The sequence below is a fragment of the Rutidosis leptorrhynchoides genome, chromosome 8, assembly GCF_046630445.1.
Source record: "Rutidosis leptorrhynchoides isolate AG116_Rl617_1_P2 chromosome 8, CSIRO_AGI_Rlap_v1, whole genome shotgun sequence".
Taxonomy (NCBI): domain Eukaryota; kingdom Viridiplantae; phylum Streptophyta; class Magnoliopsida; order Asterales; family Asteraceae; genus Rutidosis; species Rutidosis leptorrhynchoides.
In genome coordinates this window covers 342,508,650-342,580,738 of record NC_092340.1, presented here as the reverse complement: position 1 = coordinate 342,580,738, position 72,089 = coordinate 342,508,650, and the positions used below count along the sequence as shown (strand labels likewise).

The 72,089-nt window shown below is 34.7% G+C and overlaps 5 protein-coding genes across 6 annotated transcripts; 2 read left to right on the top strand and 3 right to left on the bottom strand.

Moving 5' to 3' along the window:
* The first annotated feature begins 10,094 nt into the window (after window positions 1-10,094).
* LOC139861599 (protein STRICTOSIDINE SYNTHASE-LIKE 3-like) lies at window positions 10,095-12,850 on the top strand. Its single transcript, XM_071850037.1, has 4 exons — window positions 10,095-10,541; window positions 10,910-11,185; window positions 11,360-11,527; window positions 12,232-12,850. The coding sequence occupies exons 1-4, from the start codon at window positions 10,213-10,215 to the stop codon at window positions 12,632-12,634; spliced, it is 1,176 nt and encodes a 391-aa protein (XP_071706138.1). The 5' UTR covers window positions 10,095-10,212; the 3' UTR covers window positions 12,635-12,850.
* Window positions 12,851-37,096: 24,246 nt separating this feature from the next.
* LOC139861448 (ubiquitin carboxyl-terminal hydrolase 8) lies at window positions 37,097-44,329 on the bottom strand. The gene is given in 14 exon segments (XM_071849838.1): window positions 37,097-37,588; window positions 37,782-38,055; window positions 38,877-39,394; window positions 39,549-39,698; window positions 39,790-40,047; window positions 40,417-40,587; window positions 40,706-40,846; window positions 41,322-41,612; window positions 42,127-42,236; window positions 42,368-42,428; window positions 43,105-43,216; window positions 43,511-43,849; window positions 43,910-43,951; window positions 44,059-44,329. Coding segments are annotated over 14 exon segments (2,724 nt in total). The 5' UTR covers window positions 44,199-44,329; the 3' UTR covers window positions 37,097-37,471.
* Window positions 44,330-47,689: 3,360 nt separating this feature from the next.
* Window positions 47,690-49,363, bottom strand: LOC139861093 (uncharacterized). 2 transcript variants are annotated; one of them, XM_071849393.1, is made up of 2 exons: window positions 49,303-49,363; window positions 47,690-48,044 (listed from the first exon to the last, which is right to left on the bottom strand). In XM_071849393.1, the coding sequence occupies exon 2, from the start codon at window positions 48,020-48,022 to the stop codon at window positions 47,792-47,794; it is 231 nt and encodes a 76-aa protein (XP_071705494.1). In that variant the 5' UTR covers window positions 48,023-48,044; window positions 49,303-49,363; the 3' UTR covers window positions 47,690-47,791. The 2 variants fall into 2 exon arrangements, with proteins under 2 accessions (XP_071705494.1, XP_071705495.1); XM_071849394.1 differs by lacking the exon at window positions 49,303-49,363 and adding an exon at window positions 49,159-49,268.
* Window positions 49,364-50,312: 949 nt separating this feature from the next.
* On the bottom strand, window positions 50,313-52,979 carry LOC139864812 (uncharacterized). The gene is made up of 3 exons (XM_071853382.1): window positions 52,742-52,979; window positions 51,723-51,973; window positions 50,313-50,794 (listed from the first exon to the last, which is right to left on the bottom strand). Exons 1-3 carry the CDS (start codon window positions 52,974-52,976, stop codon window positions 50,450-50,452), a joined length of 831 nt encoding a protein of 276 aa, XP_071709483.1. The 5' UTR covers window positions 52,977-52,979; the 3' UTR covers window positions 50,313-50,449.
* A 914-nt stretch (window positions 52,980-53,893) lies between these two features.
* Window positions 53,894-61,911, top strand: LOC139864571 (plasmodesmata-located protein 5-like). The gene is made up of 6 exons (XM_071853154.1): window positions 53,894-54,599; window positions 55,584-55,793; window positions 56,122-56,222; window positions 60,987-61,077; window positions 61,172-61,179; window positions 61,747-61,911. Exons 1-6 carry the CDS (start codon window positions 53,894-53,896, stop codon window positions 61,909-61,911), a joined length of 1,281 nt encoding a protein of 426 aa, XP_071709255.1.
* Window positions 61,912-72,089: the final 10,178 nt, after the last annotated feature.

The following is a 72,089-nucleotide window of genomic DNA, read 5'->3' as shown; positions in this document are numbered from 1 at the left end:
TGTAATTTTTAGTAAGTCCGGTTCGTCCACAGGGAACGCTTAAACAAGCTTAACGCTATATTAGTTTTAAATTTATAAAAATACAAATATATATAAGTGATATTATTATTATAAAAAGGGGGTTTTTACCGTTTAATGACCGGTTTGTCGATTTTAAAACTTTAGTCGCAGATAAAACCTAATGTAAAATATTAAAAATAAATATAACTTAATTTAAAGCATAAAGTAAATAACGATAATGAAATTGCGATAAATAAAAGTGCGATAAAATAAAATTGCGATAATTAAAGAGTACGATAATTAAAAGTGCAATTAAATACAATAACAATAAATAAAAGTGCGATAATTAAAAGTTCAATTAAATATGAAATAAAGGAAATTAAATATGAAATAAAGGAATTATGCTTATTTAAACTTCTGTAATCATGATGTTTGACGTGTTGATTTTTAGTTTATTCCCATGGGTTAATTGTTCTTTGTCCTGGATTATTCAATATGTCCATATGGATTTGTCCATAATAGTCCATCATTCATAATCATAAAATGCGGAAGTCTTCGTCAAATTATTCTTATTCCTGAAGTCAAATATTCCAACTAATTGGGGATTCGAATTGTAACAAGGTTTTAATACTTTGTTTAATGAATACACCAGGTTATCGACTGCGTGTAAAACAAGGTTTTACTACTTTGTTAACAATTACACCAATTACCCTTGAATGTAATCCACCCCTGTTTCAACAAGTCTATTAACTATTAATCCAGTTTCGTGTCCGGTAAAATGAACAATTATTGGTATTTATAGATATCCCGCCCACCGTGCCCAGTCAAGCGTATGTGGTTATATATAAATACGTCAAATTATAAGTCTATATATTAATTTAAAGAGGACATTAACCATAACTTACAGTGATTAAAAATAGCTTAGCGTTACACGGACAGAATTTCGACTTACACCCTTACAACATTTGCTAACATACCCTTATTATTAGAATTTAAAATTAAAATTAAAATTAAAATATATATATATATATATATATATATATATATATATATATATATATATATATATATATATATATATATATATATATATATATATATATATATATCTTACGTATGAGAGAAAGAAGAAAAAGATGTAAAATTTCGTCCAAAACTCGCGAACTTTATAGGACCAGGCCTGGATTTCAGGGCCATGCGATCGCATGGCTTTTGTGCCTCCAGGCCATGCGATCGCATGGCCAGCTGGGAGAGCTCAAAAGTCTTTAAAAACGTGGGCTGCTTATTTATTTATTATATAATATAATATATATAATTAAATATAATTATATATATATATTATATTATATTCTTGTACTCCGTTGACTTGTAATTTTAGCTCCGTTGGGTCGCGCGTTGAGAGTTGACTTTGGTCCCGGTTCCGGATTTTCGAACGTCCTTGCGTATAATTTAATATCTTGTACTTTGCGTTTTGTGTCTTGTACTCTTGTAATTTTGAGACGTTTCTTACCAATAATTGAAACCACTTTGATTGTATTTTGTACTTTTGAGCTTTTTGGTCGTTTGCGTCTTCAATTTGTCGAATCTGTCTTTTGTCTTCACCTTTTATTATTTAAACGAATATCACTTGTAAATAGAACAATTGCAACTAAAAGCTTGTCTTTCTTGAGGGATAATGCTATGAAATATATGTTCATTTTTAGCATTATCAGTACTTGTATCCATTGCGTTTAAAATAAAGTGCATGTATTCTCAGCCCAAAAATATAGATTGCAAAAGCAATTAAAAAGGGATCTATAAAACTCACCTTAGCAGCACACAAATTCATTCACCGAAATATGACCGAAACTCGAAATGCAAAATAATCGTAGATCTCAACCTAGAGGACATATGTTGGTCAATACATGTCTAATAAGATAGGTCGGGTCATAGTGTATCACAATCCTAATGCTCGAGACCGACATGCAAAAGTTAACAAAAGTCATCTCAAAAGTCAACCTGACCCAATATGATCTTTAAATCTATACATGTTTATTATCATAGTATAAGTCTTGATAATTGAACGAATTTATAGTTTATCAAACTTAAAATATTATTTATTTCAGGAACTATATTATATTTGAATTATCATGGCAATCGAAAATATTTTATTATTTCACGTAGCTTTCCAATACTTGTAAAATCAGATTATAGTGTTTATAAAACTTTAAAACATGATAAGACAGTCAATTTGACAATTGTTCAACAAAACGAGACGTGCTTTATATAGAAATTCATTTACTCGATTAGTAATATTTGAAAATCCAAATTATCAATCTCATAGACAAGTTGTTTAAATATTAATTTACAGTTTCAAACACAATTTCAATTAACGTCAAACATAATTCAGTTGACCATATCTTTTAATCCGTTCATCGAAATCACGCGATTTCTAAATGAAAAGTTAATAATTTTTTGCCAGCTTTCCAAAAACATACATATCATACACTTTATATCAGTAGCATATGTATCAAATTCGTGATTTATCATAAACTATCTAATGATAATATTAATTATACAAGCATGCATAATCATATATACTCGAGCACTAGTCAGGGATACACGATTAATATATAAAAGATAAGATATGAATGCTCACGTATCAATATTGAGATTCAATATTGCAGGAAGGTATGTAGACGCGATGAAAATGATAAACACTAGATTGACCTCACGAGCATACCCCCGAATAATACCCATAACCTCCATAGCTATAACCCATAATTTCCTTAGCTCTATCCCGCTCGAAAAACCCGTTTTGAAAAATAATGCGCTCATGACCTCGTCGTAGTATTTTATGTATAATACTATTAATAACACAACTAAATAATACTAGTACTATTATTAATAATATAAATCTTAATAATAATAATAATAATATTAATAATATTATGGAGTAAGAATGAGTGAAATAAGTGAATGAATCACAGAACCTGAACTCGTGCGTTTTATAGGATGTTACCACCACCTACCCCTCATGCGATCGCATGAGATTGTGTGGAGAGACTCATGCGATCGCATGAATCTTGTTTACATGTCACAAATTGAACAAAAGTTCCTGCCGACACATTTTATAAATATTATTTAATATATAATATATTTAATCTTTAGAATTAATTAAATATTATATTATATTCTCGTGCATAGTTGATTTGTAATTTTTACACCGATGTGTAGTACATTGACCCTCGACTCAAGTACCGGTTCCGATTTTTCGAACGCATTTTCGTACGCTTAGAAAACTTGTACTTTACGTTTCGCGACGTGTACCTTTATCAATAATTAGACTTATTTCACCAATGAGTATGCTAATTAAAATATAACTTATACTTTTGAGTGTTATGGTCATTTGCTTCCTAAAATCATCGTCCTAATATATATATAATAATATTATTTTAAATTTAAACGTTTTATGACTAAGTTATTATTATATTTTTATCACATTATAAAAAAATATATATATATATATATATATATATATATATATATATATATATATATATATATATATATATATATATATTTATTCATGTCTAGTTACAAATATTTGTTCGTGAATCGTCGGTCAAAATCATATAAATTTTAAATTTAAATTTGGTCAAAAATTTTTGGGTCGTCACAAGAAGTAAACAGATTTTTCTGGTGGAAGATTGAAAAGAAGGATGACAGAAATGATAATTAGGAAAATATCAAGGATTAGAACTGGATTAAGAATTTTCACAATCTTTTGGATGTATGAACTAAGAAGGAAAGTATAGGAATGGTGATAATAATGAAACGAAAAAGTTTAATTGATAATGGAAATATCAGACGTAACAATCGAGGCAGATCACCGTATTTAATTATAGAGATCTTAATTTCCTTATTCGTCGAAGAATCAAATTTTTTAGATTTCGAAGATTTTCTTTAAATCCCTTGAACTCCGAAATTCAACCAAGACAGTGTCAAAAGTTAAGACGCACCTTATTTTCTAAATTCAACCCTGACTACGTCAACAGTTAAGACTAAACTTTATTTATTCGTTTCACTCTTTTGTGATAGCTTCATTCGTGCTCTTCGAATAATCGAATTGTTTTATCCATATTACTCAATACGATAAAACTCTATTTATCAACTCATAATCTTCATGAAAACATTTTTATTGTTAGCCATGACGACCTCACTCAAATTTCGGGATGAAATTTCTTTAACGGGTAGGTACTGTGACGACCCGGGAATTTCCGACTAAATTTAAACTTAATTTTTATATGATTTCAATATGATAAGCAAAGTATGTAATGTTGAGTCTAGAAAATTTTGAAACGATGTTCATATATTTAATTGACCTTCGACTGCTCTCGACGATTCACGAACAATTAATTGTAAATAGATAAGTGAATATGTATATATATATATAATAATTCGAATTATAATTTGAAGTATTATATGTTGTTGTTATTAAAAATTAGTAAAATAAAAATAGGATATTATAATAATTATTGTTTAAAATATATCTCTATATATAAATAAAGTATATTAAAATAAATATTAAATGATTGTAATACTCGTTTGATGTTTCGATTGATATTAAGCAAGTTAAATTCAAACTTATATAATTTTAAAATAAACGGTGATCCGAAAATGAGTTCTATAAATTTTAGGCTTACTAAAAATGTATTTAGGATCTAGTTATTTAATTTTAACACTTTTTATATTTCGCCCATAAATGAGAGGGACAGTTGATGTAATTTTTATTTATTAAATTAATAATTGAATTTTATACCATAATGATCAAAATAAATAAATACGTTTAATCTAAAAATATGGGATTTTTAGGAACACTTTTATACGTTAGCTGTTTAGCAATGGACACGATATAACCAATCGGAATAAACTGTCGATAGAATTATTTAAAAGTTAAGTCTGCTACAATGAATAATAACTCTGCGCATGATTCAATGAATTGAGATTCATTATTTTAATATTTATTATTATTAATTATTATTAATTGGATGATAGATATATGTATTATATATCCTGGATACCTACTACAACAACTATCATCTATTTGATTTTCTGTTTCATCATTCGATGGCCAAGGCAACCATGACCACTTTCTTTCTTCTTACTGTTTCGAAGGAGGTCACCAAAACACCTTCATATTCGACACCCATATTCAACTCAAGAACACTTATATCACTACTCGTCTATCGTTGTAACTCGAACACCAACATAAAAAATCTTAATCCATTTATTTATGTTTCGTTTACCTCTTATAACCGAGACCCATTCAATAACACACACCCTTGTGTCGATCACCCAACATCATCACACCCATATCTTGTTACTAGCACTGTCGTCAACCGGTTCTTGTTTTCATGAAGATCAAACCATAACAAACAACCACCACCTCGCCCCCGTCACCATCTTTCTGTTTTGGCTGAGAACACCCAAAACAAACCTCCATCACTACTCGACAACCATCGCAAACCCATTTAGTCTTACTGTTTTACTTCATGTTCACTGCTACTATTTTGGATAACTAACACTTATCTATAAACACAATTAACTGCTACGGTTATTCGAAGAAGAAGAGATAGACGACGAAATAGTGTAAATATGGAGGTAATTACGATGAACGATAACAATGATGATGATCTTGTTGTTGTTATTAATGCTACTGCATATATTTTTTTTATCGATTATAATTCGGAAACCACCCTCGATATCTCAATCAAACCACCACCACCTTCAATATCTAGACAACCATTCATCACCACCATAAATGTTTTCTATCTCTATCCTCTTCCTTGTTTCTCCTTCGTGAACCCAAACCAAATCACAATATCATAACCATTGTTTGCTGCTACGCTTCTGTTTTTCTTTTCTTTTTCTTTACTTCCTGTTCGGTTCCATTTGAACTACTACTGTCCATGGATATTGATAATGATGCTCTAATGATGATGATGAGGAGTTGGTAATACAATGATATATAATATATGATAAAGAAGAATGGAAAAGGGGTCATGATAGAGACGTATCTTTTCTTGGATCCCAAAAATCCCACTTGCAAATAAACCAATTCTTTTATTATATGCTAAAGACGTCGACTATTCTTTGTAACGGGCCATTTATGTTTAAACGAAATAAAAATATGGATTATATAGTGTTGGGCTGCTATAAATTTCATGGGCCGAAAATTTGATTCCGTTGGACTGCTGCTATGTCGCTGTCTGTTGATGTTCGAAATCCCAAAAACCGTCACTTTGTGTATCTCATTTTTTTGTTGCCGTTTCTGTTTGCAATCCCTCGTGAAGCAACTTGAACAATAATCTGCAACATCGAAATTACGAAGAGGTAACACATGATGGTGATAAATAGATAATAATGAGTACGGATTAAGATAATGATGTTGATCAATAGAAAAATGATGATCATACTTTGATAATAATGAAATCGATAATGATGGTGATTATGATGATAACTACGATGATTAAGAAGATGATTGGTCGAGGAAGTATAAGCAGCGCAGTTGGTTAGGTGATTGGTCGAGGAACGAGAGGTCGCGGGTTCGAGTCCCGGCTCGGGCAGTTTATTTTCTTTTTAGCATTTTAAGGTAGTTTTTGTTAAAATTATTATTATTATTATTATTATTATTATTATTATTATTATTATTATTATTATTATTATTATTATTATTATTATTATTACTATCATTAAATATCATTTATATTATTATCAATATTATTATTACTATTATTAGTATGACTAAAAGTATCAATACTGTTAAATTTATCATTTTTATTAGAATGAGTATTATTATTGAAATTAACATTTTTTTTATATTAAAATTATCATTTTTGTTATTAAAATTATCATTAGTATTATCATTAGAATTAATATAAAAGTATCATTTTAATATTATCATTATTATTATTATTAATTGTATCATTATTAATATTATTATCATTATCATTATTATTATTATTACTATTATTATTATTAATTTCAAATCTAATTATTATTATTATTATTATTATTATTATTATCACTATTTTATTATTATTATAATTATTAATTTTACAAACAAAAGAAATCTATGTAAAAATATATATTTATTACATATATCATAAGTATACTAATATTAGATTTTTTTACTATATTAACTAATATAATAGTATTTATATTAATATAACATCTAATAAAGTGCATATCGTATAAGTATTACAACAAATTATAAGGATTAATATAATTATATATAAGGATATGCATCAATATATACTATGAAATATATATGAACATAGTTGAGTAATATCACAATGTGTTAATATATATACTTGATATAGGTTCGTGAATCCGAGGCCAACCCTGCACTTATCCAGTGTTGTCATGTGTATTTTTACTACAAAATACAGTATCGTGAGTTTCATTCTCTCTCTTTTTAAATGCTTTTGCAATATATATTTTTGGAACTGAGAATACTTGCGCTTTTATAAATGTTTTACGAAATAGACACAGGTAATCGAAACTACATTATATGGTTGAATGATCGAAGCTGATTATGCCCCTTTTTGCTTGGTAGCCTAAGAATTAGTAAACCGATCTACTAATTGACGCGAATCCTAAAGATAGATCTATTGGGCCTAACAAACCCCATCCATGGTTGCGGATGCTTTAGTACTTCGATGTTGTTTTATCATGTCCGATGGATGTCCCGGAATGATAGGGGATATTCTTATATGCATCTTGTTAATGTAGGTTACCAGGTGTTCAATCCATATGAATGATTATTTTTGTCTCTATGCATGGGACGTATTTTTATGAGAAATGGAAATGAAAATCTTGTGGTCTATTAAAATGATGAAAATGATCGATTATGATAAACTAATGAACTCACCAACCTTTTGGTTGACACTTTAAAGCATGTTTATTCTCAGGTGTTAAAGAAATCTTCCGCTGTGCATTTGCTCATATTAGATATATTACTTGGAGTCATTCATGACATATTTCAAAAGACGTTACATTCGAGTCGTCGAGTTCATCAAGATTATTACTAAGTCAATTATAGTTGGATATATTATGAAATGGTATGCATACCGTCAACTTTCGATATAATGAAAGTATGTTTTTTTTAAAAACGAATGCAATGTTTGTAAAATGTATCATATAGAGGTCAAGTACCTCACGATGTAATCAACTATTGTGAATCGTTTATAATGTATATGAACGGGTCCTTTCACTCCGGCTGTAAATTCGGCAAAACTACCGGACTTTCTTGTATGACTACCACTTTTTCTTTGGCTTTTCTTAATTCCTCCACCGCCGAAATGGTGCACTGAAGAACATCATTATATTCGTCTATAATATCATCGGAAACAGTTTCCTTATCGTCTTCAAAATAAACTTCTTCAACCCATAATTTACACTTTGTTTGATTTGAAAGTTTAGCCAAAACATATTGTTTGATAGGTTTTGGGTCATCGACTTCTACTGTAGCAAACAAAGTATCAGCTTGCTTTAATCGATGGGTATTACGTTCAACATGAAGGACTCTCCCAAATTCGTTTGCAGCTTCAATGGTGCATTCCGGTGAGCAACATTCAAACGGAATACCTTTGATAGCCAATCGCGTGATTCTAGAGTACTTGCCCCGCTTTTGAACCATCGGTATTACTTCCAAAAATTCCATTTCATTCATAGAAGGTCCCATGGTCATCCTCTTGAAGCTTTCAGCATCTTTACATTGGACCACATAACCAAACAAACCCCAAACAGAGATTGCTTTTATGGCTATACTCCTACTTTTTAACCACTTGAACAACTTGAGGGCTTTGATTGGCTCTTTATCAATTATACAAGCAGTAAAATTCAATTTATCATTGATTTCTTGATTAACCGAGAGATACACTTTGCACTCTTCGTGTGAGTCTTCTTTTATCCTTTTTATAACCATATTGTTCTTTGCAAAGCCTACAATGATCTTTCTTCCGTTGATTGTTTTGCCATTCGTTTTTTCAATAGCCTTGAGAGCTTGATTAACGTTTTCAAATTTCACGAAAGCAAAGTTCCTGTTTTGCTTCCATGAAATACCCTGAATTTTGCTAAACGATTGTAAATTAAACTTGATAATGGCTGGGTTTGAGAACCGTGAAAGACCGCCTAAGAATATGGTTGCTATTTTTGGGTAACTAGAGTTGTTGGGACTGCTGGAATGGGTTTTTTTTCTATTGATAGGGTTGATTATTTTGTTGCAGGTTAATGGGAATGGAATTTGGGAAAGTGGGTTTGAATTTTTGAGAGAGAATGCATGTTTTTTATTAGGTTGAATTAATGAGTAATGAATATTATTACTATATTAATGAAAATTTAATTAGATTTTTTTAAAAAAAGTGAAATGACAAAAATACCCTTAGTTATTATTCACCATTTTTGTCTATTAGATATTACTATATTATATAATAGACAAAAATGGTGAATAATAACTAAGAGTATTTTCGTCATTACACTTTTTTTTTTAAAATTCTAATTAAATTTTCACTACATCAACAAAGACCCCCACACTTTTTCAAATATTCAAATCGACCCCCCAAACAGAGGGGTAAAGTGTCAAATAATCATTTTTATAAAAAAAAATTTAAATAAACTCCACCCAAATATTCAACGGGTCATATCTTCTCGCTCGCAACGAGTTAAATTTTTCCAACACCATCGTTAAACTCGAAATAATTTTAGGAACACAATGTCACTAACTATACGCAAAACGGACGTTTTTAAAAAACGCTAAATATTTGGGGTATTTTTCAATTTTGCGTTAAATTTTTAAAAGTCGATAATTACATAGCTAAACGCGGAGATGGACATATATTGTTAATTTAAAATAACATTTAAATCTTTCACGGATTATACCTTTTAGTTCGACTCGAGTTGCGCTTCAACGACATAATTCTTTAGCAATGAAATAATTTTTCAACGACATCAGCGCGAAGCGGGGTTAAACAACTAGTTATTATTACGCAAGTCATAAGTTATCGATAGTATCTAGAGAGTCAAATAGTGACCATCTCTATATATGAATAAATTTAATATATAGATATAGAGAGTACAGATGAATAGATAGATATATCTAATATTGATGATTATATATAGATAAAGATATACTAAAAACAGAGTATTATCTTCTGTATCATTTCAAAAATGAACGTCACCGGAATTCTCGCCGGAATATTTCTGGTGGTGGCGGTTTACTGTGGACTAGACCCGTTCGGGCACAGTGCAACAGCTGATTTTCCAGACTTTGAGTCAGTTATAGTTAAAATGCCTGAGTGGTCCGAGTTACCAAAAGATAGAGACACCGAGAATTTATTACAGAACTCGGAAATTAAATTTATGAATGAAATACAAGGACCGGAGAGTGTGGCGTTTGATCCGTTAGGGCGTGGTCCGTACACCGGTGTTGCTGATGGAAGAATTATGTTTTGGAATGGAATTAATTGGACCTATTTTGCTCATACTTCTTCTAATCGGTAATTATTATTCGTGTTTTATAAGATTTGAATTTTAATTTTTAGTAGTGTTGTCGTTTATGATTAAATTTGTTTTTGTTGTGAATCTGATTACACCTAATCTGTACTGTACATAAGCGTTTGTGCTTCTGTTTTAACATTTTGCAAATTGAAAATCTGGTTTTCATAAGAGATTAGTACTCTTTTGATGCTACCTATGCTTAGTTTAATGCACACACACATATATAAATAATTGAATATTATGCGTCACTTGGTATTACTCAATTCTGGTGTTTGGTTGTTGTTGGATTTTGATATGTTTCAGTAAGAATTTGGTTCATTATATAAGTGAGTTTATTGATATTGATGATGTGAGGTATATGTTTCAGGTCAGAGATATGTGACCCAAAACCAACAATTTTTGGCTACTTAAAGGCGGAGCATATATGTGGGAGACCGTTGGGGTTGCGGTTTGATAAGAGAACAGGTGATTTGTATATTGCAGATGCGTATTTTGGGCTGTTAAAAGTTGGACCAGAGGGTGGGTTAGCCACGCCTATAGCAACCGAAGCTGAAGGTGTTCCGTTGAGGTTCACAAATGATTTGGACATTGATGATGATGGAACAATTTACTTTACAGATAGCAGCACAAAGTATCAAAGAAGGTATGTTGTTGAATAACTTTTTTCTCTTGAATCAATTATTTTTTATTTTCAAAATTATTCATCTTGCTGTTGTATTAATGAATTCAACTACCAAGTAATTGGACCCTTTGTGGTTTTAAGTAAAATTTCTGTACTTTAGAATATGACATTTTCGTTTATTTGTAATATTTTCAGGAACTTTTTGCAGTTAATCTTCTTTGGAGAAGACAGTGGTAGAGTTCTGAAATATGATCCTATCACAAAAAAAATAACTGTTCTTGTTCGCAACCTCCAGTTCCCTAATGGTGTCTCCCTGAGCAAGGATAAATCCTTCTTCGTATATGCTGAGGGGTGCAGAGGGAGGTGCGTAAACACCTTATATTAATACTCCCTTCATGCTACCTAGGATGTCTTACACAATTATGTGTGTGTGTGTGTGTGTGTGTGTGTGAGAGAGATGGCAAAGTTCAAGGCTATATGAACTATTTATAATTATCATTGAAAGTATCAGATGTGTAGGTATTAATGCAGAAATTTCTTTTAGCTGATGTACCAACATTGGTATTGGAGGTGGTAATATGGAGAGGGGATATGGGTAGGCCAGACTGGTTAGGTATTGGGTTAACATGGGTAGGGTAACATAACAAAATAGCCTAGTGGTTGGGGCCTGAGTTCCTTTCAAGAGATCTCACGTTCGAATCCTGTCTAGGACGAATATTTAGTAGTGGCCAAGGATGGGTTGGAAACAGCCACGGAGTAATCCCGCCGAGCTGCGTACATTAGAGTATGGGATCGGATTACTCGCCCTCCCAGGTAGCCCGAACAGGGAAAAACCGTCTAACTTTTACCCTTTACCTTTTTATGGGTAGGGTGACATCCTACCCTGATCCATAACACTTTTTTAAATTTAATTTGATTTGACAGGTCTCATGCATTCAAAGTAAACTTTGGGTGACGTTTGACCTGTTCTTCAAAACATAACCTTAGTGGACCCGTTCATACATAAATGGGTGGAAAGTGGTACCTTTTTTTCTGAACTAAGCTACACTTATATTATGTTGGTATAGGTTAATCAAGTATTGGTTGAAGGGTGATAAAGCAGGGACAACCGAAGTGATGGCCATTCTACCCGGTTTCCCGGATAATGTGAGAACAAACGAAAATGGTGAATTTTGGGTGGCGATTCATACTCGCTGGTCCATGTATACTTACTTGTGCAATTTAAACATAAAAGTTAGAACATTTTTGTTGAAACTTCCAATTCCTATAAAGTATCATTACCTGATAAATATCGGTGGCCGACTTCATGCTCTAATCATCAAATACAGCGCGGATGGTAAGATACTAAAAGTATTAGAAGATGCACAAGGTAAAGTTGTAAGAGCCGTGAGTGAAGTTGAGGAAAAAGACGGAAAGCTGTGGATGGGAAGTGTCTTGATGTCGTTTATTGCAGTGTACCATTTGGATTGAAGGTATAGCCCATAAAGTTCATTTTTTGTGACACTCGGTATGTGCGTGTGTTGTATGTGTTACGAACATTTTATTTCGCTTATAAAACCATTGATAGTGTATCATAATGATTACTTCCCATGTAAGTTATATTTGATACAACTATATAGTCATTCACTCATTTGTGTTTCAATGAACCAGACCAAACCTAAATTGCTGTTTGTTATGAGGTATTACTCTGAGTTATGTATATGTTTCTTTGTTTTATGTGCTTAGAAGTTCCTTTTCCATTGTTCATCTATTTGGTGCTGTTTGAGTTTTGTCCCGACTCTTTACAATTTATAAATGATGATGAACACATGTACAACTTTAATAATAATATATAACTTTTTTTTTTTGGGTAAGCGACTAAACCCTCGAACGAGCACATTGGCTCTCCACAAAAGGTAAAACCTCGTGTAATCAACCCCCCGAACAATATACTCCGTATAATTTTGATGATTAAAAAAAAAGGAAAAAAAAAACTAGTTTGAGACAACTCTTCAGGTGCACAGTGCACTATGCCAACAGAAAGTTAGTAGTAGGTGATAGATGTAAACAAAGAACATCTGGTATGAATTTTCAACTTCTGGACAAGTTTAGATGCATAGTGTACAACGATTTTATTAGATTAGAGAAATAGAATAGAATGTTTGAGTATGTATTAAAATGTTGCAAGTTTTGAGAAAGAAATATGAAAGTGCACCTAAACTATAATGATATTCACAAATTCATAATTATTGTTAATGATACCGCAGCCCGCAGGCGCAATAAGTTGGTATGCGGGCACTTGATAGCATGCGTACGCGTCAACTTGTATGCGCTATGCGGTATGCGGATTCGTATCTGATGCCTTTGTTCTCGGTACAGCGATTACTTGGCTAACAAGTAAATATCTTTTCCATAATTACATCCGTGATTCGGGGGAGTTTGTTATGGAAAGGATTGCCAATATCTCGGATGGTTCTAGAATTAGGGTTTGCCTATATATACAAACCCTAACTATCATTCTAGGGATCATCACATTACGTAACTACCATCTGTCACACGTCTTACGTAATTAAGCATCATTCTCCGTCTCTTCAAGGTTAACATGTTAGTTCTTCATTAAGCTAGCACCTACAACCTTATTTGGGGCCTTCTGATCAGCGACCGCTATCGAAGGTGGACTTAATCACTTGGCCACCCCGCCGACATCATCATGTCGGCCAGGGTTATTCACGGTAGCCGGACCGGAGAGCCTTGTTCTAAGATCCTTAAACCCACTAACGCATTGAGCATGCATGTTAAACCCAATGGTAAAAATATGCTTGATCAAGTGGTGCTTTCATTGAGAGTCGAATTAGTTCAAGACCGTTTAATTGCTTTTTCTTTTAAAAGGTTTTGAATTATAAGGCTTATTATTCACGAAATTTATTTTTGAATTTTTTCTTTTAACAGTATCATGACTTCCGGGGACTCGTCGGAACGTACTCAAACGGATAATCAAAACACACCATCTGGCAGTCAGCATACGCAGGCTATGACTACAGGGGCGGGATATGCGCCTTATCTTCCACCTGTATCCGGCGAGCCCTTTCAGAGGTATAAGCCGATATATCCAGATGGGATTACACCGCCAATGGCAAACTCGCCAGTTACCACCACGCGGTTGGATTTTTCCGCAGTGGATCCAAGGGTCATCTTGGTAGGCACTAGCGGTGAAACAGTAGGCCCGCACGTAGTATGCTGCGGCCAGGTACCTATTTATAGTACCACGGTTTCAATCCCTCTGCAGACACAGAGTGTGCAGCAAAATTCATCGTTTACACAGCTGCAACCTTGGCAACCACCGCGTCCAATTTCACAGTTTTTGACTCCTGCGGATGCGCAGGCATTACTTAATAGTTGGGGGTTCGGTGTCATTCCGGATGCCAATTCTCATTGGACGCCGATAACCGCAGAACAGCAAAGCACTGCGCATACGGTTGGGCTTATAGCGGCATATCCTCAGGTCTCGCAGGCATCTGCGCCACTGGTTTCGGCACCTTTTCAGATACCCGTATACTCTGCGTCGGCAAGCCTGCCTTCTTTTCCAAATCAGCCTTGGCTGTATCCGCAGACGCCAGGGCAGCCATGGCAAAATATTCAGGGGCAGGCGAATCTCGCAGGCCAATTTATGCAGGCGGCACCTCCCGACATGGTTCACCTGTTTTCACAACCTGATTTTGTTCAGGATATGATGAGGCGTTTCTTCGCAGGGCTCAAAGGTGACACTGTTAAACCACCTTTTGAGCTACCAACAACTTTTGATAAGTTTCCTCCGTATATAGCTACATATCCGTTTCCATCTGCGCCAAAGATACCTCATACGTTAGGTACTTACAATGGCTTAACTGATCCGGATGACTTCTTACAGCGTTTTAAAGGCGCAATGCGCACTCAAGGTTGGGTGGATCCGGTTGTATGTCAGATATTTCCAATGACACTGCAGGGTATTGCTCGTGATTGGTTTAATAAACTGCCAGCGGGTAGTATAGCCGGGTTTATGGATCTGCGGACGAAGTTCTTGCTGCAATATCAGAATCAGAGGCCACGCAAACGCACTCATATTGAATGTCATGATATTGTGCAGAAATCCAAGGAATCTTTGGGTGAATTTCTCACAAGATATACTAATGAGTGTCTGCGCATACCAGATCTCAAGCCAGAGCAACAGATTTTCGGACTCATACAAGGTATAAACTCAGAACGTCATCCAACGCTGGTAAGGCGTCTGCGCCATACGGTCCCAACAACTTATGCTGAAGCGCTTAATGAATGCCACGACTATATGCGGAGTGGCGAAGATAATGACATCCCAACAGCTAGCTCACGCAACGAGAGGAAGGACGACGATGATCGTTCGCGCGATCAAAATCGTGGTAACAACTTGTAGTGACCCGAACTTTTCCATGTTTATATATATTAATTGAGATTGATATTTACATGATTAAATGTTTCCAACATGTTAATCAATCAAACTTGTTAAGACTTGATTAATTGAAATAGGTTTCATATAGACAATTGACCACCCAAGTTGACCGGTGATTCACGAACGTTAAAACTTGTAAAAACTATATGATGACATATATATGGTTATATATATAGTTAACATGATATTATGATAAGTAAACATATCATTAAGTATATTAACAATGAGCTACATATGTAAAAACAAGACTACTAACTTAATGATTTTGAAACGAGACATATATGTAACGATTATCGTTGTAACGACATTTAATGTATATATATCATATTAAGAGATATTCGTACATCATAATATCATGATAATATAATAATTTAAAATCTCTTTTGATATTATAAACATTGGGTTAATAACATTTAACAAGATCGTTAACCTAAAGGTTTCAAAACAACATTTACATGTAACGACTAACGATGACTTAACGACTCAGTTAAAATGTATATACATGTAGTGTTTTAATATGTATTCATACACTTTTGAAAGACTTCAAGACACTTATCAAAATACTTCTACTTAACAAAAATGCTTACAATTACATCCTCGTTCAGTTTCATCAACAATTCTACTCGTATGCACCCGTATTCGTACTCGTACAATACACAGCTTTTAGATGTATGTACTATTGGTATATACACTCCAATGATCAGCTCTTAGCAGCCCATGTGAGTCACCTAACACATGTGGGAACCATCATTTGGCAACTAGCATGAAATATCTCATAAAATTACAAAAATATGAGTAATCATTCATGACTTATTTACATGAAAACAAAATTACATATCCTTTATATCTAATCCATACACCAACGACCAAAAACACCTACAAACACTTTCATTCTTCAATTTTCTTCATCTAATTGATCTCTCTCAAGTTCTATCTTCAAGTTCTAAGTGTTCTTCATAAATTCCAAAAGTTCTAGTTTCATAAAATCAAGAATACTTTCAAGTTTGCTAGCTCACTTCCAATCTTGTAAGGTGATCATCCAACCTCAAGAAATCTTTGTTTCTTACAGTAGGTTATCATTCTAATACAAGGTAATAATCATATTCAAACTTTGGTTCAATTTCTATAACTATAACAATCTTATTTCAAGTGATGATCTTACTTGAACTTGTTTTCGTGTCATGATTCTGCTTCAAGAATTTCGAGCCATCCAAGGATCCGTTGAAGCTAGATCCATTTTTATCTTTTCCAGTAGGTTTATCCAAGGAACTTAAGGTAGTAATGATGTTCATAACATCATTCGATTCATATATATAAAACTATCTTATTCGAAGGTTTAAACTCGTAATCACTAGAACATAGTTTAGTTAATTCTAAACTTGTTCGCAAACAAAAGTTAATCCTTCTAACTTGACTTTTAAAATCAACTATACACATGTTCTATATCTATATGATATGCTAACTTAATGATTTAAAACCTGGAAACACGAAAAACACCGTAAAACCGGATTTACGCCGTCGTAGTAACACCGCGGGCTGTTTTGGGTTAGTTAATTAAAAACTATGATAAACTTTGATTTAAAAGTTGTTATTCTGAGAAAATGATTTTTATTATGAACATGAAACTATATCCAAAAATTATGGTTAAACTCAAAGTGGAAGTATGTTTTCTAAAATGGTCATCTAGACGTTGTTCTTTCGACTGAAATGACTACCTTTACAAAAACGACTTGTAACTTATTTTTCCGACTATAAACCTATACTTTTTCTGTTTAGATTCATAAAATAGAGTTCAATATGAAACCATAGGAATTTGATTCACTCAAAACGGATTTAAAATGAAGAAGTTATGGGTAAAACAAGATTGGATAATTTTTCTCATTTTAGCTACGTGAAAATTGGTAACAAATCTATTCCAACCATAACTTAATCAACTTGTATTGTATATTATGTAATCTTGAGATACCATAGACAAGTATACAATGTTTCGACCTATCATGTCGACACATCTATATATATTTCGGAACAACCATAGACACTCTATATGTGAATGTTGGAGTTAGCTATACAGGGTTGAGGTTGATTCCAAAATATATATGGTTTGAGTTGTGATCAATACTGAGATACGTATACACTGGGTCGTGGATTGATTCAAGATAATATTTATCGATTTATTTCTGTACATCTAACTGTGGACAACTAGTTGTAGGTTACTAACGAGGACAGCTGACTTAATAAACTTAAAACATCAAAATATATTAAAAGTGTTGTAAATATATTTTGAACATACTTTGATATATATGTATATATTGTTATAGGTTCGTGAATCACCAGTGGCCAAGTCTTACTTCCCGACGAAGTAAAAATCTGTGAAAGTGAGTTATAGTCCCACTTTTAAAATCTAATATTTTTGGGATGAGAATACATGCAGGTTTTATAAATGATTTACAAAATAGACACAAGTACGTGAAACTACATTCTATGGTTGAATTATCGAAATCGAATATGCCCCTTTTTATTAAGTCTGGTAATCTAAGAATTAGGGAACAGACACCCTAATTGACGCGAATCCTAAAGATAGATCTATCGGGCCCAACAAGCCCCATCCAAAGTACCGGATGCTTTAGTACTTCGAAATTTATATCATATCCGAAGGGTGTCCCGGAATGATGGGGATATTCTTATATATGCATCTTGTTAATGTCGGTTACCAGGTGTTCACCATATGAATGATTTTTATCTCTATGTATGGGATGTGTATTGAAATATGAAATCTTGTGGTCTATTATTATGATTTGATATATATAGGTTAAACCTATAACTCACCAACATTTTTTGTTGACGTTTTAAGCATGTTTATTCTCAGGTGATTATTAAGAGCTTCCGCTGTCGCATACTTAAATAAGGACAATATTTGGAGTCCATGCTTGTATGATATTGTGTAAAAACTGCATTCAAGAAACTTATTTTGTTGTAACATATTTGTATTGTAAACCATTATGTAATGGTCGTGTGTAAACAGGATATTTTAGATTATCATTATTTGATAATCTACGTAAAGCTTTTTAAACCTTTATTGATGAAATAAAGGTTATGCTTTGTTTTAAAATGAATGCAGTCTTTGAAAAACGTCTCATATAGAGGTCAAAACCTCGCAACGAAATCAATTAATATGGAACGTTTTTAATCAATAAGAACGGGACATTTCAGTTGGTATCCGAGCGTTGGTCTTAGAGAACCAGAATTTTGCATTAGTGTGTCTTATCTAGTTTGTTAGGATGCATTAGTGAGTCTGGACTTCGACCGTGTTTACTTGAAAAATGATTGCTTAACAAATTTTGTTAGAAACTATATATTTTTAACATGTGAATATTATGTGTTATATTAATCTCTTAACGCGTTTGATATTATGTGATAGATGTCTACCTCTAGAACAAGTCCCATTGACTCACCTAATAATAATGAAGAGTCAAGTGTAAATTGGAATGATTCGTGGACTGATTCACAAGTTCCCGAAGAGGAACCGGAAGAAGAGTCGGAACCGGAAGAAGAATCGGAACCGGAAGAAGAATCGGAACCGGATGAAGAAATAGAACCGGTGGGGGAAATAATAAAACGGTTAAGTAAAAGAAAATCCTCAACTAACCGACCAAGGTTAATTATGGTCAATGGTGTTTCCGCCAAGGAAGCAAAATATTGGGAGGATTACCAATTCTCCGATGAATCAGATTCCGACGAGAATTCCGATGATGTTATAGAAATTACCCCAACTGAATTTAAAAAAGCAAAAGAAAATAATAAGGGAAAGGGCATAAAAATAGAGAAATCTAATTCCAACCCCGATGAACTGTATATGTATCGTCAACCCCCGAAGTCCTTAAGTTGTAACAATGACCCGGGAACCTCTAAACCACCAGGTTTTTCTAAACCAATGTGGATAACGACGGCTCGTATTAGGGGAACATCATATATCCCTAGAAACTTGGCAAAACGAACCAAAACCGAAGAAGAAGAAGAAACAAGCGAGTCGGAATAAGATAGTTGTATTCGTGTGGTGTAATATAAGTAATATAGTGTGCTTATGCTTTATGATATATGTAAAAATTGCTTGTATTAATAAGTATTTTTTTTATGAATCTAACTCTTGTCTATTTTACAGTACAAAAACACAAAATGGATAGACAACCCAATATTTTAAGAGACCTACCCGGAGACATGATTGATGAAATCTTGTCTAGAGTCGGTCAGAATTCTTCGGCACAACTATTTAAGGCGAGATCAGTTTGTAAGACATTCGAAGAACGTTCCAAGGATGCCTTGATTTATAAAAGGCTTTCGTTCGAAAGATGGGGGATATCACATTGGGAAATCCATAAGTTACGATGTGTTTACTTTGACGCATATATTGCGGGGAACCCAAATGCTATTTTACGCAATGGGTTAAGAAATTATTTTGACTCAATATATCCGAATATTGGACTTCGTGATTTAGAAAAAGCGGCTAACATGCAACATAAAGAAGCATGTTATGCTTACGGATTAGTAATGTTCGCTTCTCACCAAAGTGAGAACAAGAACATCGGGCTACAACTATTAAACAAAACGTTCCCACAAGTGACGGAGTCGGTAATTGGGGTAAGAAATGAGGTTTTTAGATTGTTACGGGACTGTTGGACATTACGTAACCCTCGTCCCTTTGACGACGTTACAACACGTTGTCTTATCAACGGCCATAACGGTTATGTTCCACAAGACCAAGGATGGGAAGTAATCCTAGTAAAACCAGAATGCATGACTTGTTTCTGGACGTATGAATTACGTGTCTTTATTGCCTTTGCTGAACGACTTGTGTACTAGCTAGAATTATCTTCACAACCATCTTGTATCAAATTTATTGTGTGCTATATTTCATGCTATATGTAAAATAAGCGGTATTGTAAGTTTGTAAAATATTGTGTAAAAGTTTGAACGCGAAATATTATTATAATCAGTTTTTCATATAGAATTGTAGTAGTTGAATTGTATATTAGCTACTAAGTATGAACTTAACGGGTAGGTACTACCCGAATTTAAACTTATAAAACGCTAATATGAAGAAAAAGCTTTTATAAATGAGTTCATATTATGCTACGAAATACTATTAACTACTCTTAATATTCTGTATGATTAACTTGTTCCATTTGACTATTTTGAAGGAAATGGCACCGACTACTCGACACACCGTGAATATGAATGAAGAGGAATTCCGTACTTTTCTAGCTTCAAACATAGCCGCAGTACAGGCTGCGCTACATACCAACAATAACCTTGGATCTAACAGTGTAGGAAATCGTGTAGGATGCACCTACAAAGAATTCACTGCCTGCAAACCTTTAGAATTTGATGGAACTGAAGGACCGATCGGATTGAAACGGTGGACCGAGAAGGTCGAATCGGTGTTTGCCATAAGTAAGTGTACTGAAGAGGACAAAGTGAAGTACGCTACGCATACCTTCACAGGTTCTGCGTTAACATGGTGGAATACCTATCTAGAGCAAGTGGGACAAGACGATGCGTACGCACTACCGTGGTCAGCATTCAAGCACTTGATGAACGAGAAGTACCGTCCCAGAACCGAGGTCAATAAGCTCAAGACAGAACTTAGAGGGTTACGAACCCAAGGATTTGATATTACCACGTACGAAAGACGATTCACAGAATTGTGCCTATTGTGTCCGGGAGCATTCAAAGATGAGGAAGAGAAGATCGACGCGTTTGTGAAAGGATTACCGGAAAGAATCCAAGAAGATATAAGTTCACACGAGCCCGCCTCCATACAACAGGCATGTAGAATGGCTCACAAACTAGTGAACCAGATTGAAGAAAGAATTAAAGAACAGACTGCTGAAGAGGCCAATGTGAAGCAAGTCAAAAGAAAGTGGGAGGAAAATGGTGATAAGAATCACCAATACAACAACAACAGCAATCGCAACAATTATCCCAACAATCGCAACATCAATCGCAACTACAACAAACGGCCCAACAACAACAACAACAACAACAACAACAACAACAGCAGCAACTACAACAATCATCCCAACAACAATAATAACCGCAACAACAACAACAATCAGAAACAGCTATGCCAAAGGTGTGAAAAGTATCACTCGGGGTTCTGCACCAAATTTTGCAACAAGTGTAAAAGAAATGGTCATAGCGCGGCGAAGTGTGAGGTCTACGGACCAGGGGTTAATAGAACGAAAGGAACAAATGGTGTCGGAAAGAGTAATGGCGGAGCAAGTAGTGTCGGAGCAAGCTATGCCAATGTAGTTTGTTATAAATGTGGAAAACCGGGCCACATTATTAGAAATTGCCCGAACCAGGAGAACACGAATGGACAAGGCCGCGGAAGAGTTTTCAATATTAATGCGGCAGAGGCACAGGAAGACCCGGAGCTTGTTACGGGTACGTTTCTTATTGACAATAAATCTGCTTACGTTTTATTTGATTCGGGTGCGGATAGAAGCTATATGAGTAGAGATTTTTGAGCTAAATTAAGTTGCCCATTGACGCCTTTGGATAGTAAATTTTTACTCGAATTAGCAAATGGTAAATTAATTTCAGCAGATAATATATGTCGGAATCGAGAAATTAAACTGGTTAGCGAAACATTTAAGATTGATTTGATACCAGTAGAGTTAGGGAGTTTTGATGTGATAATCGGTATGGACTGGTTGAAAGAAGTGAAAGCAGAGATCGTTTGTTATAAAAATGCAATTCGCATTATACGAGAAAAAGGAAAACCCTTAATGGTGTACGGAGAAAAGGGCAACACGAAGCTACATCTTATTAGTAATTTTAAGGCACAAAAACTAATAAGAAAAGGTTGCTATGCTATTCTAGCACACGTCGAGAAAGTACAAACTGAAGAAAAGAGCATCAATGATGTTCCCGTCGCAAAAGAATTTCCCGATGTATTTCCGAAAGAATTACCGGGACTACCTCCACATCGATCTGTTGAATTTCAAATAGATCTTGTACCAGGAGCTGCACCAATAGCTCGTGCTCCTTATAGACTCGCACCCAGCGAGATGAAAGAACTGCAAAGCCAACTGCAAGAACTATTAGAACGTGGTTTCATTCGACCAAGCACATCACCGTGGGGAGCTCCTGTTTTGTTTGTCAAGAAGAAAGATGGTACATTCAGGTTGTGTATCGACTACCGAGAGTTGAACAAACTTACCATCAAGAACCGCTACCCACTACCGAGAATCGACGACTTATTTGATCAACTACAAGGCTCGTCTGTTTATTCAAAGATTGACTTACGTTCCGGGTATCATCAAATGCGGGTGAAAGAAGATGATATTCCAAAGACTGCTTTCAGAACACGTTACGGTCATTACGAGTTTATGGTCATGCCGTTTGGTTTAACTAATGCACCAGCTGTGTTCATGGACCTTATGAACCGAGTGTGTGGGCCATATCTTGACAAGTTTGTCATTGTTTTCATCGATGACATACTTATTTACTCAAAGAATGATCAAGAGCACGAAGAACATTTGAGAAAAGTGCTAGAAGTATTGAGGAAAGAAAAACTGTACGCTAAGTTTTCAAAGTGTGCATTTTGGTTGGAAGTAGTTCAATTCCTCGGTCACATAGTGAACAAAGAAGGTATTAAGGTGGATCCGGCAAAGATAGAAACTGTTGAAAAGTGGGAAACCCCGAAAACTCCGAAACACATACGCCAGTTTTTAGGATTAGCTGGTTACTACAGAAGGTTCATCCAAGACTTTTCCAGAATAGCAAAACCCTTGACTGCATTAACGCATAAAGGGAAGAAATTTGAATGGAAGGATGAACAAGAGAAAGCGTTTCAGTTATTGAAGAAAAAGCTAACTACGGCACCTATATTGTCATTGCCTGAAGGGAATGATGATTTTGTGATTTATTGTGACGCATCAAAGCAAGGTCTCGGTTGTGTATTAATGCAACGAACGAAGGTGATTGCTTATGCGTCTAGACAATTGAAGATTCACGAGCAAAATTATACGACGCATGATTTGGAATTAGGCGCGGTTGTTTTTGCATTAAAGACTTGGAGGCACTACTTATATGGGGTCAAAAGTATTATATATACCGACCACAAAAGTCTTCAACACATATTTAATCAGAAACAACTGAATATGAGGCAGCGTAGGTGGATTGAATTGTTGAATGAGTACGACTTTGAGATTCGTTACCACCCGGGGAAGGCAAATGTGGTAGCCGATGCCTTGAGCAGGAAGGACAGAGAACCCATTCGAGTAAAATCTATGAATATAATGATTCATAATAACCTTACTACTCAAATAAAGGAGGCGCAACAAGGAGTTTTAAAAGAAGGAAATTTAAAGGATGAAATACCCAAAGGATCGGAGCAGCATCTTAATATTCGGGAAGACGGAACCCGGTATAGGGCTGAAAGGATTTGGGTACCAAAATTTGGAGATATGAGAGAAATGGTACTTAGAGAAGCTCATAAAGCCAGATACTCAATACATCCTGGAACGGGGAAGATGTACAAGGATCTCAAGAAACATTTTTGGTGGCCGGGTATGAAAGCCGATGTTGCTAAATACGTAGGAGAATGTTTGACGTGTTCTAAGGTCAAAGCAGAGCATCAGAAACCATCAGGTCTACTTCAACAACCCGAAATCCCGGAATGGAAATGGGAAAACATTACCATGGATATCATCACTAAATTGCCAAGGACTGCAAGTGGTTTTGATACTATTTGGGTAATAGTTGATCGTCTCACCAAATCAGCACACTTCCTGCCAATAAGAGAAGATGACAAGATGGAGAAGTTAGCACGACTGTATTTGAAGGAAGTCGTCTCCAGACATGGAATACCAATCTCTATTATCTCTGATAGGGATGGCAGATTTATTTCAAGATTCTGGCAGACATTACAGCAAGCATTAGGAACTCGTCTAGACATGAGTACTGCCTATCATCCACAAACTGATGGGCAGAGCGAAAGGACGATACAAATGCTTGAAGACATGCTACGAGCATGTGTTATTGATTTCGGAAATAGTTGGGATCGACATCTACCGTTAGCAGAATTTTACTACAACAACAGCTACCATTCAAGCATTGAGATGGCGCCGTTTGAAGCACTTTATGGTAGAAAGTGCAGGTCTCCGATTTGTTGGAGTGAAGTGGGGGATAGACAGATTACGGGTCCGGAGATTATACAAGAAACTACCGAGAAGATCATCCAAATTCAACAACGGTTGAAAACCGCCCAAAGTCGACAAAAGAGCTACGCTGACATTAAAAGAAAAGATATAGAATTTGAAATTGGAGAGATGGTCATGCTTAAAGTTGCACCTTGGAAAGGCGTTGTTCGATTTGGTAAACGAGGGAAATTAAATCCAAGGTATATTGGACCATTCAAGATTATTGATCGTGTCGGACCAGTAGCTTACCGACTTGAGTTACCTCAACAACTCGCGGCTGTACATAACACTTTCCACGTCTCGAATTTGAAGAAATGTTTTGCTAAAGAAGATCTCACTATTCCGTTAGATGAAATCCAAATCAACGAAAAACTTCAATTCATCGAAAAACCCGTTGAAATAATGGATCGTGAGGTTAAAAGACTTAAGCAAAACAAGATACCAATTATTAAGGTTCGATGGAATGCTCGTAGAGGACCCGAGTTCACCTGGGAGCGTGAAGATCAGATGAAGAAGAAATACCCGCATCTATTTGCAGAAGATTCGTCAACACCTTCAACAGCTTAAAATTTCGGGACGAAATTTATTTAACGGGTAGGTACTGTAGTGACCCGAACTTTTCCATGTTTATATATATTAATTGAGATTGATATTTACATGATTAAATGTTTCCAACATGTTAATCAATCAAACTTGTTAAGACTTGATTAATTGAAATAGGTTTCATATAGACAATTGACCACCCAAGTTGACCGGTGATTCACGAACGTTAAAACTTGTAAAAACTATATGATGACATATATATGGTTATATATATAGTTAACATGATATTATGATAAGTAAACATATCATTAAGTATATTAACAATGAGCTACATATGTAAAAACAAGACTACTAACTTAATGATTTTGAAACGAGACATATATGTAACGATTATCGTTGTAACGACATTTAATGTATATATATCATATTAAGAGATATTCGTACATCATAATATCATGATAATATAATAATTTAAAATCTCTTTTGATATTATAAACATTGGGTTAACAACATTTAACAAGATCGTTAACCTAAAGGTTTCAAAACAACATTTACATGTAACGACTAACGATGACTTAACGACTCAGTTAAAATGTATATACATGTAGTGTTTTAATATGTATTCATACACTTTTGAAAGACTTCAAGACACTTATCAAAATACTTCTACTTAACAAAAATGCTTACAATTACATCCTCGTTCAGTTTCATCAACAATTCTACTCGTATGCACCCGTATTCGTACTCGTACAATACACAGCTTTTAGATGTATGTACTATTGGTATATACACTCCAATGATCAGCTCTTAGCAGCCCATGTGAGTCACCTAACACATGTGGGAACCATCATTTGGCAACTAGCATGAAATATCTCATAAAATTACAAAAATATGAGTAATCATTCATGACTTATTTACATGAAAACAAAATTACATATCCTTTATATCTAATCCATACACCAACGACCAAAAACACCTACAAACACTTTCATTCTTCAATTTTCTTCATCTAATTGATCTCTCTCAAGTTCTATCTTCAAGTTCTAAGTGTTCTTCATAAATTCCAAAAGTTCTAGTTTCATAAAATCAAGAATACTTTCAAGTTTGCTAGCTCACTTCCAATCTTGTAAGGTGATCATCCAACCTCAAGAAATCTTTGTTTCTTACAGTAGGTTATCATTCTAATACAAGGTAATAATCATATTCAAACTTTGGTTCAATTTCTATAACTATAACAATCTTATTTCAAGTGATGATCTTACTTGAACTTGTTTTCGTGTCATGATTCTGCTTCAAGAATTTCGAGCCATCCAAGGATCCGTTGAAGCTAGATCCATTTTTATCTTTTCCAGTAGGTTTATCCAAGGAACTTAAGGTAGTAATGATGTTCATAACATCATTCGATTCATATATATAAAACTATCTTATTCGAAGGTTTAAACTCGTAATCACTAGAACATAGTTTAGTTAATTCTAAACTTGTTCGCAAATAAAAGTTAATCCTTATAACTTGACTTTTAAAATCAACTATACACATGTTCTATATCTATATGATATGCTAACTTAATGATTTAAAACCTGGAAACACGAAAAACACCGTAAAACCGGATTTACGCCGTCGTAGTAACACCGCGGGCTGTTTTGGGTTAGTTAATTAAAAACTATGATAAACTTTGATTTAAAAGTTGTTATTCTGAGAAAATGATTTTTATTATGAACATGAAACTATATCCAAAAATTATGGTTAAACTCAAAGTGGAAGTATGTTTTCTAAAATGGTCATCTAGACGTTGTTCTTTCGACTGAAATGACTACCTTTACAAAAACGACTTGTAACTTATTTTTCCGACTATAAACCTATACATTTTCTGTTTAGATTCATAAAATAGAGTTCAATATGAAACCTTAGGAATTTGATTCACTCAAAACGGATTTAAAATGAAGAAGTTATGGGTAAAACAAGATTGGATAATTTTTCTCATTTTAGCTACGTGAAAATTGGTAACAAATCTATTCCAACCATAACTTAATCAACTTGTATTGTATATTATGTAATCTTGAGATACCATAGACACGTATACAATGTTTCGACCTATCATGTCGACACATCTATATATATTTCGGAACAACCATAGACACTCTATATGTGAATGTTGGAGTTAGCTATACAGGGTTGAGGTTGATTCCAAAATATATATGGTTTGAGTTGTGATCAATACTGAGATACGTATACACTGGGTCGTGGATTGATTCAAGATAATATTTATCGATTTATTTATGTACATCTAACTGTGGACAACTAGTTGTAGGTTACTAACGAGGACATCTGACTTAATAAACTTAAAACATCAAAATATATTAAAAGTGTTGTAAATATATTTTGAACATACTTTGATATATATGTATATATTGTTATAGGTTCGTGAATCACCAGTGGCCAAGTCTTACTTCCCGACGAAGTAAAAATCTGTGAAAGTGAGTTATAGTCCCACTTTTAAAATCTAATATTTTTGGGATGAGAATACATGCAGGTTTTATAAATGATTTACAAAATAGACACAAGTACGTGAAACTACATTCTATGGTTGAATTATCGAAATCGAATATGCCCCTTTTTATTAAGTCTGGTAATCTAAGAATTAGGGAACAGACACCCTAATTGACGCGAATCCTAAAGATAGATCTATCGGGCCCAACAAGCCCCATCCAAAGTACCGGATGCTTTAGTACTTCGAAATTTATATCATATCCGAAGGGTGTCCCGGAATGATGGGGATATTCTTATATATGCATCTTGTTAATGTCGGTTACCAGGTGTTCACCATATGAATGATTTTTATCTCTATGTATGGGATGTGTATTGAAATATGAAATCTTGTGGTCTATTATTATGATTTGATATATATAGGTTAAACCTATAACTCACCAACATTTTTTGTTGACGTTTTAAGCATGTTTATTCTCAGGTGATTATTAAGAGCTTCCGCTGTCGCATACTTAAATAAGGACAAGATTTGGAGTCCATGCTTGTATGATATTGTGTAAAAACTGCATTCAAGAAACTTATTTTGTTGTAACATATTTGTATTGTAAACCATTATGTAATGGTCGTGTGTAAACAGGATATTTTAGATTATCATTATTTGATAATCTACGTAAAGCTTTTTAAACCTTTATTGATGAAATAAAGGTTATGGTTTGTTTTAAAATGAATGCAGTCTTTGAAAAACGTCTCATATAGAGGTCAAAACCTCGCAACGAAATCAATTAATATGGAACGTTTTTAATCAATAAGAACGGGACATTTCACAACTCTCGCGGAAGGTATCCTAGCGGTGGTCCTATCAGGAATGATAAAGGGAAATCAAGTGGCAATTATCGAAACAATAATCAGCGCGGCATCAATAATCAGAACTATGCGCTGCTTAAAAGTTTGTCTAAAATGCCAAAAGAAATTTTGGCAACCGAACCGGTATGCGCAACCTTTGCGGTTCCAACTCCGCTTACAGAATTTGGTAAGCGGGATAAAACAAAGTATTGCGAATTCCATGACGATTACGGGCATGACACTAATCGATGCAAAAACTTGATGGAACGAGTGCTCGAGGCACTACGCGCAGGTAAATTGGATCACTTAAAACCACCTAAGAAGGACAAGGGAAAATCCGCAGAGGAAGGTTCGAAGGCTAAAACTTTTGCATGGCAAAAAGTTGATAAAACAAAAAACGCTGACTTAACCATCAATATGGTTGACGCAGAGAAAGTTTGCCAGCGGAGAAAGTACAATGATCATCATGACTGGGAACTTCTCCCAATCACGTTTCCTCCTGTAATGTCAATCGACACAGTTAACGAGCCCATTATCATCAAGTGTCGTATCCCTACTTGCGGAGTACAAATTAAACGCATGCATGTTGACACCGGGAGTGGCGTTGACATTATGTACGAACATTGCTATCGTTTCCTTCCTGCAGAAGTTAGGAGGCAGCTACGCCAGTCTGATGTTACGTTAGCTGGGTTCTCCGGAGAAAGCTCATGGCCGATAGGGCGGATAGAGCTGATGGTAGAGCTTGCGGATGACAGGAATCCACAGATGGTCAGACATGAGGTGGTTGATTTTTATGTGGTCCGATCGACTTCGCGGTATAACGCGCTGTTAGGAAGAAACTTCATACGGCGTTTTAACATTATACCATCAGTGGTGCATGGCTTGATTAAGTTTGCTACAGTGGGAGGCGTTGCCACGATTGTGTCACATCAAACAACTGAGTTGTGTGGCTCAGTTGTGCCTATAAGCACTCCCAGCGTGGGGGAACAACTCGCAAACTGTGCGGTCATAGCGAATCGTTTACATCCGGATAAGCGAATTAAAATCGGCGCAGGTTTGTCAGCTGAAACCAAGGCTAAGCTACATGGAATATTATCCGCAAACGCAGATGTTTTCGCATGGCGTGAATCAGACATGAATGGGGTTCCGCGAGATATTACGGAACATAAATTGAATGTTAATCCATCACTCACGCCAGTTAGGCAAAAGAAGCGGCATATGGCTCTTGAACGCAGTGATTGGTTGTGCGCAGAAGTAGATAACCTAGTCAAAGCAAACATTCTGCGGGAAGTGCGCTATCAGACATGGGTTGCTAATCCTGTGTTGGTGAAAAAGGCTGACGGTAACTGGCAGATGTGTGTTGATTTTAAGGATATTAATAAAGCATGTCCCAAGGACAACTATCCTCTCCCGGAGATAGATTGGAAGGTGGAATCACTGTCAGGTTTCCGGTACAAGTGTTTTCTAGATGCATACAAGGGTTATCACCAAATCTTAATGGTTGCGGAAGATGAGGACAAAACTGCTTTTCATACGCCGCAAGGTATCTACTGTTATAAGAAGATGCCCTTCGGATTAAAAAACGCAGGCGCAACCTATCAGCGCGTAATTGATGCGGCATTCAAACACCAAATTGGCAGGAATCTTGAAGCGTACGTTGACGACTTGGTAATTAAGAGCAACACTGAAGAAGAAATGCTCGCGGACATCCTAGAAACGTTTGCGTCTCTACGCAGAATAAACATGAAGCTCAACCTGCTCAAGTGTAGTTTTGGGGAAGAGGAAGGCAAGTTTCTAGGTCATGTGGTGACAGCGCGGGGAATCAAAGCAAATCCCAAAAAGATTGAAGCCATTGATAGTTTGCTATCTCCGAAAACAAAGAAAGACGTGCAGAGTCTAACCGGGAAGCTTGCGGCGATCACGCGGTTTTTGTCAAAGGCCGCAGAGCGACAATTGCCATTCTTCAATACTTTGAAGAATTGCTTAAAGAAAAAAGACTTTGTATGGACGCAGGAGGCGGAATCAGCCTTTCAGGAGATGAAGAAGGTGCTCGCTGAATTACCAACACTCACCGCGCCAGTAACAGGAGAAACGCTTACGCTGTACCTTGCGACATCAAAAGAAGCAATCGGCTCGGTTCTTATCGCAGATCGCGAAAAGGTAATCCATTCCCTTTTACTAGTGAATTATTTTTTCGTATACAATTAATGCTGAGGTTTTCTCAGACGCAAATGCCGGTCTACTTTGTAAGCAAGACGCTGACAGCAAGCGAAGTAAACTATGCACCAATAGAAAAGCTAGTGTATGCACTAGTCCACACGGCGCGGCGTTTGCGCCGATATTTTCAAGCACATCCAATTGTGGTTCTAACTGATCAACCAATCAAACAGGTTGGTACATGCCTAATTTGCGGCAATGTCCGGGGTTACCGCATTGATTAACGCAATCATTTTTCTTTCAGGTGTTGTACAAGCCTGAGATTTCTGGCCGAATGGCTAAATGGGCAGTCGAGTTAGGAGAGCATGAAATAAATTTTTCTTCGCGAAGCTCGGTTAAGGGTCAAATACTTGCGGATTACCTTGCAGAGTTACCTGTGGATGTCGAGGCATCAGCAGAACATCAAGGTACGCCTGCACCAACTTTGTCACCATGGGAGTTATATACCGATGGTGCTTGCAGCGCAGCTGGCGCGGGTGCGGGTGTAATTTTAACTGGTCCAGACGGTGAAGAGCATACATATGCACTACGGTTTAATTTTGCTGTTACGAACAACGAAGCAGAATATGAGGCTCTGTTAGCAGGTATGCGCATTGCGCATAAATTGAATGTTAAAATTCTGCACGCTTATGTGGATTCAAAGCTGGTGTGTAGCCAAGTCAGCGGGGACTTTGAAGCGCACGACATTGCCATGCAACAATATTTATCGCTTGTTCATAACCTCGCTGACCAGTTTGAAGCTTTTCAAATCTCCCACGTAATGCGGGGGCAAAATAAGAAAGCGGATGCGCTTAGCAAATTGGCTGCTTTGGCCTTTGATCATCTGGGGAAGAAAGTTCTTATAGAAGAACTGCATGTGAAATCCATTGTTATGATGCCTTTGGTAGCACCTGTTGAGGAATCCAGCTCAACATGGATGACACCTATTATTGCTTTTCTGCGGGACGGCACATCGCTTGCGGATTCCGTTGATGCGAAGAAGGTCCGCATCAAGGCACCACTGTATGCTCTTGAGGGTGATATCCTATATCGAAAAAATTATTTAGGGCCGCACTTAAGATGTATTGGTCCGAAAGAGGCAGAGGAGGTTATACGCGAGGTGCATGAGGGTGCATGTGCTCTTCATTCGGGGCACAGGTCTATTGTGTCAAAAATTATGCGGCTAGGTTATTATTGGCCCACAATGTACGCAGATACTGCGCGAATAGTTAAGCAATGCGAATCCTGCCAAATACATGCACCTATCAGCAGGGCACCTGCGCATCCAATGATACCAGTCTCCTCACCATGGCCATTCTGCAAATGGGCAACTGACATAGTCGGACCATTTCCAAAAGGCCGAGGTAATATTATCATTTATTTTATACCATATGCTATTTACGTCAGTATCTTACGCATACTATGCACACGCAGGAAACATCAAATTCTTGATTGTTGCGATCGATTATTTCACGAAGTGGGTTGAAGCGAGACCGCTGGCAACAATTTCGGGAAAAAGGGTGCGAAACTTTGTATGGGAAGACATTGTTTGTCGATTCGGCATACCAAACGAAATCGTTAGTGATAACGGTACACAGTTTGCGGGGATCCTTTTCGTAGTTGGTGCGCAGAGCTTAATATTAAGCAGACTTTTACTTCCGTTGCGCATCCGCAGGCGAATGGCCAGTGCGAAGTCACCAACCGGGATATAGTGGCCGGAATCAAAGCTAGATTGGGCCATGGCAGAGTTGGTTGGGTGGATGAACTACCAAAAGTTTTGTGGGCACATAGAACAACGCCGAAAGCAAGCACTGGCGAAACTCCGTTCAGTTTGGTTTACGGGTCAGAAGTTGTTGTGCCCGCAGAGATTGGGGTACCAACGTTCCGCATACAGAATTTTGACGAATAAAATAACTCAGAAGCTTTGCGGGAAAATCATAATCTGCTTGAAGAACGCAGACTCTCTGAGGCAGTAAACGAAACCAATAACAAGCAGAAAATTGCAAAGTACTACAATCAGCGTGTGCGTTCGCGCTCTTATAAGTGCGGGGACTTAGTTTGGCGTCAGAATGACGCAAGTCATGCGGAGGATACTGGGAAATTGGGCCCCCGCTGGGAAGGTCCGTATAGGGTAGCAAAAGCAAGCAACACCGGGGCATACCATCTCGAGACATTAGATGGAAAACCTGTGAAACACACTTGGCACGCGACATTGTTGAAAAAATGTTATATGTAGCTGGATGGACCTGATCACTCTAATTTATTTTAGCACATTATTTTTTCTATGTATTTTCCGTCCGTTTGGATGTGTCGCGGTTGTAATCATTATTAATGCCAATTGAATATTTACTCGCGCATACTTTTATTGTTTATTTCTTTTTGTATGCGGTTCCTGCCTACTTAAGGGGTGTCCTCTAGCCCCCGTGCGGCAGAAGCCTGTTTGGTTACAAGGCTAGACATTAACGGCAGGCGAAGGGAATTGGTTTTCCCCTAGCTAAGCGCCACGCAGACTAGATGGCTGCCAAGTCGACTTAAAAATACAAGCATTGGTTTGCTTGTGCGTAATTACTCTCGCATTGGTTTGCGTGAGGAACTCTTAAGTATAAAAACATTGGTTTGTTTTTAGTTGCGTTGCTTACCATACAGCTAAAGTGCACCTCTAGCACATGACAAAGCAATAACGCAGTAGCTTTTGAGTCTAAAATGTTAAAGGTAAAATTGCTAAAGTATTGGTTTATTTTACGCAGTACCTGCGCATACGTTTTGGTTAACTATGCGCGTGGGCATGCGGTTAGTTGTTTGTTTTGATTCGCGATATATAAACAATTAATACACACCGCATGCACAAAATAATATCATATATACAAAATTAAGATATTACATATCTGTTTCATATTGCCTGCCTGAACATAGGACTTACGGCGCAAACATTTACAAGCTATCACTAATAATCCTCCTTGAGGAACCCGTCAACCGACATATTCAGGTCTGCGGCAAAAGCATTGATCAGGGGGATTGGGATGGCTGTGATGGCTTCTTCCGCCTCCATTACCACCGCGGCCGTACCCTCCTTTAGCTTCTTTTGTACGGTGTCAGGGTACGGCGGTGTCAGACCGCAAGCTTGAATCACCTCCAGCACTGCCTTGTTGATTTTGTGGTCCTTCACCGCATCAACGTAGGCGTTAAACTTGTCGGATACTGGCCCAGAATCCATCACCTTCTGCGCAATGGTCGGAAGGGCGGTGCGTAGCTTTAACAAGTCCGCTTCGGCTAGTTCGCGACCTGTAACCGCGTCATCCTTTTCCCTCGTCACCCTTTCTAGCTCCATCCGCAGACGCTCAGTCTCCCCTTTAGCTTGGTTGACCGCACCAACCAATTCGCGGTTTTTCTTTCTTTCCTCAATCAACGCAGTTTTAGTTTCCGCCGCAGTCAACTCTACAGCTTTGCGCGCCTCTACCGCGGCATCCCTGTCTTTCTTCACCTGCTCAACACCCGCCTGCAGCAGCCCCAACTCTGTTTCTTTCCGTACGGCCACTTGATACAAACTTGTGGATCGGCGAGCCTGATCCGCAAACATGCCAAAGAAGACAAGGCCGTTTTGGATAAAGGCATTGTGCGCTTGGTTGAAGGGTAGTGCGGATAGCTGGTCGCGGAACTCTGCAGGAAATATTTGTTGCAGGAAGGCAGATTGCTCTGCGGCGTTCTCGGCGGAGGACTGGGTGAGTTGGCTCAAGTTGGCCAGGCGGAAGCTGCCGCGAGGCGGAGTCGGTGCAGAATCGGAATCAAGATGAATCGCCTTGTCTTTTGATGTGGCGGTGGCTTCAAGCTCCGGATTGCCTTGCGGTGGAGTGTGGTGCGTCTCCTCAACATGCTCTGCGCAGGGGTAATACGTTAGCGCTTAAAAATTAAGTGCGGTATTTATACAAACGAGGTGACGCTTACCAGTACTGGGGGAGGTAGGTCTGCGGATGTTGGATCAACGGGAACAAAGTTGTCGTTCCGCATGTCCTCTACTTGTTTGGGGGTAAGTTTCTTCTTTTTCTGCTTGGCTTGGGTGGTGTCGGCAGCCTTGCGTTTGTTGCCAGAGGTGGCAGGTGCTGGCCCCTCATTCTCGCCAGTTTTTTCCTGCTCAAGCGGCTCATTGACATTTTGTTTGCGGAAAGAAATGGCCGCGATGTCCTCCGCAGTGAGCACCTTCTTCATCTTCATCTCTGCAAACATATACGCAATATCAGAACCTGTACGAATGCTCTAGTGGTTTTATATATTTATATGCATGTGCTAATCCTACCCTTGCCATTCGGTGCGACTATGGCCGGACGCAGATTCTCCCAAGGCCAGTGCGCGGATATGTTTCCTAACCGCAACATCACATTCCCATATGAGCGGTGCACGAGTTGTGCGTTAGCACACTCCGCTAGCAGCTTCGTTTCATCATCGTCAAGAGCGGGGGTTTTGTTCACATCCTTGGCCACGCTTTCGCACCAGATAAGTGTTTGCGGAAAGTTGGCCCCAACTACAGTTTGGTCGATGAAAAAGAAAGTTTCTTTCCATTGGCCCGAGTTTGATTTGGGGGTTTTGGTGAAGTTTTGGCGAGCGAAGAAAGTGAACCAAGACTTGTGATGATTCGCTAAGCGGTATAGGTGACAGAACACCTTCACTAAGGGAACCTTCTTGAGTGCAGCGCACCACATCTCAAACAGCACAATTTTTCCTATCGCGTAAGGGTGTAATTGCCCTAATCCTACGCCGAAGTGATCTAGGATGCCTAAAAAGAAGTCGGAAGGGGGCACCCTAAAATTACCATGCTTAAACGCATGCTCGTATATGGCTACCTTCTTCTCCGGCGGTTTGTGGGCACACTGAGTAGACAAGGGTGGCACCGGATTGTACTGTGCTAGGGGTGGGTACTGTTTAACTAAGGAATCGATATGCTTCTGCTCTATAACAGACACTACGCTATCTACGTAAGTCTCGTTAGCTTTAGTCATTTTCTGTAGAGTGGATGAAGAATAACTAACCTTTCGAAGTTGGCCGGAATATTCGGGATTTGATCGGAAATGAAATCGGCAGCGTATTGAAGAAGCAAATGGTAGAAAAGTAGAAATGAGGGTGAGTGCCGTCTATTTATAGTGAAGATTTGGGGTGAAACGGTCTCATCCTGGCTGTACACGTGTAACGCAATCAACGGATAGCATTTTCTTTACGCGCGTGGATGACAGTATGGTATGATTAACTATTGGCGCGTGGTCTTACGCGCGACTGTCAACTGCCACTTTCTGTCTTGTCAGCAGAATGGGTTTCTGCGACAGTGACAGGCATTTAATGACATCGAGGCGCACGCGGAAAATTCAATGCTAGACGTTTTCTTGTCTTTTCCTTTTTCGCTTAATAGTTTGATATCATATGTCTTGCGTCATATAACATCAAACTGGGGGGACATAATGATACCGCAGCCCGCAGGCGCAATAAGTTGGTATGCGGGCACTTGATAGCATGCGTACGCGTCAACTTGTATGCGCTATGCGGTATGCGGATTCGTATCTGATGCCTTTGTTCTCGGTACAGCGATTACTTGGCTAACAAGTAAATATCTTTTCCATAATTACATCCGTGATTCGGGGGAGTTTGTTATGGAAAGGATTGCCAATATCTAGGATGGTTCTAGAATTAGGGTTTGCCTATATATACAAACCCTAACTATCATTCTAGGGATCATCACATTACGTAACTACCATCTGTCACACGTCTTACGTAATTAAGCATCATTCTCCGTCTCTTCAAGGTTAACATGTTAGTTCTTCATTAAGCTAGCACCTACAACCTTATTTGGGGCCTTCTGATTAGCGACCGCTATCGAAGGTGGACTTAATCACTTGGCCACCCCGCCGACATCATCATGTCGGCCAGGATTTCACGGTAGCCGGACCGGAGAGCCTTGTTCTAAGATCCTTAAACCCCACTAACGCATTGAGCTTGCATGTTAAACCCAATGGTAAAAATATGCTTGATCAATTGTTGTGTATGCATGTATTCAGATTCATAAATACTAATGATTTGTTATACACCTATGGTACTTATTATTAATGCACTATTACCATTTACCATTTTATCATTTACAGTATCATTTAACATTACAATTAACATTATAGGTAATGTTGTCTAATAAACTTTTCCTACAGCTACAACATCAGACCAGTAAAAAATTGAGGAATAATACTATCAAACTTCCTGAATATATAAATGTCAAAACTTAACATGGAACATCCAAAATTGATAAATGTTTTAATTTGTATTTAATTTACAGAAGGTTACAATCATGTAGCCTACAATATATAATATATAAAATAATAATAAAACTTCCAAAAAATAACCTTCCTTTACCTATTCAACAATCAAGCTAAACTGAATGTGCTATATTGGTTGGGTTGTTAGAACTCAGACCAAACTGTTCTCACTTGTAGGCTTCCTCTGTATGTTAACTAACAACAACTTGTGAAATTTTAATGATCCCATTTAAGGATAAAAACTACCTTTAGTGGATGAATTTTAACCAAGCTTCACGTTAACGGGTCATTCTTCAAAAAATATTGTTACACGTCTTCTAATCTTCTGTAGAAGAGTACATAAGCAGCAGCGGTCTTGATTCGACCCTCATCGATAGGAGAAACATAGTGATCATCAAAGTTGTACCATCTATCACCATCATGCTGCATACGATCAATCATAAACAAATATTAAAATTTTGACCCATTTACTTTAAAATGGGTCGAATGATGTTCCAACTGAAGCTAATCAAATGGTCAAATCAAAAAAATTATAATGACCAGTTTACATTTAAGAAAGAACTTTACATATGTTAATTAAATACTCGTATAATAGAGAAAATAGAATGATGCTTACTCGGATGAAGGCAGTATAATGGCCACCTCCCATGCTTCCATAATGATTACTAATTGCATAAAGCATATAACGGTGACTCGATCGCCCGTTACTGAATTCAACAAATGTTGACAAATCAAGATCGTGAATTGGAAAGTCAACATACGTTTCCAATTTATTCTTTAAGAATCTGCTGTACGAGAATCTCTTTAAATGAATTACTAAAATTTCGGGCAATCTCCATAGGTCTAGCTTCTTACTCGCCTGCCTATGCTTTTTGCACCCCGGACAGTACCTATATTATGTCCATCAGAACAAATATTAAATTTAAATATCTTTTATTGGTCATTTCATTTACAAATTTGTTAAATCAAAAGATACAATACTTGAAAACTTCAAACAGCAAAAACACAATGGAAGAGTTTCTATATAGAAAGAGTAAATTATACAAATAGTCCTTGTGATATACATGAAATTACACCCACTATCCTTACCTTTCAAAAATTAAAGTGATCGTCCCTATGGTTTTCTTGAAATTACACAAATCGCCCTTGTCTTTCAAAGATTATACCGATCGTCCCTGACGTTGATGGTCCATGACTTATTCAAAATGTACATTAATAGGAAGGACCATCAATGTACACTTTTAGGTATGTCAGGGAAGATCAGTGTAATTTTTAAAAGATAAGGACAATTGGTGTACGTCATGAAAACCAGAGGGACTATCACTGCAATTTTAAAAAGATAAGGACGGTTGGTGTAATTTCATGTAAACCACAAGGACTATTCAAAAATTATAGTGATTGTCCTTATGGTTTTCATTATACCAATCGTTCTTATCTTTCAATAATTACACCGATCGTCCTGACTCATATAAAAGCGTACGTTGATGGTCTATGACTTATTCAAAATGTACATTAATAGTAGGGACCATCAATGTACACTTTTAGGTAAGTCATGGACGATCAGTGTAATTTTCAAAAGATAAGGACGATTGGTGTAACTTTATGAAAACGAGACAATTCCTGTAATTTTCAAAAGATAAGGACGGTTGGTGTAATTTCATGTAAATCACAAGGACTATTGGTAAAATACTCATATACAAATGTTACTTACCACATGTCATATGGTCCGAGTGGCTCTTCTTTAAGGAATGCTTCCAAGCATTTATAAAGAGAAACAGACTCTTGAGGTCGTTTGCTAAACAAAGCGGGCTTGTAAACTTCGGCTGGCGAGCAAAGAAGGCGTTGTTCATATTGGTCAAACATTTTATCAGACCAACACACAAGAACGGTCAACTGTCCAGTCAACACATTGGAGTCTAACAACTCATCTTTAATAATCTCAGAACCTTTGATATTTCCACTATCATCGGTCAAATAAAATCTTACTTCACAATCAGAATGTGAGTGGTTGACTTTTTCATCAATGTTATCTGCAGTTTCAGAGGTGTTTCCGGAACATTCTTCGTTTTTGTTTTCTTCATCTCCTTTGGGCAAGGTTGCAGTGATGTCATCATTCTCTTTTGAACTGTCAGCAGTTGTTGCGAACGGTTTTATAACTTTGTGATATAAATTACGAATATCGTTTCCTTTTGTAATTTCACCACATGCTACAAGAGGAAGCCCAAATGCCTTGTAATTTGATTTATGGGCCTCGGGTATTGAATTCCTGAAATTAATAAATCATTGTCATTTTGTTTTAAAAAGAAACTAGAAGTAATTATACTTCTAGTTATGTTATATCACCAATGTTATATCATGATAATTTAATGTTTAAACATTAAACTTACTTTTCAAATTGCTGATGAACGAAAACAACCCTCGGAAATTTCTCAGAATTTTGTTGTTTATAAGCAACAAGCCGATCGTCATCCCTAATTAAGGATAATGAATCAGTGGGCTCCTCTAAAAACCGTATAATATGATTGTTGTATACCTGTAAAAATTTAAAACAATCGTTTTCATAAAGATCTAACAGTTTAGCAGTTCACAAACATGATTTAATATTATACAAACGCCAAAATTACCTCAGCCACGATTAGGCTTTCATCATCCCCTAAAGAACATGTGGGTCCCAAAGCACGAACAAGATCTTCAAACTTTCCTTGTTTGGGAACAGTAACTGTAACGGGAATCAGCTGAGCACTTCCATCAGAGGGTACAATCGTCAATGTCATTGTCCTTATTGATGTTGATGGTAAAGGTAGTGATAGATACATGAACGGGTCAAATGTGACTGAAACCTTTTTGCATATTGGACACACTAGTGTTGACCTATATTGACCCTGCCATAATCATCAGCAATCAAAAACTCAAGTCAGTCAGCCTAAAGATTAACACTTTTAAACTATTTTATAATAACTGTTATACAATAAATGTGCTAAATTACAAATCTATACTATTAGAATACGAATCCAACTTTTTCTAGTACACCAATTTAGGAAATTTTATGTGAATATACTTGGAAAGACTTTCATACCCATTCTGCTCATTTCATCTATATACTTTTAAGTTAAATACTTTAACTTAACCTTTTTGATTCATCATAACCAAAAATCAAACCATTTAATTTTGAAAGAAGTTCATATAGGAATACTATTTATAAGTGGTAACAATACATTATACACCCAACAAAAGACGAAAATGTTGCTGACCTGGCAAACATCAACTATAATAGAATCATTACGAGCCAGATGATTCTGCCAGTACTCATCTGCAATATCTTCATCTGGTCTACCATCTCCATCTTTGGCTTCAGCATAAGGTTTGCATTTAACACGATTTAGATCCTCGTGAAGTCCATCTAAAAGAAAAGCAAGCAGTTCCTGCATTACAAAATTAGTACACAAACATGTCAGTTGACTTTCAAGTTTGACCAAGAACAACTATCGTCCATTAAGCCTATAGTCTAGAGATCGAATACAGCAAAAGATGAATACAAACTTGAGAATCGTGTTGATTAAAGCCACTGAATTGAGGAGCAAAATGAGCAAGCTTTGACTTGAATGATCTCGGTGGGACCGCTGTTGCTCCCGGGGCCCATAACGTCTTTAACAGATCTCCAAAAGCCGTTGCAATCTCACCCTGCACAATATGTGAAATTTTCATCATAAGTCTACTTTAATATCATTAATGACAATTTTCTACTTTCTTGTTTGCTATTCTTGCAAATAGTGAGAAAATCATTCATAAATGGAGGTCAAATGATGATAAAGAAACAGTTCATATGAAACCCATATAAAAAGAAAAAAAACTCAAATGAAATAATAACCGAAAGAGGAATTGGCCAAATAGGGGGTTTGAGAAGGTCAAACAGGTTACAAGTCTGTCAAAAGTTTATTATTCAAGCACACAACCTCCTAAACTGTATTATTTAATACTAAGAATATATTGTTGTAACAGCAAAAATCTGGTAAACCTGACCCGATTTGACCCATACAAAAAGATTGAACGTCACCCAACTCGCCCATATGCCTCCTCTAATGTGAAGAACAAAGGATGAAATAACAAAAAGTCAATATATAGAAAAACATTTAACTACAGAAATACAGAAACATACATTCATGCCCAACGGATTATCGTGATTAATTTCTTTTCTGTGATCTCCGAGAAAGTAATCGACAAGCTTCGGAGTATGAGCAAGACATTGGAGAGAACTATTCATGAAACAAGTGTTTCCAAGGTTCTGTAAACCGGTTAACCCCAACGAACCTTTCTCACAATAGCCTCCAGTTGAGTTGCCATTCATCTTCGATGAAGTTCGGACCAAATGTGATCCCGTTTCATCTTTCTTCGTATCTTTGTTTCTATTCAAATCTGACAAGCCGTAAACTTGCAACTCCAACAGAATCTGGAATTATAAATAGATATTAGGCTCTCATTACTCATTAGCAATAGGCATATTTTAACTTAAATACTATCAAGAGGCTATATATTAGCTACACTAATTAAAGATGGAGTAACACTATTGTATTCCATATATGTTTCAACTGCACATGCATATACATCAAGGTGACAGCAACATAATTGTTGTGATTATGTGTTTGAATGTATATGCATATTCACACAAAGATATCCAAACTTCAATTGCAGTATTATATATTTAGACATTAACATTAATTAAAGATTTTATTATAATTCACCCACTGCCATGAATACGAAGGTAATACAGCTTTTAAAATACATATAACACAAATATTAAATTGCATGCAACAAGGCTTTGGGTTAGTTCATGTTGATAACTTACAAGATTATGAGCTATCAGTCATATTTACTATTTAATAAGTTTTTAATTGGAGTTAACTTAGTGACATCACTTATCTTTTACATGCATATTTATCAGGTAACTACCAAATACCACTTACATCTTGCTCCGACTGTCTTGGAGATTCTTTTACATTCTTATCTTTGTCGTTTTGAAGAAATTGAATTGTTTGTCCACAAAAATCCCAGATGTGTAACTGCACAAGAAGGACTGAATTTTAATATTTCATACAAAAGGAGTATAACAATACTTATAAATGTATCTAATTAGCCGTTGACACCTGGCGAATAACCATTCAGTACTGATCAGACCATATTATAAAACCATATTATAAAATGCACTTACATCAGACTCTACGCAAAAGATTTTGCAGGCTCTTCGAAAGCACTCAACGGCGTTATCCTGAAAAGAAAGCATACACAGATACTATTAATAAGTTGATTTTCATTAATTTTGGACATGTTTATACTATATACAGATAAAGATAATTTAGTGCACAATAAAAGTATCCACAGTGGATATGAATGCATGTATGTATATGACAAGATTTTAAATGGCTGAATGTACCATGCAGAGTTTATTGGACTTCAATAACTTCACTCGCGCATCATCAATACGCTCAACTTTGGTGTGTATTATTCTTGTTTTACAGATTTTTAACCAACTCTCATATAAGAGGGCTAAATATTGATTGATATCAATAATACCGAAGGGGTTATATACTTATATATGTGTGTGCTTATGTCACAGATATATCAATTACCGCAACATCATACATCTAAATCTTTTTATAAGAATAGTTAGATATTTATGTCCTAAACAAAACTTCTGTTCCAAAACCAACCACTATGAGTAATTAATATCGAGTGTCATAAACTACTTCCTGCAAATCCTCTTAACAAACACCTTTCTATAATTGAATTCAAAATAATCCATTTCTCGGCATTATGAGTTTTAGGTATACTTTCGAGGCAACAAACGAATGTCTCATTAAATACTATTTCACGGTGAAAGAGCAAAACGTAAAACAGGTACATCATAAAACAATATTTTAAGACAATAGATAAATGATATGCACCTTTTTGTTTATTTTGACACCCAATGTGTTGGTCTCTTGTAAAATCGAAAGCTTGAGTTGTAACGGATATACATCGGTCATATCATCTTCTGTACCTTTAGAGTCACTATGCCTGCATTGAATATCGTAATCGAACAACAACACAACACTTAAGCGATAATACATTTGCCACTACAACTTATAACTTACAATTGGCACCATAACAAATCAGACGAGTGTATTACTCGAATAGTACTCTTAATCGAAAAAAAATTAACATGTAAGGTTTTTGTATATGTTTATATATACAGTTTTCATCATCATAAAACAATGCAATTAATTGCAAACTTAGCCCTAGATATACTAATGATCTAAATTAACAAAAATATACTAATAAGAAGAAAAAAAAAGTAAGATAGATACAAACCATTTAAGTGCTTGAAGCCACATATCTGCAGAAACTAAAGCGTAATTTCGACCCGATACTCCATTAACATCTCTAACATCCACACCAGTTTTGTTAATATTGTTATCATCATCATCATCAGTTAATTGAGGTGGTTGATTAGTAGCAAGAGTAAGATTAAAAGCAAGATCTGATTTAAAAATGTTATTAAGTATCTTCATTGGACCACCATAATAAGACGATGTTGATGCAGGTACCGCATCGAATAAAACCCCTTTCTTTTTCTTCTTCTTCTTCGTTTTAGTATCATTATTATCCGTATCCATACCCGTACCCGTATTATTATTATTATTATTATTATTATTATTATTATTATTATTATTATTATTATTATTATTATTATTATTATTATTAATATTAATATCTGAATCACAAAATCCTTGTTCAGCTTCATTCCACCACCTATACAAACACAAATCAAATCAAATTAAAATTATCAAATCAAATATCAAATAAAAAATAATAATAATGTATTTGAGAAATGTGATGTTTATTATGGAATAGGGGACCTGAAAGGGACTAAATAGAGACGATGGTGGTCATCGAGGGAGCATTGTTTTTGAGGTTGTTGTTGTTGTTTGTTACAAGTGTTGTTGTTGTCGTTGTTATTGTCGGAGGAAGATGTAGAAGAAGAAGAAGATAGTTCCATTTTAAGAGAGATTTAATTTGATGATTAATAATTTGGTGAGAATTTGCATGAAATTAAAGGAATGAAATCTGGTGATGTTTTTCTTTGTGATTTGATTTCAGAGAGACAGGAATTCAACACAAACAAGAGAAGAAGAGACCATCTATATGATATGATATGATGATACCATGTCAGATGCGAATCGATGCAATCTTTTTGTAATTTACTTATTTTTTTTTATTAAGGAAAATACATAATTATTTGTTTTTTGTTATAAGTTTTACGAACAATTTTTACGGATTTGAGTCTATACAAAATACGAGTGAACTAAAAATAATAAGATATTAAATTTAAATGAGTTCAAGTTTTAGAAATTGATGAGTTGAAGTTATCATTTTTTTAACGGCGATATCGACATCGACATCGAATACTCTCATTTGTCAGCCACACACGCATTAGGAGGAAACTTAATTCGCGACGATGTTGGAAGTACCATCGAAGTTTGGGAAACTCCCAGAGAGTTTTCCAAATCGCATTGATATTGGGCTATTGGCAGTACCATCAAATGTTGGAAATTCCAGTGGCGAAGCCAGAAATTTCTATCGTTGGTGTCATAAAACAACAATCGTTTCTCTTATGTTGAAAGTTAGGAGTGTTCACGGTCCGGTTTGGTCCGCTTTTGACTAAATCTCAAATCAAACCGACATTCACAGTTTCAACATAAACATCAAACAAGATCAAACCGAATGGCGGTCCGTTTTGACAGTTTCGAGTTTTTTTTTTTCCTTTCTTTTATTCCATACTACTTAAATCCCGCAACTTCATAAGTACGAAGTAATTTATTACGAAGTGATAGTTAAACTAAGTAAATATCAATACAATACTAATTTTTATAACGAGTAGTTATTAATCATAATCTAAAATTAACTAACAAAAAAATAATGAAGAACTAAAATTGTTATTAAATTATGAAAGAACAATAAACTAATTTAATTGCTAAATACTATTTCAACGTATTCAATAGTGAAAGAAACCTATACAATATTAAATGGTACTCATTTATTCTGTAAATATTAACCTACACGCTAACGGTGCATATAAAAAAATCTTTTTAATGGGCTTTTTAAATATAAGTGGCCGAACAAAAATTTTAATGTTATATGACACTTACACGTTAAACAAATACGGGTATTGGATATTTCGTTGGGGGTCATATGACCCCATTGTTCATAAACGTGGCTACGCCACTGGAAGATTTTCTGTTTGGAGTGACAATCAAATCTAGGTTGCCAGCAATTGCGGAGTCAGGAAATTTTTTCACCGAGGGCTTAATATTTTTTAAAACGTACAGATTTTTTTTTGGCAAAATATGGAGGTTTGGGGATAAAATATAGAGTTTTTGAGCAAAATTTGAAGGTTTTTGGGCAAAATATGAAGAGTTTGGGGCAAAATTTTTTTCCACCGGAGACAAAATCGAAAAACCGAAAAAATTTGCACTAAATATTGCAAATCCACAGGGTGTGGGCGCCCCACCCTGCCCCTTCATAGGTCCGACCCTGGTTGCCAGTACCTCAAGTTGAATCCCACTTCAATACCACTCAAGCCAAACTTCAGTAGTTATGAGTTCAAGTTATCTATTTTAATGGTTTGAAAAAAATTATGATAAATTTGAAGGGGTTCTTTTTCTTTTTTCTTTTTTTTCCTTTACGAAAACGGGTACGCATGATGTTTTGGAAGGGGGTCTTTGGATCATTTGGTCGATTCCTCTAATTCTAAATGCATGGTCTCATGATCTTGCATTAACAAAGAAGGAATTAACGTGTGTTCCTATTTGGGTTAAGATCAGTGTTGTAAATCTCGTTATTTCTCTCCGAAATGTCGTATTTGGAAGGCAACCGAGACGGGATGTCCATACAACAACAACAACAACAACAACAATACCCAATCCCGCGCATGCGAGGTATGGGGAGGTGAGATGTAGACAATCCTTCCTCTACCCTAGAATAGAAGAGAAGTCGTCTCTCTAACCACGAGTTGAGAAAAAATTCTCCACCCACCGAGAGAGGAAGTCATCCTCCTCTCTACTCCAAAGTAGAGAGATTGCTTCCGAGAGGACCTCAAAAAAAAAAAAAAAAAAAAAAAAAAAAAAAACGTAATACAAATAAAAACGGGATAATACAAATAAAAACGGAATAAAAAGAGACGCCATAAAAATGGTGGGGTCAAATTTTCATGGGTTCTAAAGCCTGCCTGGGGTTCAATATAGGCTCCACGCGGCAGTCAAGTCGCCAATAAATCGACGCTTGTTGTTACCTCAATAAATAGAGCCAAAAGTTACTGAAACAGAACTCGAAAGGCATGCCAGGTGGAAGTTGTTGCGCAAGCAAAGAGCCAACCACCGGGAACAAACCAAACACCACTCATGCACCTTTACGGTAAACATCCCCGAAACCACGTAACTAAGTGACAACCAACTAAGCTCAATAGTAAAGAAGGTCGTCCTCACCGAGACGAGATGTCCATCTCCCGAGATTTCTCGGTCAACGGGGTTAAACTTGGTCAAAGCCATGATTTCTCGGATTTTTCGCTCATTTCTCGAATTTTCTCGTACAATATCGGATTTTCTCGCTTATTTCTCGGATTTTCTTGTAAAATCTGTAAAAATGTATATAAATATACATATATTTATTTGTTTTTATATATTTATATTAAAAAACTAAAAAGTTAACGTAAGTCAACGTCCGAGATCTCCCCGAGATTTTTCCGAGATGCCGAGATCTCCCCGAGATTTTTCCGAGATGCCGAGATCTCCAAAAAAATGTCAAAACGAGATCTCACCGAGATCCGATTTCGCCAACCTTGTGTGACATTTTTTTTTTTTTTTTTTTGGTAGCAAGAAAACCCCTATATAAACAAGCACATTGGTTCCCCACAGAGGATAAAACATCAGGTAATCAAGTCTCCGGAGCGCGAAACCTGGTACCGGGTGAATTGCGCATTATGCGCACCCTCTGGTCACACTTCTTTTCTGAACAATTTAGCATAGCCAGAAATTGAACCCGAGTGATGTGCTTTATTGGAAAATTCGGTGACCACTCAGGCAAGCCTGCTTGGTTCTGTGACACAAACTTTACTAGTAAATCTTCAATTTGTTACCCGGGTTTGTTACCCATGTTGATTCATCTGCTGTTCTGTCTGATAAAACATGAACTACTTATAGATATTGGGTATAGCAAATTGTATAATCACCTGGTATTTTAGGTAATCGTTTATCAAGTCAAGTAGAACAACTGCATACATTACCTAACTACGACAACAAAGATCAGTCCAGTATGGTTTTTTGGTTTTGTTGGTCTAGTAGAGTTTTGCCGTAATAAACACACTTGGTCAGTAGTCTTGAACCGACCACCTCTTATTGAACAGATTTAGTGAGTCAAAAAGCGGGTAGTTGACGACAAACAAACTCTTAACTACACAAATTCAGTCCGTAGCATAAAAACGGTATTTGCACAAAATAAGTTCATAAACATTGAAAAAAAGTAGAGAAATCTACATGTCATAATCCATTTACACCCAGTGTATCATGAACAACTCTGACTAGATTTGACCCCTTGTTACTTGAACAAATGGGCAAGGTCAGGATCATTTAGGTCGAGATCTAACCATCCATTCATCCGCATGTATTCAATATAATGATCTGGTGGTTTTACAGCACGAGGTTTTCGGGGAACGTAGCCATGAATCCTTTCCAAATCTTTTGCAAGCCAACGTACATAGGCACGATCTACCGGTGGCACAACCTTTACTAGTAAATCGTCACTTTGTTTCACGGGTTTGTTACCCATCTTGATTTATCTGATGTTCTATCTGATAAAACATTAACAAATTATAGATGTTAAGGGCGAGGTATAGCAAACTGTATAACCGACTAATAGATCTTTCGAGAGGGAAAACACACAACTGAAAAATAGAACTGTAATTTGACGTAAATGTAATTAAGAACCAAGTCTGAAGGTTCAAATCGTCCGCAAGTCATTATCCTTAAAAATGTACAACTAAAAACAGTGTTATTAAAAACGGCTGAGACGGGCGTCGCGATGGTTTTACCATGCTACCGTTGCAACGGACCTAGAAATGGTTAAAAAACGGCCAACGCTTAAAAAAAGGTCAACAATGGCCGATACTAGGTCGAGACGGATTTTGACCAACGTTGACTTTTTAATTTCAAACATAAACATTTCAAGCATTGATATTCCATATTAAAGGCAAATATCTATGTTTACTTTGAAATATTTATGTTTGAAATATATATAAAAAGTCAATGTTCGTCAACATCCGTCTCGGCCTCGTTTTTTACGTTGCGACGTTTTAAGGTTCCTACCGTCTCGACCCCGTCTCGCGTCTTTTTCAACCTTGACTAAAAATGGAAGCTAGTGGTCTGAACTATAAATTTATAAGCTTATGAGTTTGCTATCAACATCTTGTTAGTTATGTAGAAAAAACTATAAGATGTTAGATATCTATATCAAATCTTTAATACATACAATAGAAACAAGTTGAAGTTGGATACATACATTATACGGAGTAATAGATATAAACTATATGGATAATTGAGAGTTTGATACTTAATACATACAAATTAACGATTATTGAAAGTTTAATGCATACAAAAGAAACTGCCTAAGTTGGATACATATAATACAATAGTATATTGAGTTCAGTTGGGCACTTGAAGACACTAAACCCTAGATATAAGTATTGAAGTCTTACTAAAATACTACTATTTCACAAAGACTGTCAAAGCGTGCATCTTTAGTTGATTGCAAGTGTAGAAGCTATAGCGATGTGTGTGTGTTTTTTTTCTTTTTCTAATCGTACTTAATCTATTTTTAGTTTAATTTTACCCTAAAATGATAATTAGGTCTATGTTCATAACAACAATTGAATTGAATCAACAATAAAGAACCAGGATTATATGTACCTTTCAATAGAAAAAATTGCGAATCAACAAGTAGTTAACAAGAAAATAACACAAATCACCAGGCTAACAAATAATCATCACGTATAAAAATATATAATGAAGAATCGATGAAGAAATTGAAATGAATAAAGAGAAGAACAGTACCGGTGTTAAAACGTGACAGGCAGGTGTGGTAATACAGCTGTGCGACTTTGTCTGTTCCTGTTGCATGTGGACAATGTTCATGCCAAAAATCAATAAAATACACATCACCCACTTTTTAATTTATTATTATTATTATATTTTTGTCAACTTACCTTTTCAACTCCAGTAAATTCGACTTTCAAGTTTGGTTTTGAACTATTACATTACATATTTATATTATATATAATCGTTATAAAACCTAATACAATGCTTACTATGCATAAGCAAACCAATCAAGATGACTTGTTCTGCCCTTCGAGTAGATGGCGACCCCTTTCACTTTCAAATAAAGAAATGATTGTCTAACGTCATACCACGTACGTCAACGTCAACAACAACAACAACAACAAAACCTAATACCACAATTAGTGGTGTATGGGGAGGTGAGATGTAGACAATCCTTCCCCTATCCGAGAATAAAGAAAAGTCCTTTCTCTACCCAGAATAAAACACTCTCAAAAGTAGAGAAAGTCACCCCTCTCTCTATTCGCCAGATAGAGAGATTGCTTCCGAGTAGACCTCCGGCCAGTACGTAGGAGAAAAAAAAACGTTAGCACAAATTAAAAATAAATTTTACATATTGAAAATTGAAAAATAAAAAATAAAAAATAATAAAATAATAATAAAATAAAGTAAAATAAATAAATAAAAATAAAATAAAATAAAAATAAAGTAAAATACCACGTACGTCACATATGCAAATTTGGTATAGAGAATTCTCAAACATATTGAATCGAATCTTAAGGGATGTTTGGCTTAGCTTAAAGTTGTTAGCTTTTGTCCATCTAAAGAGCAAAGGCCAAGAAAATGGATTATTTATTTTTTATCTTCTTACACTTGAATATCCAATAAGAGCTTCCAAATAAGATCATATAATAAGGGCTTAATAGTTTCACGATAGCTATTAAGCCCCTAATAAAGCTATACGAAAGACAAATAAACTGATGGATTAACGGAAACAAATAACAAATATAGTAAACTAGATTTTAAAACACATTATTCTCAAAGAAGATGAATTTAAACCGGAACCTCATTCAAAACTTTCTGATACAAATACACTACTACTACAAAGATCAAAACAAGCTGCTTTATTATATATTAAAAATCATCAGTAATAGCGCGAGCCAGACCCATAAGCACGCCCACCAGGGTATTGCCCTCGTGGCTCAACCGCAGGGTCCCTATTACCTCCACCAAATCGAGGTCGGTCTCTGTAAGAATCAACATGAGGAGTATTATACGCTCTCTGTGACTCAGCCCCACCGTAAACATGTGGGTCGCCGGGGCCCATTGCAATGCTGGCATATTGTTGTTGCTGTTCCATTAAGGCCTGCTGGTATTGCTGTTGGCGGGCTTGTGATTCCCTTTTAAGGAATTCATCTCTACGATTTGTGTGTCTAGCTCGAAGTGCAGCCAACTGTTCCTCGTATTGTGCATTGATTGTGTTTACTCTCTGCAAGATATCATAGGTTGTGTTAGACAACTAATCAGCTATATGCCTATATGTCCTTGAACAAGTGAAACACATTTAATCAAATAATCTTTTATTAGTGTTTTTCACAAAATACAAATATATAACTTTAGCTCCATAAGATTGTGAACTTAGACACTAGCTGCATGATACATAACAAACATCACGTGAATTGAATTTACACACCAAATAAAGGTTATATTACTAACTTGAGGTGGCAAGATGGGCGGATCTGATACTATGATAACATAAACACTATTATTCAATACTCAATACAAAAAAAAAAAAAAAAATAAATAAAATAAAATAAAAAATCATACAAGCTCATTTTGACATTCTTCGACCAAATATTATGTAATTTTTGATGAATTGAAACAATAAAACATAGGTTTGATATTGTTCTGTAACTAAGCTTAGTTAAAAATCTAAGTCAACAAATATAAAAATATTTGAAGGTCATATTTGTTTCATCATGATACAGCAGCTGGATTATTAATTTATTATCAATATCAATATAAAAAGAAACATATAGGTACCAATCGTGCCATATGTAAATGGGATTATAATTAGCATCTTAATTTTTTGTTGGCATACCATTAGCATTCGAATGTCTTTTTAATACAAAGAATAAATATAAATTTAGGAATAATTTTTTTTTGAAAAGTTCACCCTCCCATTTGTGTCTCTTGGACACTTGTGCATGTATCTCAGATGTATTACTTACTACATGTACAGAAACTAATACATGAATACACATACATTTATACAAGTATTCACACACATAAACACACACACACACACACACACACACACAGATATGCATATTTATATACATATGGGCATACATAAGAAGCAACAAAACTGTGAAAAAGATGACAACCAAGCAAAATTTAATTAACATTCTACAAACCTCTCGGTGGCGTGCATTTTCTGCGTCCTCTGCATCATTTAGTTCTTTGCTTAGTTTCAAAATTTCATCATAAAATCTTTGTTCAAGACCTTCATAAGTCTGGGCTGCAACATTATCATCATAACCTATTTCCATATCTGCCTCACGAGGCTGAGATCTGATATCATTAACTTGTTTTTCTGAAATCGATCTTGGGTCAGACCTTTGCCCTTGACTCTGGTAATAAGATCTAGATGCATCAGCCCCTTGACCTATATATAAGAACACATGACTAAGTATAAGAAGCCAAATACTTAACAACAACCTAATAACCAACTGTTAATAACACAATGTTCATGCTTTAAATAGTAAAATTGCACAGATAGAAGGAAAAAAAAATACAGATAGAATTATAATTATCAAATTATTTGTGCCTATTTTTAAATGATTAACTCTTTGCTTAGATTTACGAATTTTTTGGTAATGTTTACAAACACTTACTTAAATTTTTTTAATGATAAATTGATTGTTTAAATGTTTTTTGTGAAAAACTATTTATGCGTTTCATAGAATGTTCCATAAAAGTAGCAGCGAGATGCCCAAAACAACCTGCCCTGCCCGTACATATGCTGAGCACACAACTAAAGAACGCAAATTGGACCTTTTTATCAATTTGGGTTACATTTGGATTAAAAAACATTATGAGATAAAAAATGGATTGACAAGATTAAAAGGTATTGTAATGTATTTTTAGTACATAAATACTCTAATTGATTCTTTAAAAATGTCTGTAACCATATGGAGCACACTAATTGCCAAAGATAAAGAATATCAGTTTAAAAGAGTTTCTGGCCAACCCAAACCATTCTCACCGATACATACTATACAATTTTGACCCAATACCATGTCGATTACAAGTTTGTGACATCTACACACAGCTAACTTTAAGTACAAGGAATATATAAAAAAAAAGTACAAGGAATATAAAAAAAGGAGTCGATATATATATATATATAGAAAGTTAGAGCGATAGTGTGTACCTTGATTGAACATATGAGAAGATCCATCCCTCTCCCTCTCCCATCTCCATTGTCCCTCCCCTTTTACACCACCATACGACTTTTCATTTTCAACGTTGACATGATGATCTGCTCGACCTTGTTGATAATTATTTGACTTGTGCTCCATTCTCTGACCAGGCACACGTTGCATTTGTGCAGCAGCACCATATGCATTGTTACCACCAGAATCAACATACTGCCCAGGCTGTCTCATCTCTTACCTAACACCATATAAAGGTAATTAGCGAACATGAAAAACACAAAATAAAATATGGAGCACAAGCAAATCTGCAAATGCTTGAAGTTATTTAATTAATTAATAAGAAAGAAATCAATATATTATATTCTCATCTAATAAGTGAACTTTAAGATTAAGATTGTATAATTCATTAATAACAACAAAATTTAAGAGATACTGGTGCTTTTTTACACCATCATACGTATACTTATGAATATTCATATCTTAATTCATGTTTGGTACATTCAATTATCAAATTTAATATAAAGCGCGTATTTAACAACCTAATTCTGGATGAAACCCTAACTAACATATACATACAGAAATTAAGATGTATAAAACGAAGAAAGATATGATTGAAATCAGAAAAACATAAAACCAAACCTTTAATTGAAGATACAAGCAACAATCTGCTTCGATTCTTCTTCCCTGCTCTGCTTTTTTCGTAAATTGTATAAACAGAAGGGTGAAACTGACGATACTCGCCCCTGTTTAGATTTTTGAACACTGATTTACATAAGTAGTCCCTGAACTATATATAAATGAGTCGATTTAGTCCTTTTTGAGAAACGGTTGAACTGTTTGTCCTTTCCTTTTATTTTTTCTCACTTTCATCCTTTAAGTTAAGACTTTAGCATTCTCCTACAATTGAATACAAATCAATCTTTTTATCTTTAGATATTTTAGCAGCTCTGTGTTCCACAAGTATTTGATCATATTTTTCTAGACGATAACCATTAAACTATATAATATCCTTTATTCTTTGGACCACAAAGTTTTTCGTAATTAATGATACTAGCTTCACCAAATCCGATTGGCAATGATCATATAATGTACTCCATACATATAAAACATTTCGTGTGTGTTATCAAATAGTGATCAAATAACTAAAAATGCTAAGACAAGCTCTCTCTTTTTTAATCCCCATTTTTTATCTGATGTTATCAGTATCCATCTTTGGAGCTTCAAGCTCCAACATATATATTCAATGTTCTCAACAAATCTTCACCCCGTTGACTCCTTATCAGTCGAATGTCGACTCACTATTCAATTCCATAGCCTACTCATCGTCTCTCTGCAGTTACAATAAATTTACAATCAATTCTCCCCTTTACTCAGAAAGTGACGCTGTTTATGGCCTTTATCAATGTCAAATCGATCTTAACATCTTGGACTGCTATAACTGTGTAACCAACTCACTAAATCAACTCAAGACAAATTGTCCAGTGTCTACTGGTGGTGTAATACAATTAGATGGATGCATTGTTAAATATGATAGTTCATGTTTCTTTGGGGACGAGGACAAGTCGGAGTTGTCAAAGATGTGTGGCCAGTCAATTGGTTATAATAATAATTCAGATGTTTTGAAACGTATTGATGCTACGCTTGAATATTTAATTTCTAATGGAGAATACTTTCGATCCGGTGATAATGGAAGCATTGAAGCTGTGGCGCAATGCGTACAAGATTTGAGTTTAAGCGACTGTCAAGATTGTCTTGTAGCGGCTTGTGGACGGTTGAGATCAGAATGTGGGACCTCGTCTTGGGGAAACATGTACCTAGCAAAATGTTATATTACATATGTTGATGTTGATCAAGGTAGCCGAACTTGAACCTAAAATACAGATGGGACGGTGTAAAAATTTTAATAAAATTTTTTATTTCAACCAAGGTTAAACACAAATAAAAATCTTATTTTATAGTAAAACAACTTTTTTGTTGAGAGTAATTTTTTAATCCGGCTGGAGCGGATGCCCTTACCTGTTCTAACTATGCCCGCCCCTGATTAGTAAGTAATCATCTTGGGTTTATATTACACCACTAGTTACCCGCTCAATACCTTATGTTTTTTGGCAAGTTTTTTGGCGAATTTTCTTGAACTTATAAGAGAGTTTTAATGGAGCATTCATCACTGTTTTTATTACTCTTTTTGTCCCATACAATTTGTCTTCACTTTTGGTTTGATTTAAGATATATTAGTGACTAATTTCTCTCATTAAATGATCTATTTATTTATTTTAATTAACGGAAGTTATAAAAATTAATAATTAATTAGGTAATAAATTAGTTGCCATATTTGAATATCACATTACATTTCCAATAAAAAAAAAAAAAGCATAATTTGAACTTTGTTGATTTTTTTATTGTTATTTAGTGTAAGAGATACACTAATATTTTTATTGTTATTTAGTGTAAGAGTTACATTAATATTTTTTATACAAACAAAATAGTAAGGTGGGGAGGTTTTGAGAACGAAAGAAGTAATATTTTATTTCTTTTCACCTAAATCTCAGTTATATTTTGTCACATCACCCTCGACCTCCGTGTAACCCTCTTCCACAACCTTCACCGCTAAATCGGTTCATCCTAAACATTGTCAACTACACTAAAAAATCCCCACATCCACTACACATCACCATCACCACCCATTGTCACAACCACATTGTACACAAATCATATATTGCCATTTAATTTTCACATTGTATATCATTACCACTCATAGTGTCTCATATTATCCAGTTCAAGTGTTCAACTAAGGTTTTTGTTTCTATTGGTAAGTTTTACTTGAAATTATATATGCAGGTAAAGATAGTAATGTGGATAGCCGTAGCTCCGGTTCCAATAGCTCCAATTCCAATAGCTCCGATTCCAATAAACCAAGGGGTGGAAAAAGCTTTAGCACGATCATGAAGTGGGTTGGCATCATTTGTGGAGTATTAGTTTTGCTACCTGCGACTTACGGAATCAAAGTTCAAATAAACAACTGCTGCTCCAACAAAACAGTTAATACTGGTAAGTTTGTGCAAGTGTTTCATGGTTTTACCATAATTACTAGAAAGTAGTACTAATAATTATACATTAATCAGTTAAAACAATTCAATATGTATGGATTAGAAGTTTATTTCTATATTAATTAGTTCCATTTTTATTAAAAGTATTTATATGTTCAAAGTTTAATTGTGCAAAAATCCATGTCATTTGAGGTCATGGACCAGTTCGAATCAAAAAAATGGAGAGAGAGAGAGAGAGAGAGACAGAGAGAGAGAGAGAGAGAGAGAGAGAGGGCATTAGAACTTAGAAGGGTGAAACCTCCTCGTAATACATTGACGTACACGAATAGGAATTGAAAATGGTAAAATGGAGTTAGCTTTAGGGGATTATACGGAGACCAAATCAGTGTTGGGTAATCTTGATCATATAGTGGAGATCATGGCTAGGCTAGTTAATTTTAGTAGATCATGGGATACTTACTTAGTGGGGAAAATGGGTACCTAGTTAGTTTTCTAATAGGAAGTTAACTTATATTGCTTATATATAGCACTAGTTGTAGCGCAAGTCACGTGTCACTTATAAAAGACCAATAAACTTTTCCGTCAAAAGTTGGCAAAAATTTTAGATCGGCAGAGACACTCAAACCCTGTATTTCCTTTAGAAGCCCACCAAACACACCCCGTAAGATCCGGATGACTGTAAAATATCTCCTTGAATGCCCCATGTGGCAGGAACAAGTATCATTTCACTTTGTAAAGGGTTGTAAATCTTTGCCAAGAGTGAGACTTGAACTTGCACCCATTTTGCAAACACTTCTACATGGAGGGCCACAAAACTTCTAAGATAATGCGTAACAATGAGCTACTAGCTCATTGATAAAATGGGCGTCAATTCGTCAAAAGTTGTTACTAACGAATCGGGGGTTATTCGGTTAGGAGAGTGCCTATAGAATATAAATAGCTATTGAAATAGTGTTAGTAATTATTATTATCTAACTAAGGAGTATATAATTTACTTGTAATAACAAGTTCTTCCTATTTCTTATAACCATCGACTGTCAATCTCAAGTCATAATCAAATCATCCAATTCTGATGTATGTTTCTATTATTAGGTCTTGATTGATTCTATAGTTAGTATCTAGTTGAATCAACCTAAAATGAACATAATAGTTTGTGAAGGTCATAGTAACCCTTTATTTTATTTCTTTTCTATTGTACTAGTAATTACTAGCTTCTTGATAGCTCTATATATGAATATTTCATTCAGGGCCGGCCCGATGATTTTAGTGGCCCTGTGCCAAATTAAACTATGGGCCCCAAACACAAGATTTTGTTTTTTAAAAGCCTTGGATATTGATAAGTACTCCGTATTTGTTTATATAGAACCTGGAACCTATGTTATCAAAAATAACACCTCTACCGTTCATATAAGAAACTTGGATATATATTTTGGGCCCCCAAAAAAGTTGGGCCCTGTGCTGTTGCACAGGTTGCACACCCAATGGGCCGGCCATGATTTCATTTATAAAATTATTGCATTTTTTAAATAAAGAAAAGCTTTAACAAGAGAATGAAATGGATTGGGCATCATTTTTGCAGATGTAATAACGCTAGGAGCGCCTTCCACAGTCAATATTAACTCAGCAAATAACGTACCAAATACAACAACTAGTAAGTTTGTGCAATTGTTTTCATGGTTTTAGCATAATTATCTAAAAAGTTTTAGTGATTCAAATTGTACATCAGTGAAAATAATTCAAATTGTAAGGATTAGAAGTTTATTTATATGTTAATTTGTTCCAGGAAAATATTTCTATTACATATATTATATATATTCATTCATTCATAGGTGCTCAGAGAACTAACGCGTCGATGAAATAGAAAGGAAAGCAAAAGAAGTAACCAAAAAGAAAGAAAGATTACCCATATCCGCCACCACACTCTTCCGCCCCATCACAGTTTTCGCATGTCCACCGCCATGCTATTACCACAATCCACCTCAGCAAGCTTACCAACCACTCCAAAATCACAATGTTAGTACTACAATGTTAGAGTTACTTCCCAATGAAAGCAAGCAAAGGTCTAAAACCCCGTTTTTCACTTTTCACCCATTTTCTTGTGTGGAATAAAATGTAATTATTATTATACTTCTGTATTAACATTTGAATAGTTATATTTGTGTTTGTGGTGGTTAATTCATACACTACAACCAGTGGGCAAAGCCCGCGCGTTGCACGATTTGTCTCACAATATTCTTGAATGGTTGAATAATCGGGTTTATTAAGATCCTAATGAGCCCGAGGATGTTTCACATGTGTATGCTTTCCTTATACATGACTGATAAGTAGTTTGTAAGTACGATAGCAACAATTAGGCCATTGGTAGCAAACATTAATAACACAAAATCTTGCAGATTCTAAAGAAATAAAATTAATATAAAAGTAGTTAACTGACTCCTCGAATTCCCATCATGATCGTCTTTCACTTAGACATAATAATATTATGAAATCCAAAATGTTGTTTACTTTGACAACTTAATCACTAACGTGAGTCAAAATAAAAAACATAATATCAATTCATAAGTTATTGAGAAATGATGTTAATTCGAAACACATTATTGTCATAGGAATGTAAATGACTTAATGGTGGAGATGAAGGTCTAAAACAATGGTCAAAATGAATACTTTGTGGCCAATGTTAAAAATGTTTAAAGAATCAAATGTTTAAAGAGTCACATACAATCGTTGAAAATGTTATTATTTATAATCATTCAACAGGAACTCTTATCAAAAGTTTAAAAAGTTAAATGTCTACCTTCCAAATAATACATTAAATTATAGTGAACCTCTACCCAAAATCTAAAGCTTAAAGAAATTTCTGCAAAAAAAAGTCACAATTAAATCAAATGAAGCAACATATACCAACATGATCAAAGTAAAGAGATTCAACTATAAGTAATTCGAGTACATATTAGCTTTTACACAGAGAAATGTAATATATACCTCAATTTGACCTTGGAACGCTCAAGAACAATATAGCAGGTATCCCTTAAATGACGTGATTACAAAGATTTTGATGTGATTCTACATCATAAAATAAATGTCCATTAAACTTATTATGAAATTGCCCCATTCACCTACGAATCAACCGCAACATATAATGTGACATGATCACCCCATTCACCTACACTACTTTACATCCTTGTAAATTAATAATTAAATAATTAAATAATTAAATGGTTACTTATGAAAAAGTACAAACCAAATAAGCAAAAAAAAAAATACTTCTCTATATATTCTTCAATTATCACTATAATCCATGGGAACATATAGATACTAACATATTTATAGTAACCTAATTTAGAATTCGTTGACTCACAAACAGATGGTGCTCCGTTGAGCAATAAAATTGGTCTGATAGAGCTCGAAACTGCGAAACATAATACACAATGTCGTTCAAACTTTATATTGAGCACATATATTGTATTAGAACACGTTGAGGATCAAACAACTTCTATTAGATAAGTGTTATGGTTTATAGTCTGACTATTTAATATGATATTCTTAGAATAAACATTTTAAATCATTCAAGGCTTCAATGAATTCAATAAAATGAAAGGATAGATGATGAAAGATGGATGGTGTAAACTTTTATAAAACACATGAAGATCCTCATCCTCATCTTTTCTCGTATCATGCGTAGAACATATCATGTTTTCATGAATTTTTGCCTTTCAAACGTTTTAATTTATTTTGTTTAATTTAAAGTAATAGGATAACTAATCTAACATAAGACATAACAACACCATAAGTTTCCAAGTTCCTTATCCCATATAAACGATCTTACTAATTAAGACACTAACTGCATGATGTAGTTGAAACCGATGGCTTTTACAATTGGTTTCTGTTCGTCTCGCTCATTAATATGAAAAATGGTGGATTAGTAGATACTCATAAGATATTAATGTTACGGTTTGCTTAAGATTACCTTAAAAATAAGATCGAAATATCGCCCAAAAACACGTACAGCTCCTCAATTTCCAAATTGGTTTCCTCTTGTACATGTACCAATTCACGGGTGCATTTTATTTCTACTTCGTTAAGAATATGAGATATGAGACTAAGGTTATATACATGAATCAAGTAATAACCTACGCTCCTTCAAGATTGAAGTTTTTGAAGATGGTTTGTATTCTAAGTTTCTAACTTAAATTTCATTTAAGTGAATTATGATTTCCCTTTAAAAATAAGCGTTTCAGTAAATTAAATCTACTGAACACTTCATATAAATTAGTTAATGTAATAAAATTTTAATATCAAATTAATGTACCATTAGTTTCTTATAACCTTTTGTATTAATGCGTATTAAGTATTATGGCTAAAGAGAAGCCACCTCATATAAACTAATTTATTGTATGAGTTAACTTATGATATCCAAATAAGAGTTGGTAAATTTATTATTTTATCATAATTAATATTAATATTAACCATTAATGTTAATATTATGGCTAATGAAAAATGAAAAATTATCATAATAAATTTGTTATTGTATTTATTATGATTCTTAAATAGAGATTAGTGAACAACATTTTACTTTTTACCATAATTTAATAATCGTTATCAACCATAATTAGTATTTTATTTTATTTTATGAGATAAAAATCTATTTATTATACTATACTTAATGAGCTAGAACTCAATTCTTATATAGATATATAGATAGAAGATAAAGATATAGATATAGATAGATATAGATATATAGATAGATGTTGATAATTACTATTTTACTTTATTTTATGAGGTAAAAATCTATTTATTACACCATACCTAATGAGTTAGGACTCAATTCTTATAGATCTATCTATCTATCTATCTATATCTATAATCTATAATCTATCTATAATCTATAATCTATAATCTATAATCTTCTATAACATTATATAAATCATAAACTTAAATCCAACGTGTCTTCCTATAATGACTCCTTAATTGTGATTAGTGATATGGCAATCCCTAATGACATTTCTAATACCCACTAATCCCACGCTGGCATCTAAACATGGGAATGAATTCACGCAGCAAAAAAAAAACCAAAAAAACCATCTCATACGCCTGATCTTCAAACCCTAATACATCAAACCACCATTATAATCACAAAATGAGTTTGATGAATCAGAAATCAAGCGCTCAGAAGGTTTAATCATGTTAATCGCAGAGGTTTAATCATGTTGATCGCGATGGTAATGTGAATGGCGATGAACCAGATTCGAGTATGGCTGAATCAAACAATCAATCGCCATTAGAAGGTTTGATCATGTCTCTGCAATCAGAAACTTCATTCATCGTGGATGTGAAACCAATTATGTAAGTAACTATTTTTTTTTTCTTTTTTAATATCAGATTTCTGTGTATAGTTCTAGACCTATACGGTTAATATCACTTTAATTCTTTAATTATTCCTGCTATGGATCCATTTACATTCACATATATGATCTTCATCTCACAATGGTCGATCCTTGATTATAAATGCACATTATTATATTGTTCGGGTTAGATAATGGGTCAAAACTCAAAACGGGTAAATGTTCATGTGGGTTGCAGGGGTTCGGAACAGGTTGTTGAAGTCAAAAATATCTAACTAATATATACATTTGTGTGTCAAATACGATTAAAGAAGCAAATAATAACATCTTTGATATATTTTAGTCAAAGGTAATTCATTACTATACTTTAATACCATTTTGTATATATTATAGCTAACTGAGTCTTGTGGTCATTATTCTTTACTTTTACAATAACAATGATCATTTACGGCAGGTTCCTCTGTTTTAGAATTTTAATATGGTCATTTGTCTTTGATTATACTTTGATTTTTTATATATCATAACTAACTGAGGTTTTTTATATATCATAACTAACTGAGGCTTATGGTCATTTTTCTTTAATTTTACAATAACAATGATCATTTACTGCAGGTTCCTGTGTTTGAAAATATGGATAGGTGGTTACTTGATGCTATATGTGAAAGGAGTTTGATTGATGCTATATGTGAAAGGCTGAAACCATGTTTACTCACTGATCACAACTACATTGTTCTACATAGGAGGCACTGTTGTCGAAATGCATTTGTGGTTGTTTAGTGGTTCATCTGGGATTGAACTTCGTCCATCAAATTTTGATTGATCATCTACTTCAATTCAATTGAATGATAAAACGTGGATGCAGGTTAGTTATTGTTTTAACTTTTATCATTATTACCTTAACATGATTACGACCTTTTGAGTTAAAGTTTAAAAATATCAAATTTGATTGTAGTGTATATTAGGCGTAAAAACTTGATGTGATCATTATGTAGTCATGATAAAATAGTCATTTGTAAAATGTCTTAAACTGCTGAGTTTAGACTCAAATGAGGTCTTCCGGGTTTTATAATGGTAAAAGTGTTTTGATTGTCCATTTTGACCCTTTGACCCGTTTGGACCTTTTGCATCAAATTGGTCAATTATTACTTTGATGATTTGTAGAGTTAGTTTTGAAAGTTTTAAAAGACATTTATCCAACAAATACCATATAAGTTCAAATGCAAACGTCAATTTTAATTTTGTCAAATATCGTGACTCCTACCTCCTAATAGGGTCGTTTAGAGGTAAGTGTCAAGATTCTTCATAAATATCACTAAAAGCATGTGGTGGGAAACGAAACATCATGAGGTAATCTACATATATGCTAAACAAAATGTTACTATTTTCAAATTTTTATTGTTGATGGATGTGTTCTAATTGATACAAATTTAATGACTTTGTATTATGTGTTGATGTTGAGTTGGTAGCTGTTTTGCATCCACACCAAGTGTTCTATGAAATCACATTCTTAAATTTATATTTTTTTGTTGTTGTTGAAATTGCATATTGGACTTTAAATTTGAGAAAGAAGAAGTGTTATTCTGAAAAAAATGCAGTTTTTACAATCGTCATGGTGTTTGATTGTAGGGGTAGAGCAAACATTCAAATTATGTTTATTTATATCTGTTAGTACGATTTTCCGTATAGCGGCTGTAAGGTACTAGTACAGAAGATTAGCTGCTCAGCGTGTGGCGTATACTGTTGATTGTTGTTTGTCCTCGAGAAATAATCTCTGCAGACCTGGAACACAGATATAAGATCTGTGGGGTGGCCTCAATCAATCTGTGGATCAGTCTGTAATGATCCGTCTAGCACACTGCTGCTAAGCGGCTAATATTATTTTAGAGTGAGAAAGAACTGTGTGAGAGAGAAAATGTACTTCTCTCTGACTGAAGTTCAGATCAGAATCATGTCCAATGTGGTGACCCAGAGGGTCTATTTATAAGCGTAGAATGTCCGAATTTCACGGGATACACGTGTCAACCACTGAATGGTTCTGTTACGTGAAGTATCTGGAATGTCGGTGGCATGTGCTGACGTGGCTGCGTGCCGTTCACGCGCTAAGTTAAAGAGCTTATGCATAGAAGCTGCCTGCATGGCTTACGCTTGACGCTGGGCGGCCTGATAAATACTGGGCGGTGATGTGTGCGAGGTGTACTAGGAAATAGTATTATTTTTACAACGAAATACTATTAAATACGATACAATTTTACACAAGATATTTATTTATTTATAGAATGGATATACCTAAACCTTGCTACAACACTTATAGGCAGTGTACCTAATCGTACAGTAGTGTAGTTTTTAGTAAGTCCGGTTCGTTCCACAGGGATCTCTTTTAAACAAGCTTAACGCTATATTAGTTTTAACTTATAAAAATACAAATATATATATATATAAGTAATATTATTATTATAAAAGGAGGTTTTTACCGTTTAATGACCGGTTTGTCGATTTTAAAACTTTAGTCGCAGTTAAAACCTAATGTAAAATATTAAAAATAAATACAACTTAATTTAAAGCGTAAAGTAAATAACGATAATGAAATTGAGATAAAATAAAATTGCGATAATTAAAGAGTATGATAATTAAAAGTGCAATTAAATACAATGACAATAAATAAAAGTGCGATAATTAAAAGTGCAATTAAATATAAAATAAAAGAATTATGCTTATTTAAACTTCCATAATCATGATGTTTGACGTGTTGATTTTTAGTTTATTCCCATGGGTTAATTGTCCTTTGTCCTGGATTATTCTATATGTCCATACGGATTTGTCCATAATAGTCCATCAGTCATAAATATAAAGTGCGAAAGTCTTCGTCAAATTATTCTTATTCCCGAAGTCAAATATTCCAACTAATTGGGGATTCGAATTGTAACAAGGTCTTAATACTTTGTTTAATGAATACACCAGGTTATCGACTGCGTGTAAACCAAGGTTTTACTACTTTGTTAACAATTACACCAATTACCCTTGAATGTAATCCACCCCTGTTTCAACAAGTCTATTAACTATTAATCCAGTTCCGTGTCCGGTAAAATGAACAATTATTGGTATTTATAGATATCCCGCCCACCGTACCCAGTCAAGCGTATGTGGTTATATATAAATACGTCAAATTATAAGTCTATATATTAATTTAACGAGGTATCGTTTAGTTAATATAAAACCCATTAATAGCCCATAGTCTAATTTCCACAAGTGTCGTTCTTTTATCCAAACCCCAATTATGGTACAAAGCCCAATTACCCAATCTTAATATTTTTAGCCCAACATCATAATTACTTCGTTTTAAATAATCATAATAATAACTTAGCTACGAGACATTAATTTAAAAATAACATTAACCATAACTTACAGTGATTAAAAATAGCGTAGCGTTACACGGACAGAATTTCGACTTACACCCTTACAAGATTTGCTAACATACTCTTATCATTAGAATTTAAAATTAAAATTAAAATTAAAATTAAAATATATATATATATATATATATATATATATATATATATATATATATATATATATATATATATATATATATATATATATATCTTACGTATGAGAGAAAGAAGAAAAAGATGATGAATTCGATCACCAAACTGCGAAATTTATAGGACCAGAGCTGAAAAAGGGTGCCATGCGATCGCATGGCTTTTGTGCCTCCAGGCCATGCGATCGCATGGGGGTAGGTACCAGCTCACATATTTTTGTTTTCAAGCTTGTCGACATTTTAATATATAAATATAATATATAAATAATTATAAGAATTATTTAAATATTATATTATATTTATGTGCATAGTTGACTTGTAATTTTTAGTCCGTTGCGTCGAGCGTTGAGAGTTGACTTTGGTCCCGGTTCCAGTTTTTCGAATGTCCTTGCGTACAATTTAATATCTTGTACTTTGCGTTTTGCGTCTTGTACTTTTGTAATTTTGAGACGTTTCTCATCAATAATTGGAACCACTTTGATTGTACTTTGTACTTTTGAGCTTTTTGGTCGTTTGCGTCTTCAATTCGTCGAATCTGTCTTTTGTCTTCACCTTTTATTATTTAAACGAATATCACTTGTAAATAGAACAATTGCAACTAAAAGCTTGTCTTCCTTGAGGGATAATGCTATGAAATATATGTTCGTTTTTAGCATTATCAAATATTCCCACACTTGAGCGTTGCTTGTCCTCAAGCAATATAGTCTTGAAATAAAAATACTAAAATCACTTCTTTATTCTTCACACTTTGTACATCAGTGATTTTTATACGGCGGTATGAACAATGGTAGTAACGATGTGGTTTACAGTCCCACATGACTATAAAAATTTAGATCCATTAAGGAAATTGGATCTTTATGAAAACATTTGATCTTTTGAAAATTAAATCTAGCTTTTACCTTAGATAAGTTTTCCGGAATAACCCTTCACCGGTGTTTGCAAAATATTTTTGTGGGTTTGGTGGGTTTCAGATTTGAAAATTTTAGCTCAAAACTTACGGTTTTGTGTCACCCACTTGCTAACCTTGTATTGGGAAAGCAACACGTCCAGTATACTTGCTCCGTATATTACTTTTCGATAAACTACCGTCCGGTTGTAAAGGAAAGCGTTGAACAAGCAACTGTTAAGGCAATGTCCCCTGACGTGCTTTTAATTATGGTCTATAACGTGTCGGATGCAATTACTATCCTTGGTAGGAGCAATAGTAAAGCTCACCCTTATAATTTTTCGGTCTGGCATAAGATCCTGTCTTCGACCATACTATGCAACCACCGTTCTTACGGTTGACACCCGATTTGATTCAGGTGACCTAATGAATTCCAGGTGAATTCCTAGGATTTTACGTTCAATAGTAATGAACGCATTGAAAATGGGTTTTCAGAAAACAAATCGGTTTGTAATTTTGATCAAAATATTTTCTCGTTCAAACTCGAGTTTAGATATCATTGAATTCCATGAGTTTGTAATTCTCAATCTTTAAGGTCAATCTCAAGGAATGAGTAATATCAGTCTTAAAAGCTGATTTTTGATCTTTAAGGAGATTATCCTTTCTGGAGGTCCGATTCATTAGTCTTATCCAGCTAATTTGCACGGCGTCCTCCCCATTTTACGAGACAGATCCTCTCATGGTTAGGATAAGTCTGACCACTTGGCGACCCTGTTTGATGCTGAGGTCCGTGGATTTCCTGCTGATTTTAGAGATGACTTTTCTAGATTTTTCGTCAACCTACAGCTGGTCTGGACGACAACTTCATGACCTAAATCAAGAAGCGTGTTTCATTTTCGGAAGACTTTACTTCCTTTTAATGATGGAATTGATTCATCGTGTAGATCCATCTTTTCTTTCAAATATATTACAGTAAATTGGGTAAAACTGATTAGTTTAATCCAAAGCAAAAGTATCTTCAGTTATTTGTTACAAAAATATGTGACTTATGTTTTAAATAACTTGGTAAATTTTTCCCACACTTGGCTTTTATTTTCCTTTTTATTGTTCTCTATTCCATTTTAAATGAATTCTAACATTTTGGTTTGTTTCTCAATTTATGTCTTTTCCGAGGTAACAATAATTTCGGTGTTTAACACCTAGTTTTATCGTTCATAAATATGTATAAACATGATTTTGAATTCATTTAATTGAAAATTTTGAAAATTTTACTAGAATTGGGTAGTCAGTATATAAGACTAGGGCTGTTCTTTATTATCAGAGAGCACTAGATTCTAATACAACTACTGCTTTACTAGTATTTTTAATGGTAACCAAGTGTATAAGGTAAAAATTTTAAAAATCCGAAAGAATTTAACCCCTCCCCACACTTAAGATCTTGCAATGCCCTCATTTGCAAGAAATCAGTAACAATTTAAATTATTGAGGGTGATTAGCGTAGAAAAATTGATTAAATTTTACCAAAGTTTCCAAACATATTGACGTTTGTTTTAAAAGCAAAGATTTTTGTTTTTTTTTTAATGTTTTTGGCATACTTTAAATCAATAAGATTAAAAATAATGATAATAAAATTTCTCGTCCCTCCCTCGGGTAAAGCAATTTCGGTTCAACGACCTAGTCTTCAACTCACGACGAATTTTAAAAATCAAATTTTTAACTTAACGAAATAAAGTAAATTTTTGTTTTTAAATTCACACCAAACTTAAATTTAAGATGCATAAAATTAAAAATTCATATTAAAAATTCACACCAAACTTAAATTATATTTTTGTTTTTATACATACAAACTTATATTAAAAATATTAATTTTTCAAATATTTACAAACTTAAATATATTGATTTTAAAAAGTTACATTAATAATTTAATATTAATTTTAATTTTAAAAACAAAGTAAAAATAAAATTAAAAATCTTTTTGGTCTTTTATCCCACTTTAATCAATCAAATATTATCAAAAAATATACGCCCCTCTTTTCAGTAAAGTAATTTCGGCTATTTTACCTAGTTTTACTCCTGACGAATTTCTGGAATATTTTGGGTTGATTGATTAAAGATATTTATACCTTAAGAATAAACGGTAAATTTCGCAGTGATGTAATAAATTTTTGTATGATATCAATAATTTCGGTTACGCATACCTAATTTTATTGAATACCAATTTAATACTTTATAGCGAACGATTTAGCGTTTATTATCAAAAGGTTAAAAATAAAAATAAAAATGAAAACTGTACATACTTACCTGTGAAATAGATTTCTTAGTGATATGCTCTATCCCACTCATAAGATAGTCGGACTAATTGGTTTTCCATAGCTACATAGGCGTAACCTCGAGCATTCAACGTTTTTTCTTCTAAACATATGAACGGTCCGTCTCTGCATAAAGTAACAAATTCGGTATTGGAATATGTTTGATTCGTCGAACATTTTCCTTCGTGTGACCATTTTCCGCATTTGTGACATCTTTCAAGGTGTCGTGCTCTCCTTTTCGCTGCGGATTTTGATTTTCCTTTACCAAATTGTAACTTATTATTTTCGTTCCTGGATTCTTTTCTTACTCCGTCCAATTTACCTCTGATTAATGATACTATTTCACTTGGAAGGGTGTCATTATTACGTTTAGTGATCAAAGCGTGTAGCATTAGACCATGGTTTAGTTCACAGGAAGTCTTCATCTTGTAAAACCTAAAAAAAAATAAAAATTCAGAATGGGGGGAGAAGACTAGTTCTTTAGGGTCTGCTAGGGAAAGACCATTCGGATTCCATTCTCGAGAACTACACGAAAACAGAAAATCTAACTCTAACAGAAATACATATTACCCTAAAAAGATTCGAACCTCCCCACACTTGGTTGAAATTGTGATTAACGTTATTTTCAATTGGATCATCAACAACTTGTATATCTTTGACTTTTACTTCAATCCATTTGTTGATTTCCTCCGTAACTTTCACAAATTCAACTAACATCGCCTTTTCTTTTGACGATAAATTGGATATTAATCGGTTACATAACTTAAAGTTTCCCTTAATCCTAGCATCGTGAATCCGTTTATAAAGTTTCTTCGTTGAACTGTTAAAAACGGGTTCATCTAATTTCGTATCATCAACGGGGTTCTTTGTGATCGGATCATCATTAAGTGTTTCTTCATCTTCCCCACACTTATGCGTTTTTATTGGTTTAACAGTTTTGATTGGTGGAGATCTAAACTTTCGGTTCACAAAGGTGATCGATTTATCACCATCCCTAAGTGTCATTCTACCTTCTCTTACATCAATGAATGCCTCGGTGGTTGCTAAAAATGGGCGACCTAAAATTAGAGGAATATCAAGGTTTTCCTCCATATTAATCACTATGAAGTTTGCAACAAAGGTCAAACTTCCCACGTTAACAAGTAAATTATTTGCTATTCCAATCGAGTGTTTAATGGTTAGGTCAAATGATTGAACACCTATTTTGGTTGGTTTTAATTTACCCATACCTAATCTTTTGTATAACGAAAGAGGCATAATATTTGCACTTGCTCCTAAATCTGCGAGTCCATTTGTGATGACCCGAAAATTTCTGACTAAATTTAAACTTAATCTTTGTATGATTAACATTTCCGACACGATTAGCAAAGTCTGTAAAACTGAATCTCAAAATTTTTGAACTACTTTTATATATTTAAATACCCTTCGGTTGTTTTCGACGATTCGCGAACAATTATATGTAAATAGATACATATATACTATAACTTGAAAAGGTAACAATGTATTAATTGTTTGATACCGTACATTAAACTTATTAGTTTAAATATCTATTTGAATATATATGATAAGTTGAAATATTTATTATTAAAATTTATTTATAGATAACTTTCAATGTGTATTTAAAAACTGATTTATATATTAAAAAGATATATACATATATATAATTTCAAGTTATTTAGTAAACGATAGTAACATTCGTTTATTGATTCGATTGATATTTAGATAAGTTAACTAAAGCATTTAAGATGAACCAGTAAAACACTAATTTGCTACAGTATTTTCAAATTGCTACAGTACCCAAAATGCTACAGTGTTTTCGAAAATCACTATTTGCTACAGTGAAATTGACTTTGCTACAGTGAATTGCTACAGTAAAAACCATTTTTGATATGAAGTAAATGACCAAAACACTTAAATGTATAAATTATACCTCGAGTGGTATAGTTTATGGATGATTTAAGACTATATTTTGACAAAGGTACGATTCACGAAACGTAAAGTACAAGTTTTCTCAGTATACGATAGGACGTTCGAAAAACCGGAACCGGGACATAAGTCGAATGATGACGTACGACTAATCGAAACAAAAATTACAAATCAACTATGCACGAGAATAAAATATAATATATAATTAATTAATTTAAATTATATATATTATATATTATTATATTATGTCGACAAGCTAAGAGTTAAAAACATGTGAGCTGGAAAAAGAGGTCATGCGATCGCATGGCCAGCTAGCCTAAAATCCATGCGATCGCATGGAAGGATAAATCAGGCCACACTATAAAAGCTCGACCACTTCCACTTCTGATTAAAATCATTTTACTCCTTATTATTATTATTATTATTATTATTATTATTATTATTATTATTATTATTATTATTATTATTATTAATCTTATTATTATTAGTATTATTAATAATTAGTATTATACATAAAATACTACGACGAGGTTATGAGCGTGTCACTTTCAAAAATGAGTTTTACGAGCGGGATAGAGCTAAGGAAATTATGGGTTATTACCAAGGAGGTTATGGGTAATGTTCAAGAGTATTGTTCGCAAGTTAAACCTAGTGTTTATCATCTCTGTTGCGTCTACGTACTTTTCTGAAATATTGAATCACAATATTGATACGTTGAGATCTACGATTATTTGGTAATCCGAGTTTCGGTCACATTACGATGAACAACTTTATGTGCTGCTAAGGTGAGTTTCATATGAACCCTTTTACTCTTTACGTTTTTGGGCTGAGAATACATGCAATGCTTTTATAATTGTATTACTAAATGGATACAAATGCTAAAACTGATTTTGCGTGAGTTTCATTTGCTCCCTTTTTAATTGCTTTTGCAATCTATATTTTTGGGCTGAGAATACATGCATTTTATTTTAAACGCAATGGACACAAGTACATACTAAATTCTACACTGAGTTTGAACCGGAAATCCCTTAGCTTTGGTAACTAGTTACTGCCGGTTATAAGAACTGGTGGGCGCGAGTAGTTATATATGGATCCATAGGGCTTGATATCCCCGTCCGAGCTAGAGCACTAGCCTTTTAACGGACGTATGCTATTTGAGAAGCGTACACGTTGGTTTGCGTGTATTATTAAGATGATTATACAAAGGGTATAAAGTATATATACGTTAAGTTTAGTTACCAGAGTGCTCAATTTCGTAGAATATTTTGATAAACGTTTCTGGATGAAACAACTGAAATCTTGTGATCCACTTTTATATACAGATTATGCGAAACACTAAAACTATGAACTCACCAACCTTTGTGTTGACACTTGTTAGCAAGTTTATTCTCAGGTTTCCTAGAAGTCTTCCGCTGTTTGCTTATATGATAGACAAGCTATGTGCATGGAGTCTTACATGGCATATTTTTCAAGAAAACGTTGCATTCACCAAATCATCACCATGTATCTTATTTTGACTGCATTGTCAACGGAAATACTATTGTAAACTATTATTTACAGTGATTGTCTATATGTAGAAATCATCAGATGTCGAAAACCTTTGATTTAAATATTCATATTTGGTTTGCCTTTTCAAAAGAATGCAATGTTTATAAAACGTATCATATAGAGGTCAAATACCTCGCAATGAAATCGATGAATGACGTGTTCGTCCATATGGATTTGGAGCGATCGTCACACCATTATATACATCACCATCATTAAGCAAGCAAGAATTGATAAATTCACCCGGGTCTCCTGCTTTAGTAAGTCGAGTTGGTTTGTAAACCTTTTTCGGGTGTTCTTTTCTTGGTTCTTTCACTTCTATTTGAACTTCTTGTTCATATTTTTCTTCGTTTCTTGGAATGGGAGGTTTGTATAAGAATTCTTCTTCATCACTCAAATTTGAATCCTCCTTATTTTCCAATTTTAATTTTTCATATGTTGTTGATAACATATTTATGTTTTCATTTTGAAGGTTTTCTTGGGTGGTGAAATTATGATTGACTTCATTGTCAACTTCCATCGGACCATGTATGTAATGTTTAACTCTGTGACCATTAACTTTAAATTCAATCCCATTTGAATTTATTAACTCTACTGTTCCGTATGGGAAAACTCTTTTGACTATGAATGGTCCAGACCATCTTGATTTCAATTTTCCAGGAAATAGCTTGAATCGTGAATTAAAAAGAAGAACTCTATCTCCTTCTTTAAATTCTTTTAAACTTCTGATTCTTTTATCATGCCATTTCTT

What these genes read in the sequence shown, in the direction of transcription:
- LOC139861599 (XM_071850037.1), top strand. Translation starts at nt 10,213, where the DNA reads ATGAACGTCACCGGAATTCTCGCCGGAATATTTCTGGTGGTGGCGGTT. An exon ending in AGCACAAAGTATCAAAGAAG is followed by an intron (nt 11,186 to 11,359) that starts GTATGTTGTTGA and finishes TAATATTTTCAG; the next exon opens with GAACTTTTTGCAGTTAATCT. An exon ending in GCTGAGGGGTGCAGAGGGAG is followed by an intron (nt 11,528 to 12,231) that starts GTGCGTAAACAC and finishes ATGTTGGTATAG; the next exon opens with GTTAATCAAGTATTGGTTGA.
- LOC139861093 (XM_071849393.1), bottom strand. Translation starts at nt 48,022, where the DNA reads ATGGGTAACAAACCCGTGAAACAAAGTGACGATTTACTAGTAAAGGTT.
- LOC139864812 (XM_071853382.1), bottom strand. Translation starts at nt 52,976, where the DNA reads ATGAGACAGCCTGGGCAGTATGTTGATTCTGGTGGTAACAATGCATAT. An exon ending in TTCTCATATGTTCAATCAAG is followed by an intron (nt 51,974 to 52,741) that starts GTACACACTATC and finishes TCTTATATATAG; the next exon opens with GTCAAGGGGCTGATGCATCT. An exon ending in AAAATGCACGCCACCGAGAG is followed by an intron (nt 50,795 to 51,722) that starts GTTTGTAGAATG and finishes GATATCTTGCAG; the next exon opens with AGAGTAAACACAATCAATGC.
- LOC139864571 (XM_071853154.1), top strand. Translation starts at nt 53,894, where the DNA reads ATGCTAAGACAAGCTCTCTCTTTTTTAATCCCCATTTTTTATCTGATG. An exon ending in CAACAAAACAGTTAATACTG is followed by an intron (nt 55,794 to 56,121) that starts GTAAGTTTGTGC and finishes GTACACGAATAG; the next exon opens with GAATTGAAAATGGTAAAATG. An exon ending in TGGAGATCATGGCTAGGCTA is followed by an intron (nt 56,223 to 60,986) that starts GTTAATTTTAGT and finishes TGTTAATCGCAG; the next exon opens with AGGTTTAATCATGTTGATCG.